Genomic DNA, 72,089 nt, shown 5'->3' on the forward strand with positions numbered 1-72,089 from the left:
GTCAATTTGGACGCCAGGTAGATGGAGGGATGCCAATTGTCAAATTCTGCAATTAAAAGGACTCAAAAATCTAATTAAAAATTTGAAAGATTCGGATTGCAATTTCGTGTATAACTTAAGAATCAACGGAGAAAAAGTCATTTACAATTAATGGGTATACATTAACAAAACCTTTTAGTTTAGTTTAGAATATAAATATAAATATAAATAAAAGCTTACATATGTTGTCCTCATTGTAAGAGCACTCTCAGCGGTACGTTATCCACCCGCCGTTGCCCATCGCCGTTGAACGGCGCCGATATTAGCGTGGCGCCGTTGGCCACCGTTGACTGACCCGTGATCCAGTTTTTCATCCCATGACAATACGAAGAACGTGTAAACTAGCCGTTGCAATCTTCCAACGGATATATTTCAGCATATTTGAATTTTTGATTTTTTTTTCCATTTTCAATCCTATTTATACCACACTCCACATCTAAACATATACACATTAAATCATTCAACACACTCAAATATTACAACACACTCCATATTTACAACCTACTACTAAAAATGAATAACTTGTATCTTAACGATTACGATTTTGAAGATGTTATGGAAGTAGCAAGTGCGTACAATCCGGAGGCACAACTTGAAATGCTTGATTTTTTAGACGCCAACGAAGAAGAAAATTATGAACCTATCCCGAGAGCTCCAAGAAGATATTTTTCGAGAGATCGGGCAGGAAGGGCTGCACTATTGTGGAATGATTACTTTTCTGACACACCAACATTCCCCGAAGATAAATTCCGAAGACGTTTTCGAATGAGCAGTCGACTGTTTAACCATATCTCCGCAGGTATACTCAGTTATTCGCATGAACCAGTTCCTTCATACTTTAAATACTTTCATCAAAGACGGGATGCAACCGGTTTACTTGGGTTTACTGTTTATCAAAAAATTACATCGGCTATACGAAAATTAGCATACGGTGTTACTCCAAATATTTTTGACGAGTATTTGCATATAGGTGAAAGCACATAGTATATGTGTTTAGAAAATTATTGCAAAAGTGTTATACATTTATTTTTGAATGAATATTTAAGAAAACCGAATGCCTCCGATGTTGAACGTTTAACTAGAAAATATGAGGAAATCCATGGTTTTCCGGGCATGCTCGGTAGTGTAGATTGTATGCATTGGGCTTGGAAAAATTGTCCAATTAGTTGGAAAGGGCAATACACACGAGGCGATCATGGTCACCCAACAATAATGTTGGAAGCGGTTGCCTCGTATGATTTATGGATTTGGCACCCTTACTTTGGACCTGATGGATCAAATAATGATATCAATGTGTTAAACCAATCCGATTTATTTAAAGAGTTGCTTGAAGATATATCTCCACCATGTAACTATACGGTGAATGGGTTGAGTTTTACACGGGGCTATTATTTAGCGGACGGCATATATCCGGATTGGTCGACACTTGTGAAATCGTTCAAAAGTACGGTTGAACCAAAATTATCCAAATTCAAACGGTACCAAGAGTCAGCAAGAAAGGATATCGAACGAGCATTCGGTGTACTTCAGGGTCGTTGGGCAATCATTAAACATCCTGCACGACAGTTCTATATCGAGAAAATCCAAAGCATTATGTATACTTGCGTGATTTTACACAATATGATAACTGAAGATAATGGTCGAGCATTTTGTCGGTTAGAGGAGGATTATCAGCCTGCTCGTCGTGCATTATCAATATGAGAAAGGTTTGATACACAACTCCGAATGGACAAAGAACTACGCGATTCTACTATTCATCGGTTTCTCCGAGATCAGCTTATCGAACACATATGGAATTTACCACCGAATGCGCGTATCAGATACAACCCAGCATCAGGACCTTCCGCAATTCCCGAGCATATCAATGACAATGAAGAACCAGGACCTTCAGGAACTAATAACCAAGATGAAGATGAGGACGAAGACGAAACGACGACGAGTGCGAGGACGAAGATGAAGACGAGTACGAGGACGAAGACGACGAGTAGTTATATTTCGAATTTTAATTTGTATTTTAATTTGTACTCGTATTTGTTTTTAATAATAATGTAATGTTTAATTAATAAAATAAAATTTAAAAAATTAATTTATTCAATGACATTACGTCATTGATGTTAGTGTTTAGTCTTTGGTATGTCATGGGATGAAGGAGGAAAGAAGATGCTGATGTGGCGCTGATGTGTCAGTCACTTTATCCATGATATTGCGTCATGGATGAGAGTGGTCTAACATGTTGAGTACATGGTAGTAATCATTCTCCATTCTTCTTTGTTAAACAAAAACTTTACAATATTCTCAGCTCATTAAGTAGATCATCCTTAGACTCCCATCTTTTTCTACAAGCAAAAAACAAATCAAACATAATATTAAAATCCACTCAATAAATTACCAAAAATAAAACAAAACAAAAACACACAAAAATCATCTTTAGATCTTGCATACAACAGAAGCTTCCCTTTCTCCTTAATTCCCACAATCACACCAATAATAAACACATACAACACGCAAAACATGAATTTTGTCAAAAAACAAAACAAAACAACACCATGAAACATCATTATCTTCTATTCACTTTTTTATTCATTCCCTCCTCATTGTTCACATCCATCACAACTACCACCACCACCATTCACCGGAGAAACCTCCACCAGCCATTATTTCCGGTAGGTCCAACACCGCCACCACCACCACCTACCCCACCATCCCCCACCACAACCGACAATCCATTCTTTCACCAAACCCCAAATGGCCAAACCCAAAACACATCATCACCACCACCACCGCCACCGGCGGGTGGCAGCACCGCCGCCAACACCACCGCTGCCACCCACCCGACTGCTCCACAACCTGCAAAACCAGCCAAAAAAATAGCAGTAGTGATTTCAGTTGGGATAGTAACACTTGGTATGCTGTCAGCATTAGCTTTCTTTATATACAAACATAAATCAAAACAACAAAGTGATTCAAGAAAGCTAATAAACACAAACAGTTTTCAAGATCAAGAATCAAGAAACTTGCCACCGTCATCGTTTCTTTATATCGGAACCGTTGAACCTTCAAGAACAGTAGCAACAAGTGAATCTACAACAACAATTAATGATGGGTCACCTTACAATAAATTAAATTCAATTAAAAGATCTGATAGGTACAGACCCAGTCCAGAATTACAACCACTTCCACCGTTAACTAAACCCCAACCACCGCCACCGCCGCCGGTGATGTCATCTTCCGATGAAGAGGAAGAATATGAAGAAAGTAACGATTTTTATACACCTCATGGATCAACTGCAAGTACTGATGATGGGTTTTCAATTCGGAGTTTAAATAAACGAACCCATCGAAAAAATTATAGTTCTAATCCTCATTCAAAACGAACTTCACCAAGATCAAGACTTTCGATTTCATCGTCGCCGGATACACCGTCTAAGAATCAATTTCCGGCGGATTCACCGGCGAATGAGTCGCAACCAGCGATAACAAACGGACCCAGAAGAGCGAAATTTTCTGCACCGCCACCTGGAGCTGATATGACACGTTTGCATTCTGATGATTCTCGACAGAAACCTAGGATTCCGGTCCCACCGCCTCCGCCGTTGACGGCGCCGGACAAAATTGGAGCCTTTTCGGGTAAGAGGGTATCAATGGGTGCTTCTAAACAACCGTTGATGAAAACGGAATCAATGAGTCCTCGTGCTAAAGTGATTCCCAAGATTGTGAAAACGACGTCGTTTGAAGATGTGAAGAATGATGAATTTGAAGAAAATGATGGTTCAAAACCATTGAAGTTAAAGCCATTGCATTGGGATAAAGTTCGAGCTACCTCGGATCGAGCCACTGTTTGGGACCAGCTTAAATCAAGCTCTTTTCAGTAAGTATATAACTTGCTTACCTAAATACTAAACAATTTATAACATAGTACTTGCTTACATTAATGTTGTTTTAGATGGTTTTTTCGGTTCGGACTAACGAGGGCGAGTAATCCGATCCCATACTTACGCAACCCAATAGGATTACTCTGTCTGCTTACATTAATATTGTGTAGTTAATTAGTTTTAGTACATATAACATGTTGCATCAAATATAAACAAGTAAATATGTGTTATGTGAAATCGGGATTAGTTAACATGCATTGGTAAAAAGCAAAGTAATTTGTATACAATTAAGTAGTTGAGTAGTTGTAGTATGTTTTCGTGAATCCGTTCAGAGTTATTATTGCTAAATTGTGTATAAATTTCTATGTTTTTTTTTTGGTAGTTTAAATGAGGATATAATGGAGTCACTTTTTGGATGCAATTCTGGTAGTTCAGCAAAGAAAGAAGATGGTCGAAATTTGGTTGTACCACCATCGATTAAGGAAAACAGAGTGTTGGACCCAAAGAAGTCGCAAAATATAGCCATACTTTTAAAAGCATTAAATGTAACACAAGAGGTAGTATCAGAAGCACTTCTAGAAGGTAATTGACAGTTTATTTGATTTTATGTGACACAATGTTGGAAGTTTGTAACAAAAAAGTCAAATAGTTTGACTAATTTGGTTTGTTGAACAGGAAGTCCAAACAGTTTGGGCGCCGAAGTCTTAGAAACACTCGTAAAAATGGCCCCGACAAAAGAAGAAGAGATAAAACTTAAAGATTACACAGGTGATATATCGAAATTAGGTTCTGCAGAAAGATTCGTAAAGGAAATTCTTAATATCCCGTCTGCGTTTAAAAGAGTTGAAGCCATGCTTTACCGAGCAAACTTTGATAATGAAGTAAACTACTTGAGGTCTTGTTTTCAGACATTAGAGGTACCATTGAATGCATATATAAAATTGTTCATAAAAACCCACTCCCAAAATAAACGTCCCAGTTTTACTTTTGAAATCTTTTCAACTTTGACTATAGATATTATTACTCGTGTTATATAATATTTGATGAAAGTTATATCATCGGAAACACGTTAAAAAACCTAGTACAATAATATAACTTCATCAAATATTATATAGAAAGTTTTAAATAATTAAAGTCAAAGTTGTGAAAAAATGACTTTTAAAAGTCAAATGGGACAGTTTTTTTGAGAGAAAGGGTGTAGAATCTTTATGGGTTTCTTGTCTTTTGTAGCTTATGATAAATTTATTTATTTATTTATCTATCAATTTATTTGCAGACTGCAAGTGAAGAACTAAAGAACAGTCGGTTATTCCTTAAACTCCTCGAAGCTGTTTTACGAGCGGGAAACCGCATGAATGTCGGCACGAATCGTGGTGAAGCTACAGCTTTCAAACTAGACACCCTTTTAAAACTAGTAGATATAAAGGGTACAGATGGAAAAACAACATTACTTCATTTTGTAGTACAAGAAATTATTCGATCAGAAGGTATCGATTCAAAATCGAATAGTGAATCTTACCCCGCATTCAACGAAGGAAACTTCAAGAAACAAGGACTACAAATTGTGACCGTTTTAGGCCGAGAATTAAATCATATCAAGAAAGCAGCTGGTATGGATTCAGATGTTTTGTGTGGTTACGTATCGAAACTTGAAACGGGGTTGCAGAAAATTCGTTTAATAGTTAATGAAACGCAAGAAAATAAAGGGAACTTTTTTGGGTCAATGAGAGATTTTATTAAAGAAGCCGAATTGGAACTTGTGAAGATCAAGATTGATGAAAAGAAGGCGTTGGCGGGTGTTAAAGAAGTGACCGAGTATTTTCATGGTGATAATGTTAAAGAGGGAGTGTACCCTTTAAGAATTTTTACAATTGTGAGGGACTTTTTGGGTATTTTGGATCATGTTTGTAAGGAAGTTGGGCAAATGCAAGATAGAGTAATGGTGGGGTCAGCTAGATCTTTTAGAGTTCCGATTAGTGCGCCGTTACCAGTTATGACACGATATAATGTGCGTCGTAATAGTACTAGTTCGGATGAAGAAAGCTCGTATTCATCTCCGAGATAAGATTTTGAAGGGAGGAAAGTTCATCGTTTATTGTACAAATATAGGCTCGTTTACCTTCTTATTTTTCACTTAAACGAATCGAATATCAGAAAACAGCTACAAAATCTACTTGGATGAGGTATAGGTCATAGTTATTCGTAATGTTCTTGCGGGAATTTTATCAAACACCTGGCGTGCGTGCATGAACAGAGGTATAAATATTTCATTTCACACACGAACACATATAAATGATATCTTCATTTTATTTTCAAGCAACTATATCTTCATGTATGACTAAAAAATAATATCGAATCTTAGATAGTCTTATTTGTTTACACGCGACGGTATAAGGATACGGAAATTTATTTAAGAGTATTATGTTTTAGTTTATATTTTGGCAGATCATTGTTTCATTAAAAGGCAAATTCTTTAATGTTTTTGTGTTTCTTGTTTTTCTCATGGGATTGTTGTACCAAAAATTTGGATATTGTCCCTTTTGTCTTCCATAGTACACAACCCCTTCTAATAATTTGCAATTTCAGCATTTATAGAGTACTTGAATGTTTTTACTGAAGCAATTTATTTATATTTGCACCAAACAATGTACTTTAAGTAACCGAACATGCGGTCTAGCCTGACAATAACGAAACAAAGATTGTATCAAACCAATGTAACTACTTTAAGTAACCGAACATGCGGTCTAGCCTGACAATAACGAAACAAAGATTGTATCAAACCAATGTAACAGGCGGCCATTGTGGCTTGAGTTGGCTTAATTTGGAGTGTGGTTATTACCGGTCGGAAGGTCATTTTAGGGAAATTGGCCCTACTTAAATACATTTCATTTTCTAATGTCTTTTTTATGTAGGCATGCTAAATAAATGTTGTACCTCTTATAATAACTACATGAATGAATGAAAGTTGGTGTTGAGGTAAACTAACAATTACGGAGTACAAAATAAGTGATAAAGTTTGAGTTCTGGTATAAAAAATAAAAAAAAAATTAAAAAAAGAAAAAAAAGACAGGCATGTAATGGGGGCTCAACTTAATCATAACACTCATACGGTTTTTTTCTTTTTACATGTTAAATATTCAGCTTTTTTATATATACTCAAATATAAATATAATTATACTCGAGGCTCAATACTCGGTTAACCTGTTAGGACCACGCAAACTTTATTCAGTGTCATTCGATTTCTATGCTCTGGGAATCTTTTTATCTTTATTATTTAATTATTTATTCAGGAGATACGTTCATCTGCACAGATATCTCAAGTAACAAACTAACAATTTTATGGGACTCGTATGAAATTTAATGGTAGATATTGTGGATTCTAGTCATAAGAACCGTATTCGGATTACAGTCATTCCTAGAATATTTTTCTATCAGTAACTTCAAGCCAAATTCTTCCATAAGGTTCTGTTACGGTCTACTTTGGTGATCGATATTAGCTAATTAGCGAACGTTATATCTACACTAGCCTCGTCCGGTCTTGTACAATGAACCAAATTTCACATGTCAATCAACTACGAGATACAAACTTCACATTGAAGAAAAGGAATACCGTAAAGTTGCAAATTCTACTTTAATAATAAAAAAGAAAAAAAGTAGAAAGTATTCGGTAATCAATAACAATATAGATATGAATAATAGATGAACAAGAAACTCCAAATGTGCTTTCAGATAAAAGAGACATATTCTCACTTTAAAAATTATTCTAATTCTGCCGTACCTTTTTATCTTTGTGTTGTTATCAAGTCCTAAAGGATCTGCAGTTAGTTACTAGGGTAATCCATAATATGTGGATAACTGTATGGTATTAGATGCTTTTGTGTGTGTGTCAGCTCAATAGAATCCATTCTAATTAGTGATAAGATGAAACTTGAACTTCTTAACCACACTTCCATTTTAAAAAATAAACAAAAAAATGGAATTACAAGTGAAAGAAGCCTCACACTTTTGAATTCCAATAACACACTTCTAAGTTTAAATAATGTAGACGTGTAAAAAGAGGAAGTTTTGTATATTCAGGTTACACCGAGAGGATGAGTATTTTTTACTCAGATGTACGCGGTGTAGCTAGGTAATTAACTCACGATCGTTTTTTGACTTTTTCCCTAGCCCACCCAAGATGTGTTTCTAGCGAGGTATTGAATCCGAGACCTCTTCTAACATTATCAAGACGCCATGTAAAAGTAGTTAAAGAAGAACCACATAATTAGCTCAAACTTTTTGTACACAAAGAGATTCATCATCAAGTTACTTGATTACCTTGATAGTGTTGGTTTTAATCTTGACTGATCTAACCGATTTGGTGGATATATGTTTATCATGTTTGAGCACAATCAAATTATACACACTTTTATATTTAAACACAATAAGAAACTGCACTTTATTGATAACTGATTGTGATAAATAATTATTACATATGACCCACATATTTATAGGACACTAACAGGTACATGTGTGGCAGTTACGACCCATGAACCATTGCCACAAACTGTTGCTTGCTTTCAGTAAATAACCGCCAGTCCGCCACACTAACTACCATATTATAACTAACTAATTAACTGACCCTAATTACAGAATCTGTTAAGACACAAATACACTCCAAACAACATTTATCTTGACCCAATACTTGGTGACCCACTAACACTTTCTGACCCAATTAGACACATACCTTGAACACAATATTATCTTACTGATTTTGTCATTATTTCCAACAGATAGAGAGAATAAGCTTCTAAACCTAATTATGTTTCGCTTTTCAAAAAAAAAAAAAAAAAAAAAAAAGAAAGAAAGAAAAACTTTTCCAAAAAAAAAAACTAGTTATGTTTCGGGAAATTAAGAGATACAACTCAAGTGGCTATCTGCTTTTAAAACAGGGATCGGCTTCAAGATAACAGCAATCGACATGCTAAAAACCCAGTTAAAACGCCATAGTACCACTGCTTCTCTAGAGTTGATCTCATTGAAGAGCTTCAACATATCAGATACTTAGAAATAATACAAGAATGAGAACAAAGTCATTATATAAGAAAGTTACCTAACAAAAAGACAAATGAGTTGAAGATCGGCGTGTTAACGATGAAATCAGAATTATCTTCATCAAGTTTGTAAAATGGTTTTCCGTTGGACTGAAGCAGCCATATCACGACGAATTGGTCATTATATAAGAAAGTTACCTAACAAAATACAACTAAGTACAATTGTAATCCTATTCTAACTCTTATCAACTCTTATCGCCAATACCCCTCAAGCGAATGGGAGGGAGTCCGACCCGAAGCTTGGCCCGTAACGATTCGAAGAGTGGACGAGGTAAACTCTTCGTGAATATATCTGCAAGCTGAAGAACAGTAGGAACAAACTTCGTGTAAAGCATTCCGGATGAAACAAGTTCGTGGATGAAGTGATAGTCGATATCAATATGCTTGGAGTGTTTATGTGAGCCAAGATTTTGACTTAAAAGCAGAGCACTTTGTTGTCACAAAGGATAGTCGGACGAGAAGGTGTAAGAAAAAACAACTTGCACAAAAGATGCGTGATCCAAACAATTTCAGCCGCAGTGTTTGCAAGAGCTCTGTATTCCGACTCACAACTAGAAGGAGCAACCGTAGGTTGTTTCTTTGCACTCCATGATACGAGGTTTCCACTGAGAAAAATAGAATAACCATACGTAGAGCAATGTGTTTCAATACAACAAGCCCAGTCAGCAAGCATCAGAATACCCAAGTAACATCGGAGTAGGCGAATGATGGAATGAGAAACCATAGTTAACCATGCCTTTTACATAACGCAGAATGCGTTTAACAGCATGGTAATGAACATCTGGGAGCTTGAAGAAACTGACTTACTTGATTAACATCATACAAGATATCGGGTCGTGTGATGGTGAGGTATTTAAGAGCACCAACGAAAGACCGATAACGTGTTGGATCCTCAAATTTGCGTCCCTCTGATATGAACACCTCGGCGTTGAAGGCGAAACAGAAGCAGCAGCAGGTATGGCATCTTCACAGATGGTGCAAGGGTGTTTCGACACATTTGGGATTTGATCAGAATAGCTGTTGCGAAGGTTGTGCTACAAGTGGGGCAGGTGCGGATTCTTCATACTTAGAGAATACAAGGGAAGCAAGATCAACAAATGAGCTTCATCCAATTATGCGTGTCTTGTGATATACACGCGGACAGTAAGGGGGTAAAGACACTTATAACCCTTATGTTGCGTACTATAGCCAATGAAGATGTATTCCATACTACGAGGAGCCAATTTGTGTAGAGCATAGTATAAGTGTAGACGCGACATCCATAAGTAGGAAAATTTGCATAGTTCGGCAATGTGGAAAACAACAGCTCATAGGGTGTCACTACAAGAAGTTGGACCTTTAGCGTGGACAAATGTCCACGCAGTTAATCTACATGTCCAGGCGATTGAAGACATCTCATAGAGTGGAAGACACGAAATGGAAACCGATTGATAATATAAACCGCCGAACTAAATGTGTCTGTCCAAAGTGAAGCAGGGGCGTGGCCATTAAATAACATTTCCAATCCAGTTCGGTGATGTGGCGATGCTTGCGCTCAGCACGCCCATAATTCTCAGACTGTTTTTAACCCTAAAACAACAGCCATGGACTCTTCTGAGAGAGAAGATTAGATGATTATAAGTGCTTTCTAATCACTTTCGGTCCAGGTGAGATACGTTGAATTTGGAGCAGTCGTTTCACCGTTGACAATTAGAGGTTCTTGTTTTCACTATTGTACCATCAACATAGCCAACGAGTTTCTGGAAAGTGAGCAATGGTAGGAGTTGATACCTCCATAAAAGGTAATTTGTGGATGAAAGCTTAATTGTAATCATGTGAAGGACTGTATTTAATGGCAAAGTGCCATGTGAACAAAGAAATGAAGGTGTATATACTTGAACAATTCAATCATCATTATCATTATCTTCATATAAACAAAAAGTGTAAATCGATAACAATTAACAGATTCTCATATGTAAAATTATTAGATCAAACAGACTACACTTGTTCGGTTATAAAATTTAGATGGTTAAACACATAGCAGCAAACTCATTGCGTTTGGAGAGGTTGGATGTGACAATAAACGTCGCTTAGGGTTCATAACAACCTGACACAAACTCCTCACTCTTAGGAAGAATATTTCGACTTCACTGCATAAAAGTTTTGATTCAAATATTTTAAACAAATTAAGGTACTGAAAATTAAAATATGTCGACTTTGATAAGATTTGTAACGATATACGAGTAGTTAATAGACCTTCTATGTTTGTTTTATAAATATTCAGATACATAAAAGTTTGTTGGACACTAATATATTTTTTTTAAGCAAATTGAGTATAAAAAACAAAGATACAATGATTAAAAGTTCTTGTATGCTTCTTACACCGTATATGCCTCCAATGTATACATAATCACGAATGAGCAGCGGGGACTAGCTGCGCGTTGTTGCGGCTAACAGAGAGGCAAAGATAGAGCTTAAAACGATCTTAAGTAACGGAACGTAATAATGTTATGTATTCAATTGTTAAATAAACAACAATACCCACTTATAATAATAATATAATATATACATGTATAGGAAAACATATCGTTTACATAGAATAATAGAGAAATATTGATTCCAAGTTCTATTGCTCCGCATAAGTGTATAGCGTTGTCACTATTGGTCGTGGCCTTTTGTTACATCCTTGATTTAGATTAATTCCGGAATCAACTTGATGTATAGAAAAGATAGGTCCTTTAACATTGTTAATAATTAATAATAATATTTTCTTGCTTTTCAAAAAAAAAAAAAAAAACAGAGATATTTAAATGAAACCTATTATTAAGTCTATTATTAAGTTGAGATTGAAGGGACAAGTCTCATCCCTTAAATTGACTTTGATCAATGGCTCAGATTAAAACTTACAACATATCATTATTTGGGGCGGAGGGGTATTTTCGTTCATTCACTAACAAAATATACCTTACACCTACACGCTGGAAGTTCATTCGATCGATCTCATTCTTCACACACAAACGCACATTACGGACTAGGGTTTCAACACCGATTGTTATTTTCCTTCGATCAACATCAATCAAACCTGCCATTATCAACAACGATCAACAATAATCGATCATCATCTATCAACAAATGGTTAAATCAGACGATTCTCTGATCAAAAAACCATCATCGGTTAAAAAACAAGTTCCGGCTAATAAACAAGCTCCGGCAATATAACAAGCTCCGGCCAAATCTATTGGTAATTTTAACTAGTTTTATTGATGTTCGTTTATAATGAATCAAGTGTGTTTGTATTCCTTTGTTATTTTAAAAATTTTAGGGTTTCATGATATAGTCATTCGTGTGTGTTGCTTCTTTAATCACATGTTATTTGTTATGATTGTTTAATATGTGCATTTTATCTATGTATGAGTTGCATATTTGTTGTTAAATCAGAGTGTAAGTATAAAATTTGTGAGTATCTTTTAGGTTTTTCCAATCACATGTGATTATACAAGAAATCACTTGGAATTCACATTTAGATGTTAACAAATGATATCACTTGTGATTTGTTTAGTTTAATATTACTGATTTACTTTTGTAAACCACTTTTTTCATGTAAAAGAAAAGATCAATCTGTCATCAATGAAGTAGATAATCCTAAATAGAAACGTAAAGGTAGAGTTGTGGCTAATGAGAAACTTGTTTTTTAGTTACCTGCTATTAGGCTTAGGACCACTCCTGCGCAATTTGCAAAGGTCATGTGTTTTTTGACCCCTAAACAGAAAGCATGCGTCACAAGACTCGTTTTCGTTCTTTGATTGGTTTCAACATAGACCAATTGCCCGATAATCTTGCTTACTACGCTGTTGATAATTTTGATGGTAATAATTTTATTATGTTATTAATTTGAATTCGGTTTTCGGTTAACCGAATTTAAAATTTTCAAAATCAAAAACCAAAAAAAAAAAATCGAATTAAGAATTCGGTTTCGGTTTCGATCGATCCGAAAACCGTTTAAAAAATTTGGTTTGATTTTTTTTTTTTTAATTCGATTCGATATTCGATTTATTCGATTTAAAACTAAATGTCATACACTCCTGAGTGACTGTTTTAAAAAATAAAATAAAATGCTAAATATAGGAAAAACGTGGTTAAAAGCTCGCTCCATGTATTCGACCCAAGCCGAGCCAAATTAACCCGACCCTAACCCATCTGGCGACTGGTATTACCCCCAGCCCCAGGCCTCATTTCCGTTGTCTCTTTCAAAAGCGCACACACACACAAAAAGAGGACGTTAACGACCATGAACACCGGACCAGGACTCTTCTCCGATATCGGCAAAAAAGCCAAAGGTTCCTTTTCATTTCTCATTCAATTTAATTCTCTTTCTATATCTCATCATTCGTTTGTCATCCAGTAATCAATTGATCCTGATAACTATGTATGTAAATGAATTTGTAAAGTTATTGTTTATGAGCAATTTCTCACGTGTTTTTGATTTACTTGTAGATCTGCTAACGAGAGATTACATTTCGGATCATAAGTTTTCTGTTTCAACGAACAGTGCTACCGGAATTGTATGTACCAATTTCAATTTCACCTTGTTTATTTTTATTTAATTATTATTTATTTATTATAGATTGTAGAATTATAGATCATTGAAGATACTGTTATGATTATGAAATGTGCTTATGGATTTGATTTGTGATTCTGTACATATATTTTATAATTTAATATAAAATTAAGTTTCATTTGGCTTCTTCAAGAGTGATAAAAACCGAAAATGATCACCGATCTACTTATGGCTTACATTGCTTGAGCTTACATATTAGGTTAACAACACTCGTAGTTTAAGTTATATCATATGAATGATAGGGTTTAGTTTAAAAAATAAGTATAGCAGTGGAGAGTATGCACCGAATGGAGATGTTGTTCCATTAGTATATGCACTGCTTATATCATGTGAATGTTAGTTGACTAATACTGTAGTTTTTTTTTCTTCTTTTATTTAACTAGTTAAGAAAAGACTAGCGCGTTTCAATGAATGTTTGATAGATGTTCTCAGATAGACGATCCTATGAAATGCAGTTTTGTAGACTTACAAAGGAAAAAAATTATGAGTACATGATTACATTACCTGTAGACTAGTTTGGACAAAGGTGTGACTGAGGCCTTAATATTTATGTTGTTATTTAACTATTTCAAACACCAACATGACATGATTCAACTCAATATCATTAATTCATTATGCCCATTCAAAATTATTGACAGTGCACCATGTTTCGCTGTTGCCTGAGTAGTTGGTTGTTCTGCTGTGCATATTGCTGACCAGCTGTCGCATCATATAGAAAGTGAATGACATATTGTTATTTGTAAATTCATCAATATATTTACATGCCAAGTGTTCATTTAAGTCTCTATGCCTGTTGCTCTGTAGACTGTATTCTGCTTAATTGCTTATGTTGCTGCCAAATGGTGTCATGGTTTCACACAGTCAGTGTCACAATGCCATACTTAAACATACTCTTCACGTATCTTAGAGTTTATCTGATTGGCTGTGAGTTATTCTTTTGGGGATTTTGCACATATACCAAACCATCAATTCATGACACATTCCGTATATTAAATATCAATTTTTTATTTTTTTTGAAAGGCAAGTATATTATTATATAAATAAAATATCTAGCAAGAAGCTAGCAAACACAACACGAGACTACAAAGACACGACCTACAGATCAGGACCGACTAAATCACCAACTCGAAACAACTAAAAAAACACGAAAAGCACCAAGAGGAGAAACCAAACGAAAAAACAACACACGAGGGAAGCCTATCACGAAAACATACAAATGCTTATGAGATGTCACTCGAGCTAAGCACGACCCCAACCAACGAATATTACGTGTCCGAGTCAGAGCATGAACAATAATCCTGATCGACATCATCTTTATCAAAAGCCTCCATCATATCAACTAGATAGGCTCTTTCAAACCATCTATATTCGTCTCGACGCCTTCTTCGTTTCAAAAGCTTTTTCTACAGGACATAATTAGTAAAATGGTGTTTTATTAGTGGGGGCAATTTTTTCTTCTTAACCCGAAAACGAGCTACCGCGTTATAAGCTACTTTTCCATCGATTGATTTAGCACGACCAATTTTATTTAGGCTAGCCCCAAGAGTTTCAGTTACACCTGATCCGAACATTATACCAACATTTGACGAAGGACCATCAAACCCAGATGAAGGGCCAGACGAGGAAGAGGCTAAAGATTCCATAGTAGGTTCAATGGAAACATAATTTGTAGACTCACAAGAAGGCTTTAAATAGATGATGGATCTAGACTTAACAAATTCTACCGCTTTTGAATTGTCATGTGAATCGTTCATAATAGGCCCACAACAAACATTCACTTTCTCACTTTCCAACCCAATTTCTTTTAATGTCCCACCTTTTTCATTTGAACAATTAAAATTGTCACGCGTAGATTGAAATTTTGACTTTAAATCTGCTTTGTCTGCTGCACTACCCGAAAAAACACCATCATTGCATAAGTTTGAAATCTGGGATAACGAAACGATTTCTTCCTCAATTATCACCGACGATTCAGTGATCACAGGTTCGCCGGCGCAATTGTCATCGATTGTATTATCAAATTGAACACCAGATTTGGTGTCATCGGGATGGATATCGGAGATTCCAACACTGGAGAAGACATATATCCCGGAATTACATTCATGATTTACACCTTCAACCGAAGTATGCACTGCGTCGTTCAAAGATTTAGACGCTTGTGTTCTTTCACAATCAAGTCCCTCGACTCCTTCCACAAGGTTTCGCACCATTTTACTTTCATCATACTTGTTTTTGTTGGAGTATGATACCAAAATCATAGTGAGCGGAAGCATTTTAAAATTTACAAAATCATACTCTCCCAAGGACCCATGTACAAACTTTTAGCAAATAAAATATAAATCGAACAAGAGAAGGATAAGATTACAACATTTGTAGTCTTTGAAGATTGTTGTGGAGAACCCGAAGAAGAGTTCCTCTAAACGGTAGACACCCAAAGTTCCAACCTTGCTTTGATTTTTACCTTCTATTTTAACAAAACCTTTTCTTTCTTTGTTTTAAGAGATCACCGAAACCTTATCAAGTGTTTTGTTATTTTTTTTTTTGTGTGTTGTATCTAAGTGGGGTTTCAAACCTTTTAAGTCTTCCTTTTATTTTTAAGACTACTGAAAAGCATATTTTTGATGAGGTTCTCGGCTATCTTAAAAGAGAAAAAGGATTGGGAGATAGATATGAGATTAAAAAAAAATGCACACAGTCAAAGTTGCATGTCTTGTTAATTTAAAAGGATAATACTTTACTACTTCCCATTGCATGCGCATGTTGGAGATGTAAAAAGCAAACCACTTCACATGTAACATGATGGTTATGTAAAAATGCAAAACCACTTAACATGTGACATGGATTTTTACTGTCATTTACAAAACAGTTAATTATGTATTAGTTAACAAGATAACTAATTAATTAAACAAATCTCATACCTATTTAATTTATTAAACCATCAACAAATGTTCAATAAATTAATTCCCGGTTTAAAGGTATATCAAACAATTTACGATTGGCCTTTGTGTGTGACCGAATAGGATAAATGGACTTTATATTATTTAATGTCATGGGCATACTTTCGGAATATATGTACCACGGTCAAACCACGATTGAACCGTAGCCAACCCGAGAATATATTTCTAACAGACTCCCACTTGCACTGACATTAATAATATTGGCTAGTCTTAAAAGACAAACCATGTGTAACAACTAGTCTGCTACGTTACACTCCTATATTTTGATTTATATCAATCATCCTTTTGTTCTAGATATCTATATGAACGTGTGACATGGTTAAGTGTCAATCATCATCGTTCAAGATTATGTTTCCCGATAGAGATTTGTGGTGATCAAATAGACTGCAATTGCATTAATTCAGTCGTAGCATGGCCATGCATTTAATTCAGCACAAATCAACGAGGGGCCCAGAGATATCGCTTCAACTTGCTTAGAGAAGAAGGAACAAATTGCTTCAACTGTATAGACATCCACCACATCCTATATTTTACCTGATATGCACCCTTATGACTGGCATTTGCGCACAGCGTTAAATACAGGTCAAAGTAGAATATAGTTTGTGTCAGGATTCCTCATACATATCCACTCTAGGATAAATGATGTTGCCATCTTAGAGCTTACTTGTGACTTAAAACCATGAAGTAGCGTCTAAGTGTGGTCATTCCAAAACCTTGAATCAACTATCAAGTTTCTCATGAATGTAGTTTCATATAAGCCTATATTACTACACTTCATAGCAGCCTTAATTCAATTCTCTCTTCCGTAGAGAATGACCGACTGTGGAAGTTTATGAAATAATATTCATTGGAAGTTAAAACATGCAAAATGAAACATGGCAATATACAATGAAATGATCGCATCGTGCGCATAATATAATCTCAATATATTAATCATCAGATCAATTGCAACATACATTATTGCCCAATGTTTAAAGTTTCAAACTTAACATAATAAATACAATCAAACTTTATCATCAATGACACGAATGCCAATAGACATGCTATGAGCATCATGCTTAGTCTGTGGCAAAGGCTTGGTGAAAGGATCAGCCAAGTTCTTAGTCGTGTCTACTCTACTTAATAATATATCATTATCTGCTACAAGTTGACGGATGTAATGGTACTTTCTGAGTATGTGCCGTGTGCGCTTTTGTGACCTCGGTTCTTGAGCCAAGACAACCGCACTCACATTGTCGCAGAAAATCTCAACAGGATCATGGATTGTAGGAACCACACCTAGATCCCCGATGAATTTCTTTATCCACATGGCCTCTTTAGCAGCTTCATTTACCGCTATATACTCGGCTTCTGTCGTAGAATCAGCAATAGTACTTTGCTTGGAGCTTCTCCAAGTGACGGCTCCACCGTTCAACATAAACACAAATCCTGATTGTGAAGAGCAATCATCTCTATCTGATTGGAAACTAGCGTCCGAGTATCCTTTGACGCTCAGCTCGTCACTCCCACCATAGACCAAGAACATCTCTTTAGTCCTCCTAAGATACTTTAGAATGTTCTTGACTGCTATCCAATGAGCTTCACCAGGGTTGGCCTGATAACGACTAGTCATGCTTAATGTATACGATACGTCAGGCCTAGTGCATATCATGGCATACATGATCGATCCTATAGCTGAAGCATATGGAGTCCGACTCATGGTAGCTGATTCCAAGTCAGAATTAGGACATTGAGACTTGCTCAATATCATTCCAGGGTTCATAGGAACACACCCTTTCTTGGAGTTGTGCATACCGAATTTCTTCAGTATCTTATCTACATATGCACTTTGGCTTAGCCCAATCAATCTCCTTGATCTATCTCGATAGATTCTAATTCCCAAAATGTATGATGCATCTTCCAAATCTTTCATGGAGAAACATTTCCCTAGCCAAGCTTTGACATCTTTCAATGTCGGGATATCGTTTCCCATGAGTAATATGTCATCGACATATAGTACAAGGAAGACTACAACACTCCCACTAGACCTAACATGGACACATGGCTCATCTTCACTTCTGATAAAACCAAATTCTTTGATTTTCTCATTAAAGCAAAGATTCCAGCTACGAGAAGCTTGTTTAAGTCCATAAATGGACTTTTGAAGCTTGCACACACTTTTAGGATACTTAGGATGTACAAAACCCTCAGGCTGTGTCATAAACACATCATCTGTTAGCTTACCATGAAGAAAAGCTGTTTTTACATCCATTTGCCATATTTCGTAGTCATAAAATGCAGCTATGGCAAGAAGTATTCTAATGGATTTCAACATAGCCACTGGTGAAAAGGTTTCATCGTAGTCTACACCATGTTGTTGCGTGTAACCCTTAGCCACCAGTCTGGCTTTGAATGTGTGTACATTTCCATCCATGTCGGTCTTCTTCTTGAAGACCCACTTACACCCAATGGTTTTAATTCCTGGTGTATGATCAATCAAGGTCCAGACTTGATTATCATGCATGGATTGAATCTCGTTGTCCATAGCCTCCTTCCATTTGGCAGACTCGGGGCCTGTCATCGCTTCCTGATAGGTAATAGTTTCATCAGAATCTATATTTTCGTCATCACCCTTAAATATGTGTAAACTATATTTCTTTGGTGTTTGACGCACTCTATCAGATCTACGTATGGGTTGTGGCTGTAGGTCAGTTTCTTTCTCAACAGCAGGCTCGTCAACCTCTTGAAGAGAATCAGTCCCAATATCGGTTTCCATGTCGGTTGATTCTTGAATTTCTTCAAGGTCAATTTTGTTCCCACTGGTTCCTTTTGATATGAGATCCTTTTCAAGGAAGACTCCCCTTCGAGACACAAAGACTTTGTTCTCAGTAGGGTTGTAAAACAAATATCCAAAAGAATCAGTTGGGTATCCAACAAATAAACACTTTTCGGATCTGGGTTCAAGTTTATCTTGAGCTTCACGACGAACGTAAGCCTCACAACCCCAGATTCTTAGATATGAGAGAGACACAGCTTTGCCATGCCATATCTCATAAGGTGTTTTAGAAACTTTCTTGGTTGGGATGAGGTTAAGGATCCTTGCGGCAGTTTGTAGGGCATAACCCCAAAAACTGATTGGAAGCTTTGTGCGGCTCATCATGGATCGAACCATATCAAGTAATGTTCGATTCCTCCTTTCAGCCACACCATTATGCTGTGGTGTTCTAGGAGGAGCTAATTGTGAGATTATCCCACACCCCCGTAGATGATCACGAAATTCGTCATTAAGATATTCACCACCTCTATCAGATCGGAGAATCTTAATTCTTTTGTTCAGTTGATTTTCTACTTCGTTTTGGTATGCCTTGAACACTCCCAAAGTTTCAGACTTTTGTTTAATTAAATAAACATAACCATATCTACTGAAGTCATCAGTAAATGTAACGAAGTATCGTTCCTGGTGTCTAGTAGGCGATCTGAACTGACCGCACACATCAGTGTGTACCAATCCTAACAGATCCTTAGCCCGTTCACAGTTTCCTGTGAAAGGTGCCTTTGTCATTTTTCCTGATAAGCAAGATTCGCATTCATCATATGATATTATATCAAATGATTCTAGAATTCCATCTGACTGGAGTTTGGCTATGCGTTTCTTGTTTATGTGGCCTAAACGACAATGCCATAGATACGTTTTATCCAAACCATCTTTGGATGAATCAACATTATAGATTGAACTATCATTTAGCTTTGCTGTGGTTTCTAAGATGCCTTTACAAGGACTAGCCTTGAAATAAAACATCCCATTTTTGTGAACAAGTATTGATCCATTATCAAAACTAAAATTAAAACCATCATTAAATAAAGCATCAAAAGATATAATGTTTCTTGCCATTTCGGCACTGTAGCAAACATTAGATAAAACAATACATAAACCAGAATCAAAAGAAAGCTTGTATTCTCCAATCATGTCAACAGAGGCAACATTCTTATTCCCCATGATTAGATTAAGCTCCCCGGTCTTCAGCTTCCTACTTCTTGTGAGTCCCTGCACATTAGTACAAATGTGAGTACCACATCCTGTGTCCAATACCCAGGAATTAGAAATAGTAGTATTGTTTAGTTCAATCATGAACAAACCTGAAGATACGGCGACTCCCTTAGCCCGTAGTTCATTAAGTTCCTTCAAGTACTTAGTACAATTGCGCCTCCAATGTCCTTTTTCCCCACAATGAAAGCATATTGCTTCTTCAGGAGACTTGGTTTGCGGGATCTTTGAAGTAGAAGAGTTAGCAATGCCCTTAGGTTTGGGTTTGAAGTTGGATGTGCCAACCTTACCCTTGCCCTTGTTCTTGCCCTTTGTTTTGTTTTTCTTCTTCTTGATCCCACTTTCACGAATGGCTAGGACGGTAGTTGCGGGTTTAGCTTTGGCCATGTTAGCCTCAGCGGTTTTCAACATGCCATGGAGCTCCATGATTGTTTTCTCCATATTGTTCATATTATAGTTCATAATGAATCCTTCATATGCACTAGTCAGCGAGTTCAGGATAAAATCCGTTGCAAGCTCCTGACTTATGGAAAAACCAAGGCGCTCCAGCCAGTCTATGTACCCTTTCATTTGTAGTACATGGACACTAACGCTACTTCCCGTTGCCATTTTGCAAGATACGAGAGCTTTTACGGTGTCAAACCTTTCTTGCTTTGCTTGTTGTTGGAACATGTCCTTGAGTTGGTTAAGCATGTCATACGACCCTAAGCTCTCCATGCCCTTTTGGAGCTCCGGAGACATGGTCGCCAACATCAAGCATGCTACCTCATTAGACTCGGAACGCCGTTTTTCAAACTCGTCCCTAGCCGCTTGAGTAGCTCTCGATCCGGGTTCTGCCGGTAAGGGTTCCTCAATTGCCCTGATCTTTCCTTCCATCCTAAGAGCAATTCTTAGGTTGCGAAGCCAGTCCATGTAGTTCAAGCCCGTAAGCTTGTCCTTTTCGAGGAGCCCTTTAAGGCAGAAATTAGTGATTGATGACGGAGTAGGATTTGTGTTAGTTGCAGACATCTGTCATATTTTTAAAGTAAGTTGTATTAGTTAGTTTGATATGTTTAATCCTTGTTAAGATAATTACCCAAGTGTGTTCAATATTCAAACAATTATAATTAACAAGGCTAAGATCCATATTTCACTTATGGTAACGACGGGTTCGCCGCGGATCGCCAACCATAAGCTATTTAGGTAGGTAACTATATTACCAATTTCATCCATTATGAAATTCTTAGGTTCTGCGGGATTTTAGTGATAATCAATTATTTCACTTGGCATGTTTAATCCCTTCGATGCTAATCCTTCCTCGTGGCGGGTTTGCCGCGAACCACGACTTCGGATTGTAAACCGTCCATGATATATACACGTGAAATCCGGCCCAAGACTCTCGGGTATCGCGAAATTCACCTCACCCTTCCCAACACCCAATTAAAGTCCGGCCCAAGACTCTCGGGTATCGCGAACTCTAACAAGTAGAAGGTTCGGATGTGTGTACTACTCATGGATAGCATAAAGTTTACATTTAAAACGGTTTTTGTTTTCTTTTAGCAAAAGTAGTTTATACCATTTTAAAACATTTGCTAATTATGTATTGCGTGTTGCGTTTGTTAAACTAATTTTAACCAAACCATTTTATATGATTATTGTCCTTTTGTTTTTAAAACATTTTCTAGCTAGCATGGCATAGACAAATAATAAAACAATAATAATCATGACACGCAAATATCGGTAGTATGCCTCGAGTCCTATGCGTTTTTCCGGTGAGCCAACACACGGAAAAACATGGTCAACTAGGGACATAACCTTGTGTGAGAATTGGCTCCCACTAAAACCGCCATCTCCATTATATGCTCGGATGGGCCGCCTTGTGAACATCGTCTTCTTGATTCCATTCTTGGTTGCATTATCTTACAAAATAAAAAAAACTATTCTATTTCCTATACTATTACAAATACAATATAAATAGAAAGACGACATGCAAGTCGTTTAATAAATTATTACATTCATCCCGAATAAATAATAAACACGACATGCAAGCCGTTTAATAAATTATTACATTCATCCCGAATAAATAATAAATTAAATCATACAACCAAACATCCACACAAGGGTCTTATTGAGGCAAATACTACCGATTTCATACAACAATCATATACAAAGCAAATGGAGTGCCAAATATCCATTTTTATGAAACATGTTTCGATAAGGATTGATTTAAACAACACTTAATGGCACACAAAATAATCAATCCTTGTTTACATAACTTATGTATGCATGTAAACCCACTTCATATTTTGTAAGTATGGTTTTCATGCCAAAACCATCCAAACAAACATATTAAGTGAATCAAAACATGTTGGAGATTTATTCACTTTAACCAAGCATAAAGTCTAAAATTAACAATTTTAATTTTCTCATTTCATGTAAAACATGAAAAGAATTCATGTACTTTATTTTCCTAAACATTGAATCTTTAATAATCAACATGCAAGTTACATTTTTTAATTTTCGGAATTAATTTTGGCAGATTCATACATCAACTTTAAATGGTCATATCTTACTCATTTCTAATCCGTTTTCGATGAATTTTTTTTTCAAATTTAAGTTCTTTCGGTTATCTTTCAAATGCAATTGGCCTCATACGAAAATATGGAGTTTAAAGTCTCGAAACAGCCCAAGAAAGACAGACTGTTCAAGATGAAAAAAAACTTTTAAAATGAGATTAACCATTTAACATTTTGCCAAAACCCAAGATTCAAATATTATTTAGGAAACATAAAAACACAAATCATGATAATAGTTTTGCATGTTCGTTATGCATAATCATCTCCAAGTATCATGCATACACATTTATCAAAACGATTATCATAAGAAAGGTTTGCTAAAATTTGTACAAGATGGCTCGGATACCACTTGTTGGAGTATGATACCAAAATCATAGTGAGCGGAAGCATTTTAAAATTTACAAAATCATACTCTCCCAAGGACCCACGTACAAACTTTTAGCAAATAAAATATAAATCGAACAAGAGAAGGATAAGATTACAACCTTTGTAGTCTTTGAAGATTGTTGTGGAGAACCCGAAGAAGAGTTCCTCTAAACGGTAGACACCCAAAGTTCCAACCTTGCTTTGATTTTTACCTTCTATTTTAACAAAACCTTTTCTTTCTTTGTTTTAAGAGATCACCGAAACCTTATCAAGTGTTTTGTTATTTTTTTTTTTTGTGTGTTGTATCTAAGTGGGGTTTCAAACCTTAAGTCTTCCTTTTATTTTTAAGACTACTGAAAAGCATATTTTTGATGAGGTTCTCGACTATCTTAAAAGAGAAAAAGGATTGGGAGATAGATATGAGATTAAAAAAAAATGCACACAGTCAAAGTTGCATGTCTTGTTAATTTAAAAGGATAATACTTTACTACTTCCCATTGCATGCGCATGTTGGAGATGTAAAAAGCAAACCACTTCACATGTAACATGATGGTTATGTAAAAATGCAAAACCACTTAACATGTGACATGGATTTTTACTGTCATTTACAAAACAGTTAATTATGTATTAGTTAACAAGATAACTAATTAATTAAACAAATCTCATACCTATTTAATTTATTAAACCATCAACAAATGTTCAATAAATTAATTCCCGGTTTAAAGGTATATCAAACAATTTACGATTGGCCTTTGTGTGTGACCGAATAGGATAAATGGACTTTATATTATTTAATGTCATGGGCATACTTTCGGAATATATGTACCACGGTCAAACCACGATTGAACCGTAGCCAACCCGAGAATATATTTCTAACAGTTTTCAAGTGAGCCATCTTCGAAAGCAGTCTTGACCGGATTAGATTTCGAGACAACTTCATCGGTCTCCGATGATTTATTAGAATCTAAACCAGAAGCTGAACATTTTTTATCTCCCTCGAAAACCTTACAACTCTCCTCACCAACAACCTCGACCTTACTTTTCACTACTTCAAAATGCTTTTTATTCACTTCAATCAATGCCCAAGATAACCGCTCATTGTTAAAACTAAACACGAGATTGTGATTTTGTACCGATTTAGGGATACTAAACTCGATACGTTTACCACCAACCTTTATTTCAATATGATTATTTTCCTGGAACATAAGCTCATTATCATATTTGTTAATACCTTTAATTGTATCTGCAAAAGATCTACCTTCCCATTTTGATGCCTTAGGTTGAACATGGTTCGAATTAACAGGAGGGAAGTCCTTTCTTTCATCAATATTCTCAAAGCCAGTACCAACATCACTCCGAGAAAGCTTAGAAGCCACTTGTTTCCTCTCAAATGCCTTAAATGCACGAATCGACCTTCCATTAATCTGAATGGCATTTAAGACTTTTGTGAAGCAATCAACATCACTAATGTCCTCAAATCTTACAAACCCAAAGCGTTGTCCACTTGACAATCTCTTTCGAGGTAAATACACGTCCTTCAGAGCACCATAGTTCTCAAAAACTCTCCAACATTCGTCTCGAGACCATGTTTCCGGGAAGTTAAAAAACATAAACGACGATAAACGATTATCACTCGACTTTTTGCACGAATATCCATTTGACATGGACATGGAAAACGACTTTTCAACTTTCCTCTCGACCATTGGATTCTCACATCGTTTCACGATTAATGGGAATTGAGAGTTGATCGGAAAAGGGAAGAAAGGTAGCCGAAAAAGAGTTAGGGTTACACGAAATCTTAATTGGGATAAGACAAGAACGCAATTTGTCTCTAGGCAAGAAGAGATCAAATTAAATATCAATCATATGTAAAATTAAGTAGATTAGAGTCATTAGACTACCTGCCAGCTGTTAAGTGGCTTCATGATCACAAATTTGATTTTGGCTCTATTATTGATCCTATTTTATTCAGGAAATCTTTGTCTGAAAAAAAAAATTCCTTCTTCTATGTTGCCCCAATTTTTCTATCTGAAAGCAGTTTGCAAACTTCTTATCTGCCTTCAATTTTTTGTTTCTTAATAGTTGTTTTAAGTATACTAATACGACAAATTTCCATTGATTATTGTTGACAAACAAACTAAAATCAAGATGTGACTTTAAGAAATCACTTTGAGTCAGACGCTTAATTAATACCCCACTTTGACTTTTGAATGAGTTCCCAAATCTAGGTTCATTCTAATGAATCGATTTTTTCATTTACACTTTAAATTTCAAGACACCTCTTCAAAGGTCATTCGCGTACCTTGGATTTTGCTTTTGGATTATTTTAACCTTCTGAGTTGAGATGTCCAGAAATCCAGAATGTGTACTTTTAGATGTTTCTAGTGACCTTCATGAGTTCATCGAGTGTCATATCCCAAAATCACAAAATTACATAGTGTTGCACATCTTAAACATGGAAATAACTGATTGGTTTCACATTCTACAAGTTTCCAAGTGGTTAAAGAGAATTATAGCTTTTGTTGAGGATTCCGTTTTTATGGTTTTTGGTTGATTTTTGTTCTCATCGTCACATCATAATCATCGTTCTATTTTGTGTGATATAGCTATGATATTTTGAATGTGTATGCCATCAATCGGCTGTTTCATATTCATATTTACTTAATTTGTATACATAATTTGGCTACTGACATCACATTGACAAATCATTATAAGATGGTCATATTGATCAAGGTTGGAGAACTCAGAATTACTTGCTCAATACTCTGCCAGTACTCGGTTTATGAATAACTCCGAGCCGTCAGCCAAAGATGGTCAAACTCAATCAAAACCCAGTCAAACTAGATCTAAACTCTGTCAAACTCGGCCAAAACACGGGATTACTCGGAAATTGGCCAAAATTCACTCAAAACTCGTCAAAAACTCGGGATTACTTGGAAATTTGGTTAAAACAAAGCCAAATTCAAACTTAGTCAACATCTGAGTATTCCCCAAGTTGTCGAGTACTCCTTAAAAAGTTCTGACCGAGAGCTACCCGAGCAGCGAGATTTGAAACCTTAATAAGTCCACCAACATCGCCTTATTTTATCATGCTAATTACTTGATTGAATCTTACATTAGCTCTTTGAAGTTTTCCCCCATTTGTTTCCCATTTCTCATTGCTTGAAGAAACATGCATTCATGCTAGCTTTATCTTTGACCTTATGTACAATGTTATACATCTTGCTACACTGTGATTAATTTAACCAATATCTTTTTGGTAGTGTATCATAGGATGACGCTTTCATCACTTCTATTATATCTTTTAAAAGGAATGATACCTGAAATCAGAAATCCTCCTTGTATCTAATATTCTTTGCCTAATCTTATTTAGATGATAGCCGAAAACGAAATGGTGGGTGGTTTTTTTATAGTTTGGTGCTTGCGTATAATTAGTTACATTAAAGTATACAGAAACATAAAAAAGTTCTCATCCTCCTCCATTTTGGTCTTCAAAATAAAATAATATAGAACCTTGCTCTCAGCTCAAATTGCGTTGCTTCAATCGTCTATTGTTTTATTGCAGGCACTTACATCATCTGCAACAAAGAAGGGGGGTCTGTCATCGGGAGATATTGGGGCAGTCTACAAATACAAGAACACATTAGTCGATATCAAACTCGACACAGAGTCAAACGTATACTCTTCACTCCATTTCTTTTCGAGCCACTAACAAATGTAACATTTCTCTTATAAAATCCTTCTTGTTTAGCAGATTGCAACCACATTAACAATCATTGATATCGTGCCTTCAACCAAGACTATTGCCTCATTTAAACTGCCTAATTCGAAATCTGGCAAGGTACATGCTCAATAATACTTTCTTATTATTATTTTTTATTTAATCATTCTTGGTCATGGTTTGGTGATCACTGATGTTTTTTTATGCAGGTTGAGGTTCAATACTTTCATAATCATGCTTCGCTGACATCAGCGGTTGCTTTAACTGAAACACCCACAATCGATGTTTCAGCTACCATAGGCACTCCAACTTTTGTTATTGGTGCAGAGGCAGGTTATGAGTCTTCATCTGGTACACTAACCAAGTACACTGCCGGCGTCAGCATCAATAAACCCGATTCTAGTGCTTCCATTGTCTTGTAAGCAATTTATGAGTATGCTGTCTGGAGGTGGCAAACTGGTCGGGTCACGGGTTGAGTTGACCTAAACTATATATGTTCTAAGCCTTTTTATAATTAGTAGCCATATGGTGTGTTATAAACTTATAATATGATTACAAAAGCATATATGCTGTATGATTTAAATACCCGTTTACTTTATTTAATAGACTGACTTAGGAGGTTTAAAGCATTTAACTACACTATCAGCAAATTTGACCCTTTTGACATGTTTATTTTTTATTAATGTTTCATCCCATTTGTTAGAGGTTATTCACTTATTTCCATAACCAGAGTCGATTCTTTTGTTAGTGAATGGGTCTAAATTGTCACCTCTAATTGCACTTTAGCCTTTTATGAGTAAAGTATTGTCCACCATATGTATTATAAGGTAATTATGTGAAATTGACTTTTATTTTATAGGGGTGACAAAGGAGACACTATAAGGGCATCATATATACATCATTTGGACGCGTCAAAAAAGAGTGGGGCTGTAGGTGAGATAACCAGAAGGTTTTCAACAAATGAGAACACTTTCACAGTTGGAGGGTCTTATGCTGTGGATAGTCTGACCTTGGTCAAAGCTAAGCTGAATAACCACGGTAAGCTCGGTGCGTTGCTGCAGCATGAGATCATTCCCAAATCACTCGTGACCATGTCTAGTGAGCTGGACACTAGAGCATTGGACCGAAACCCCAAATTTGGTTTGGCTCTTGCTCTTAAACCTTGATCTTGAGTGAGATGGTATGCCTTGTTGATTTTTTGAAAAACAATTTTTACGACTAGATAGCCCGTTGAAGGGAGCATTCGATCAATAAGTAGTCCCTCGTTTTACATTTACGAGGTTTTCCAGGTGAACTACTTGAACACTTGTGTCGTTTTATTGTTAATTCTTTGTGGTATTATTTTTGGATTTATTGTTAATTCTTTGGGGTGCTAGCATGGCTTTTTTTGTATTTTTTTTTTAGATGGTAATATTTTTCTGTCACAGTGTGTTTTTCAAATCGGACACAAAGATGGCATTGTGATTGACGTTCTAATATAATAATATTCTTATAAGCTTGAGCCTACGGTTACATCATTGGCTAGTCATTTATTTGAACCAAGAGACGCCAACAAAAGGTGTTTCCGTCATTTTGGCGAAGCTGTGGTCAAGTTAAAACCACTTGCTATCTCAGTGAAAACCCCACGTTAACATTCGCCAAATTGCTCATAAGATAGGGTCAGTTGTGTTAAGTGATCCGTCTGCCATGAGGTTGACGAGCCCTTGGCGCAAGTAAGTGGGTCCCCTATTTTTTTTTTATTATGTACTATTTCCTTAATTATTTGTACCTATTACTCCTATATATTACTAGTACTCTGTATATCTTAATGAGTATATTTGTAGGTAGTATTTAGTGAAAGATGTGAAGTCTTTGATTAAAAGAATCAGTGTTGATGTTACGCTTGATATGTATTAGAGAAGTTCAAATAAGTAATGTTAAGATAAGAAGTGGTCTAATAAACCAATAATTTAAAGTAGGTTGCTCTTGAACAATTATAATGTTTTATATTTTAGAAAGTTAATATTATAATAAATAGTGCATGAGTCTCCGTCATTTAAAAAAAAAGTATGTCATTGTTGGTAGCGTTCAATCTTGTTCAGTCTTTTTGAGAAAATCCTCACATGACGTTGATGTGGATTTCAGTGTTTTTAAAAAAACATGTCATGCTTGAGTGAGAGTGAGAGTGATGTAAGAGGTCTTAAATTCAACATTCATTGCTAACACATATTGTGAGGTTAGGAAAAGAGTCTAATTGTCACGGAAAACCAATGGCGAGTCTACACTATCATGAGTGGGGTCCCATGACTCCATTAGTTTGGAAATTTTTTTAACGAAGTACTCTTCAGATTGTACATGGCACCACTATATTTTACTACGGGACCTAATATAGTTGTAGGATTTATGGGTTTTTTGAGGTAAACAACCGTTAAAGTACCCTTAAATTATAATTAATCGTGAAAAAAATTTAAGACCCCATTGAGTTTTGATTCTGAATTCGCCAATGCGGATAACTAAATTAGACGTGTACATCTGAGTAAAAGTATCTACCTTCTTCGTATAACCTGAGCGGAAAAAACTCATTCACTCCATTTACTCGTTTATAATGATAACTTTTTAGTATTATTGTTTTTACATCTATTGAAATTTTAACGTCTATAAAAGGGCTCATTTTTATATTTCGAACATGCATATACTTGTTATAAATTAATAAAACGAGTCTCTTTGTTAGCGTAACAACTACTAGGACGCATTAAATTAAGAATCAAATTCAACTTAAAATTCTTATTCCAAATAATCACAAGTTGAAAGGCACTATGCTAGCGCACTTCGTATCCTCAGTAAGATTATTTTAACTGCATGAGAGACGTGATGCAATCAATTTTCATCGGTTAGATTTGAGAAATCAATTACGGAAGTAGAAAGACGGAGGGAGTATTACGTAAACCCGGTTGACTTAATATGTGTAGCCCGAAGATCTTTTTTTTTTTCGCTAAAGTAGCCAGAGGATCTTCAACGATGTTATTGGGGTCAAAGTCGTTTAAACATAAATCATAGCCAGAGGATCTTCAACGATGTTATTGGGGTCAAAGTCTGTTTTAACATAAATCATAGACAGATGATCCTTGAATAGAATGATGCTATTGAGGTCAAAGTCATTTTTTTTTTTTTTTTTTTTTTTTACGAGGAACCCCACTATGGACCAGAGCACATTGGCCCCCCCACCGCAGGTAGACCCCGGGTAAACGGCAAGCCAGCCCTCCACCGCTACCAGGTAAGACATTCTCCAGTTTGGTCATTAAATGCGGTCACCCCTTAGGATTGAACCCGAGACCTCCCCTTCACTGAAAGTGCTGGTGGCCACCCAAGCTAGGCCTGGATGGTTAGGTCAAAGTCATTTTAAGATGAACATACGGAGTAGTTTTTACCGGGGTCAAAATGTGTTTAAATGAATTTTTTGCCGGAAGGACTAATATATACAGAGTAACATATTGCACACTCCAATATTGAGCGCTGTAAATGACGTTATTGAGGTGTCCTTAAGTTTTAACATGAACATACGGAGTAGTTTTTACCGGAGTCCAAATGTGTTCACATGAATTTTTTGGTGGAAAGTGAAATGACTCGTGGAACTATGGGTTTGTTTAAACGAAACAGTATAATGATATATTGTAGAAATATTAAGTGAATGTAAATGCTAAAGTCATTTAGTTTAATGACCTGTGGAACCACAAATTTCGACTAAGAAACTTGTCATTGTTAACTTGGTTAGAATAAATGAACTACATTCATTCTCCCATTCCTCTAATTTTCATTGCAACTACTATTTTCCTTATCATAAATGGTACTTATTTAACATTAAAAGATGGATTGAAAATCCTGGTTCAACCTCGCAAAAATAATGATTATTTTTTAATTCTTCTATCATACTATATACCTTCATTTTAAATAGTCACAATATGATATGACGTATGTTATCGATTTTCATATTCTTGTTGTTTAAAAAAATTCAATATTAAAACATTCAAGGTGTGATAAATTTCATCATCAAACAACGCATAAAAGAGAATAATTCTTTGAAAAAACCATTAACAATGACATGAAGGTTTGTACATGCTTTTTGAAAACAAAAAGTTATTGGATAATATGGTGAAGATCGAGAAAAATAGTTGTAAAAGTTTGTACATATTGAGAAAAAGAGTTGTGATAATATATGGTGGAGATGCTCCGAGATATATATTTATAAAACAATAATACCATATTAAATAATAAATGATATTTTATTAATTATTTTTTTCGTTCCAAATCGGCATTCATATATTATCGTCATTTATTTGTTTTTATTTTGTATATTTTTTAATTAGAATTAATATTAATATAAAATAAAAACATCATCATTATGAAAATTAAAGTGTAATTAGTGAAAGGATAACATAATCATTTTAGAGCTTTATATTTATTTTTATTTTGTATCTTTTTAATTAGAATTAATATTAATATAAAATAATGACATCAACATTATGAAAATTAATGGGTAATTAGTGAAATGATGACATCATCATTTTAGAGTTTTATATATATCTGAAACAGAAAATTACAGAGTAATAATTTATTTAAGTTATTAACTAGTTAGCTACGATAAGTACAATTTTTTTTAATTATAAAATACGTAGGATTAATGTCATCATTTAAGTGGCTTAGTTTTTTTTTTCTTTTTATTTTTAATTTTTTCTTAATAAAAGAATTAGCCTAATATTGACATGATCATTATAGGATTTTAATAGAAACTATAGATACAAAGTAATACATATTTTATTATTGTTATAAACTAACTAAGTGAATGACCCGTGAAATCACGTGTTTGTTAAAAAAAAGTGTTGATTTATATGTTATAGCTAATAAATATTATTGAACCATATGTGGATGTTATGTAAAATCAAAATGCCAATCAATATATCAATATGTGTTTTCATTATAGAATCAAAATTGAGCATTACTTTATCATATTTATAAAGAAGTACTATAATTTTGATATTAATTCTTATATATTCAAATTATCAGATGTAATTTAGTTTTAAATTTGAATATAAAGTTTACAAACATAAATATTTTCTTTAATTATTTAGTCAACATCTATATCATTTAAAACGTAACTGAAAAGAAATTTAGGGCAAATTTATAGGATATAGTTGAATGCTTTTTTAATCAAGATCATTGGTAACTTGATTTACGGATATGTATTGTTTTAAATTGTTTTTTATTTTTGTTAAAATTGATTTTTTTTCTTTATGTTGAATTAAAAATAAGTTAAACTTAGCTTCATTAACAATATTAATTGAGTTTATATAAAAGATATAAAATTTATTCTTGATAAAAAAATTATAACAAACATAAAATGCATAAAAATCGATTATCGTGATAAAGCTATTAAATTTAATTATAAAGTATGATTTGTTTCTAATAGGAATTTAATCAGTAACTTATATGTAATGGATATGTTTGTTTGTATCGATTGAACAAATTTAAATAAACGGAATTCATGAATTTGTATAACTTATATAACGGAATTCACGATTTTATAAATTTAAATAAAACCATGCATGATGCATATTAAAAAACGTTGATTATTTTTATTGAAAAACATCACAAAAATAGAATATAATGAAAAAACTGGATTTTAGAAGATGATTGGATGATAGAAAATATATGTGGACAATTGATAAAAAAAGAGAATGCTTAAGAATATTTAAAAAGATAATGAAGAGTTATGTGAATGAAAAAATCATAAAATGAAGGAAATAATCGTTTTAATTATGAGAAGCAAATCACACTTTTTAATTTTAATAGATTATTTTTTAATTTTAAATTCTAATTAATTAATATTAATGACATCATCTAGGTTTTTTCTTTTTATATTAAAATTTTTTAAACTTGAGAAACCTTATTTATGACATCACCATTTTAGAGATTTAATAGAACTTATAGATATAATGTCTGATAATAGATATTTTATTTATTTTATAAACTAATATAATGTGTGATGTGTAGAAACCCGTCCTAATCCATCTGAACGAAGTCCATATCGATTATAAACGATTCACAATAGTTGATTTCATTGCGAGGTACTTGACCTCTATATGATACATTTTACAAACATTGCATTCGTTTTTAAAAAGACAAACTTTTAATACATTGAAAGTTGACGGCATGCATACCATTTCATAATATATCTAAACTATAAATGACTTGATAATAATCTTGATAAACTCGACGACTCGAATGCAACGTCTTTTTAAATATGTCATGAATGACTCCAAGTAATGTCTCTAAAATGAGCAAATGTACAGCGGAAGATTCCTTTCATACCTGAGAATAAACATGCTTTCAAGTGTCAACCAAAAGGTTGGTGAGTTCATTAGTTTAACATAAATAATCATTTCCATCATTTTAATAGACCACAAGATTTTCATTTTCAGTTCTCATAAATAAACGTCCCATGCATAGAGACAAAAATACCATTCATATGGATTAAACACCGTGTAATCGACATTAACAAGATGCATATAAGAATATCCCCTATCATTCTGGAAAATCCTTCGGACATGATATAAAACAACATCGAAGTACTAAAGCATCCGGTACTTTGGATGGGGTTCGTTAGGCCCAATAGATCTATCTTTAGGATTCGCGTCAATTAGTAGATCGGTTTACTAATTCTTAGGTTACCAAGCAAAAAGGGGCATATTCGGCTTCGATCATTCAAACATATAATGTAGTTTCGATCATTTGTGTCTATTTCATAAAACATTTATAAAAGCAGCGCATGTATTCTCAGTCCCAAAAATATATATTGCAAAAGAATTAAAAAGAGAGTAATGAAACTCACCATACTGTATTTTGTAGTAAAAATACATATAACGACATTGAACATGTGTAGGGTTGACCTCGGATTCACGAACCTATATCATTTATATATATATTAACACATATAATGGTAATCAAATAATTACATCTATTAATTATATAATATTTATATAGTGTTGTAGTTTATATAATATTTGTACTAAACTTTGTCTATGTATCATATCTTAAATTATATACTAAAAAAAATATTAATATGTTTAATATATAATTATAGGTAATATGAATATATTTTATGTACAAAGTATAATAATAATGAAAATGATAATTTTAGTAAAAATGATAGTTTTAATAATTATGATAATTTTAATAATAATGATACTTTAAATAAATATGATAATAAGATGATACTACTAATAAGAATGATAATAATAATAATAATATTCATCATAATCATAATCATATTATCATCATCTTTTAATTAAAATTTTTATATATATGCAATTATGATTATTTACATACATTAGTTATATTTATAGTTCATGTTTACAATTATAACTACAATACCTATAACGTTTCCTGAATCTCATTAAGTTATATAAACTCATACCTAATAGTTCGTACATATGAACAATCATGCATGTATAACCTTATATATCGTATCCATACACTTATTAGAGTTTAATTCAAAAAGCTTCCTTCTACGTTTTATTTATAATTGTTTTCCTGTTATTAATAGATCAAGTATTTATTTATATAAGTTCATGTAATAATAATAATAATAATAATAATAATAATAATAATAATAATAATAATAATAATAATAATAATAATAATAATAATAATAATAATAATAATAATAATAATAATAATAATAATAATAGTAGATATCTTACTACCTTAAGAGCTTTTCCAAAAATAAGCCTCAGACAAGGCTTGAACCTGCGACCGGCCCCTCACACGAAAACTCCCCTAACCATCCCTCTGTTCTTGGTTTTCTATTTTGATTCTCGTTTTAATTCTTTCTAACCTTTCTCCGTGAGTTTAGTAAGCCAAAACAGCCCAATAAGAAATCCAAAACTGGTCACAGTCCAAGTAGATATTCGGCCCAACAGGCCCTAATTGTTTAGCTTATAGTTTGACCCAATAACTGACATCCCTTTAATCAAACCCGATAAGCACAGTCCAAATTATTAAGTGACCCATTTATCTAAATAAATGATTCGGTAAACAAAAAATATATATATATAATCGTCAACTGGTAGCATCCGTTTCATCTCAGTCATATCGAAAAATCTGTCACCATCATCATCAATATATATCATCGATATCCCCTTTAAATCATCATCATCAATTCGTTCTTCGTAACCTTCATTAATAATCACCATCTTTTTCATTCTATTATTCTTGTTTTCATCTTATCAGTCCACATGTATCATCGATGGTTCTCTTTGTTACGACTGACCAGGAACAGAATAGAAACAGAAATCGAATAGCATATGGGTGTGGTGATGGTTTGCAACAGAAATAGGAGCACAATAGTTTGTTGGCTTCGGTTGTTTGGGTTGCATCTGGGGACCGAGTAAGGAGTAGATAGGATAAAAAAAAATATAATACTTCATGTATTATTCAAAAGGGATCGGTTTTTAATTCCATAAAATCCCAAGTGGCCCCTTCTAAAGCTAATTAGCCGTCCCACTTTCCTTACTTTAATCATAACAAACAATCGCTGTAAACATCTAGAACTCAAGGAACCTATCCTTATCTTGACTCACCCTTCAACTTTTCTTTATTTAATCCCATATTCAATCATCATAAAAAAAATTATAATTATACGTGAAGTATGTGACCCATCTTGGGTCGGCCACTAGGTGATAATTGGTTCCACTTGTATAAATTTGCTTTTGGGTGTCGGCCTCAAACAAAACGCGATTAACAGCTTACTAACTCTACTTATATAAGGTTGAATATAATTTGAATGTATGTGGTGCTGAAACAAACGAGATATGCTTCCTTCTATATCCTTTCCTTAAAATCTGAAACCACGTAATGATAATATAACCTAGTATCTATTCACAGATGGGTCGATGGTTGAGGTGGTGGTTTTGGATAATTGTAGGAGACGGCTAAAAAGGAATAAATGAAACGGGTCAGATGGTTTTGTTTGTTTCGATGATAGATATTTGAGGTAAAGAAGATGGTGATTCTCAGTTATTCAGAAAATCGGAAGAACGCATATAGTGGTGGTTGGAAGGTTTTTTTTTCGATTAAAGATCAAGGTGACGTTCGGGTTGGTTTGAAGAAGTGGTTGTGGCGTTTTCAATAAGAGAATCAAGAAAGAAAGAAAAAAAAATGATGATGAAGCTCACTGTGGTGGTGGCCGATGGAAATAATGGAAGGTGGTGGCTATGATTTCATGTTGATCGAAGTGAAAGATCGATTGTAGAAGTATTAGTGGGTACGAAAAGAAACACACAAGAAAATAAATTAAATCAAAAGTGATTCAATGTGATTCAACGAAGAGAAAGAAGAAAGAAAAAAAAAATAGAGGTGTTTGACAGGTTCCAGTTTTATTCTTCTGTTTTGATTTAACAGATTGTGTTAATTATTATTGGTAATTGATAATGGTAATGAAAAAGGAATTGGGATACTTGCAATCTATCCTGAGTTGGTCGATTGTAGATAAAAGAGAAAATGGGTCGTCAGCAAATATTCATATCAGAAGAAGGTAACAAAATTTAAAAGCAGAAAATGACTGATAACAAAATCGTACCTGTGATATCAATGTGTAACAGATTTTTGGATTATTCATCTGTTTTGGTTTGTGATTTGTACTAAATAGATTTAAAGGATCAATCAACCACAGTAGAGAAGATATAAGAAACTGATTACGTTCTATTCTGTATTTGTAATTGTATATATATATGTATTTATACATCTATATTTATGTATACATAGGTATAGCTATCTGTTCTTATATATATATATATTCGTAATCTGTATGTATATAGGTATATTTATATAACCGTATATATATACTTCAGTAGTTATATATTATAATTAGTTCTTTTATATAATTGTATTAATATTACACTTAATATTATAAAAGATAATAAAAGTAACAATGTAATAATAAAGTTGGTAATAAAAATAGAAATAATAATTATAATACATGATAATAATAATAATAATAATCATATTATTAATGTTAATAATAATAAAATATATTATTTTCTAATGATAACAATAATAATATTAATAATAATAATTTATAACAAAAATATTGATTTTTTTATGATAATAATAATAATAATTTCTAATCATAGTTATAATATTAATCATGTTACATGTTTCATTTTTATATAATATTATATAATACAAATATTAATATTAATGAAAGTAATAATAATAATATTGATATAACAATTTATACATATCAAATCTCATATATATATATATATATATATATATATATATATATATATATATATATATATATATATATATATATATATATATATATATATATTAAATTAATACTATTATTAATACTGATATCAAAATTAATAATGAAAGTAATATAATAACTATATTTTAACTCATAATTAAATTTAATAATATTACATTTTATTAGTTATGTAATACTCATAATAACACATTTTAATTTTGTATATTAGATATACTACAACATACGTATAATATTAATTATGTACAGAATTCATACATATATTTATATATTTAATTTAATAATATCTTACTATTTTGTACTTTACTTTACATGTTTAAATCACATGATTAAATGATATCATATTAATACAAATTAATATATACACACACATATATATATATATATTTACATATTTACTTATACACACTTGTTCGTGAATCGTCGGGCATAGTCAAGGGTTAAATGGATATCTGAAATAGTTTAAAATTTTCGAGACTCAACATTACAGACTTTGCTTATCATGTCGGAAACATATAAAGATCAAGTTTAAATTTGGTCGAAAATTTCCGGGTCGTCACAGTACCTACCCGTTAAAGAAATTTCGTCCCGAAATTTGAGTGTGGTCGTCATGGTTAACAATAAAAAAATGTTTTCATGACGAATATGAGTTGATAAATAGAGTTTTATCATTATTGATTAATATAGATAAAACGATTCGATTATGTGAAGCGTACGAGTGAAGCTGTCACAAAAGATTGAGATAGAGATTTAACTTTCGACGTAGATACGTTGGATTTCCGGAATTCAAGGAATTTAAAAGAAAATCTTGGAAATCTATAAGATCTGATTCTTCGGGATTCATGAAAATTAAGATCTCTTTAATTAAACGCGGTAATCTGCCTCGATTGCTACGTCAGATTTTTCACTATAAATTCGCCTTCTTTGTCTCCTTTTTGACACCACTCTCATCCTACTTCAATTTAGACGAATAATGGTCCATAATTTGTAGGTATAGAGTTTTGAATGACTATAATATTCTAAGCAGAGATGAACGTATTAGCACGATTTGATTTGTCGCATTACTAGAATATCCGGGAAAGATAGAATTATCAAGTAATTATGTTCTTGATATGTTTAGAGGTTAAATAGAATGAAAGAGTTATATATCATGGTACATGATGAGGGTATCATCTGTGAATCATCATGCTCCATTAGAAATTTAGCATGACTTACTGTAATATAATCACGTTGGCCAAGCGTCATTATATTATACTAACCCATGCTTCAATTCCCAACACTTCTCCATAATTCATTCATAATTTATACTTAGATTTTACAGAAGTGTCTAATATAATGGAATACAGAAAACACGAAGAGGTAGATAATTTCGGACAAGAATATTTATGAGAATATCCTCAGAAATATCAAAGATATTTATGATGATATTTTAGAATTTCTATGTTTGAACGTTGATGAAAAAAAATTTTCCACAAGATTTTAACATGAGTAAGGAGCAAGATATTCGTTGAAGGTTTCATCGGATCCCGAATTTCCTGGATTCTTTGAATATAGGGTATGGTCCTTGTATTTGACCTTGGTCTCCTTCTTGGTTTGCTCAATCCTTTTTTTTAGTACCAAATTTTCAATCGAGTGTTCCTAACACTCCCTTCTTTATCATCAAACTTTTGACCGTTGAGGTCGTTTACTTTTTTTTTTTTTTTTACTTCATTCAACTTTTCAAAATTCAGAGTATTAATTCGCAGACTGGGTGCTTTTCAGAATTTCAGAATGGAAGATCATAGTTCTAAGAGATAAATGTTGTATGGATACATATAACTGTTGATGTGGAAACGTTGCGAGACTCACAATACATATTTGCTGATTCCCGGTAATTGGTATGGCAATTCTTGTTACAAGATGCGGATGAGTACATGATGAGACTTCAATAAATAAATAAAGTGATTTGTCGGCAGGATTTAAACCAAGGAGCAACGAGGTTGCTGGTACGTCTGCTGGTAATATGATGGAATATAAAAAGTTCCCCGGTAACAATAAAAGAGCACACATATATATCAAGGTTATAATAAGGTTGTTTCGAACGAAAAATCGAAGTTGATTTGTTGGAGCTGTGACAAAATTTACTACTTTGAAAAGGGTTTGTAAAGTTATTTTGGGTAATAATAATGCTAAAGGATCTAGCACAGATACATGTTAAACGTTTACTCAGGTTCTGAGAGTTTTCCAGATGCATAACTATATGCATAAATCTTTCCTTCCGTAGATGAAGTGTGGTTGGTTCATCCTCTTGATTGAGGTGTTTTCAAGAATCATTAAAGGTTTGAACGCAGATTGTATTCGTCAAGATACAATGAGGTTTAAAATTAAATCAAGTGGCAAACTTGAAGAAATGTTTAGTTTCATATGTTATAATCAATATTTTAATTTATTTTAATTGTCCAATGTCATTAGTCCACAGTCGATAGTCCACAGTTACAGTCCAATAATTCATATATAGTTAATATATAATATTCGAATTAATTAATACGTATCGTGACCCGTGTACATGTCTCAGACTCGATCACAACTCAAAGTATATATATTATTGTAGAATCAACCTCAACCCTGTATAGAGAACTCGATCATTAGTGCATATAGAGTGTATATGGTTATTCCAAATAATATATATATATATGCGTCGATATGATATGTCAAAACCTTGTATACGTGTCCCGATATTTAAAGTGCGTAAAATAAATACAGAAATTAAATGACGATAAATAAAATGCGTAAAGTAAATAACATAAATTAAATGACGATAAATAAAATTGCGAGAATTTAAATTGCGATAAATTAATTGCGATAAATAAAATGTAATCAGTTAGCTAGGAACAGTTAGCTAGGATTTTGTTAGCGTGGTTTCTTAACAAAATTTCTCATAGTTAATTTGTTTGTTTCTAACAAATTTTATTTTGTCAACTGTTTTCTTCATTATGCCACTTGTTGGATTCTGATAGGTCAAAATCTAAATATGAAATTTGAATAAAAATGGTTATTCTGTGATGAACGGATTCGTATATCTTGTGGATGTAAGTAGGATAGTAAATGACTGTTGGATCCGATTCGAAGAATGTACAATGTAACTTATTAATGTGAAATCTAAATATTCCTCGGGTATTACCTACCCGTTAAAATATTTTCACCATTAACAGTTTGTACGAAAGAATTTTTAATTACGATCTTTATGAAATTATATTTACATATATATTTTCTTCAGATATAATCATAGATTCAATGAGTTAATATAATATTAATCTCATTTGATTTACCGTTATAACAAGAATACATAATCTCTAAAACATTAGAGATTACATAATCGCCATGAAGAACGAAGATAATTGATGTAAAATGATACGTAGAATGATGATTATGCTCGGGGTACATAATGAGATGTTGAGGCGTGTGATATTGAAACTTGGGTTGTTGGTGGTACTGGTATTGATGTTGGTGGTACTGTTGGTGCCGGTGATGCTGCTGAAGCTGGTACGTTTTGCACCATACTTTTCAAGGCTACAGCTCGGGCGTGAAGCTCGTTAACTTATTACTCTGGGATGATTTTCGATAGGAAGGAGCGAATGAATAAGGTTTATAATTGTGGAGAGAATATAATCATGATGAGATACTCTGGAAATGAGAGAGAAAATGGTGTTTCGAACTGGTTCGCCGGTAAGTGCTTCAGGTTCTTCACCAAGAGGTGAATTCAATTGGTGGAAGGGATCACCTTCTTCTTTTCTCCAATGATTAAGTAGACTATGAACCCAGCCCCAATTCATCCAGAATAGATGATGGCTAATCGATTGATCCATTCCGGTTACACTGCTTTCGGAGCTTGAGTGGGACTCCATGCGGAATCCGAGGGACCGAAACTAGTTGAGGGATTCATCTCGTACGATCAGATGAATGATTTTCGATAAGAATTAGATTATAGGATGTAGATTAGTACCCTGCAATACATAATTTACATATGCATATATAATACTAAAATCCCATAAGTTACGGAGGAATCTACGGAAGCTGTCAAGCAAAGGTAACAATAACAGATACGCTAAGATATGAATTTATCTATACACTGTCTATGCAATAGAGGCAGTAAGACGTGTCTAGACTTTAAGGATGATAAACAATTAATTTTATACACTAAATGATAAGCAAAACTTTTGACATGCAGACACGGTCGAAGTTCAGACTCACTAATGCATCTAAACATCTATCAGTTAGACACACTAATGCAAGACCTGGTTCGCTAAGACCTCTGCTCTGATACCAACTGTAGAAACCCGTCCTAATCCATCTGGACGAAGTCCATATCTATTATAAACGACTCACAATAGTTGATTTCATTGCGAGGTACTTGACCTCTATATGATACATTTTACAAACATTGCATTCATTTTTAAAAGACAAACTTTTAATACATTGAAAGTTGACGGCATGCATACCATTTCATAATATATCTAAACTATAAATGACTTGATAATAATCTTGATGAACTCGACGACTCGAATGCAACGTCTTTTGAAATATGTCATGAATGACTCCAAGTAATGTCTCTAAAATGAGCAAATGCACAGCGAAAGATTTCTTTCATACCTGAGAATAAACATGCTTTCAAGTGTCAACCAAAAGGTTGGTGAGTTCATTAGTTTAACATAAATAATCATTTCCATCATTTTAATAGACCACAAGATTTTCATTTTCAGTTCTCATAAATAAATGTCCCATGCATAGAGACAAAAATATCATTCATATGGATTGAACACCTGGTAACCGACATTAACAAGATGCATATAAGAATATCCCCTATCATTTCGGGAAATCCTTCGGACATGATATAAAACAACATCGAAGTACTAAAGCATCCGGTACTTTGGATGGGGTTCGTTAGGCCCAATAGATCTATCTTTAGGATTCTCGTCAATTAGTAGATCGGTTTACTAATTCTTAGGTTACCAAGCAAAAAGGGGCATATTCGGCTTCGATCATTCAACCATATAATGTAGTTTTAATTACTTGTGTCTATTTCGTAAAACATTTATAAAAGCAGCGCATGTATTCTCAGTCCCAAAAATATATATTGCAAAAGCATTTAAAAAGGGAGTAATGAAACTCACCATACTGTATTTTGTAGTAAAAATACATATAACGACATTGAACATGTGTAGGGTTGACCTCGGATTCACGAACCTATATCATTTATATATATATTGACACATATAAAGGTAACCAAATAATTACATCTATTAATTATATAATATTTATATAGTGTTGTAGTTTATATAATATTTGTACTAAATTTTGTCTATGTATCATATCTTAAATTATATACTAAAAAAATATTAATATGTTTAATATATAATTATAGGTAATATGAATATATTTTATGTACAAAGTATAATAATAATGAAAATGATAATTTTAGTAAAAATGATAGTTTTAATAATTATGATAATTTTAATAATAATGATACTTTAAATAAATATGATAATAAGATGATACTACTAATAAGAATGATAATAATAATAATAATAATAATAATATTCATCATAATCATAATCATATTATCATCATCTTTTAATTAAAATTTTTATATATACGCAATTATGATTATTTACATACATTAGTTATATTTATAGTTCATGTTTACAATTATAACTACAATACCTATAATGTTTCCTGAATCTCATTAATTTTATAAACTCATACATATTAGTTCGTACATATGAACAATCATGCATGTATAACCTTATATATCGTATCCATACACTTATTAGAGTTTAATTCAAAAAGTTTCCTTCTACGTTTTATTTATAATTGTTTTCCTGTTATTAATAGATCAAGTATTTATTTATATAAGTTCATGTAATAATAATAATAATAATAATAATAATAATAATAATAATAATAATAATAATAATAATAATAATAATAATAATAATAATAATAATAATAATAATAATAATAATAGATATCTTACTACCTTAAGAGCTTTTCCAAAAATAAGCCTCAGACAAGGCTTGAACCTGCGACCTGCCCCTCACACGAAAACTCCCCTAACCATCCCTCTGTTCTTGGTTTTCTATTTTGATTCCCGTTTTAATTCTTTCTAACCTTTCTCCGTGAGTTTAGTAAGCCAAAACAGCCCAATAAGAAATCCAAAACTGGTCACAGTCCAAGTTGATATTCGGCCAAACAGGCCCTAATTGTTTAGCTTATAGTTTGACCCAATAACTGACATCCCTTTAATCAAACTCGATAAGCACAGTCCAAATTATTAAGTGACCCATTTATCTAAATAAATGATTCGGTAAATAAAATATATATATATATATATATATATATATATATATATATATATATATATATATATATATAATCGTCAACTGGTAGCATCCGTTTCATATCAGTCATATCGAAAAATCTGTCACCATCATCATCAATTTACATCATCGATATCCCCTTTAAATCATCAATCATCAATTCGTTCTTCGTAACCTTCATTAATAATCACCATCTTTTTCATTCTATTATTCTTGTATTCATCTTATCAGTCCACATGTATCATCGATGGTTCTCTTTGTTACGACTGACCAGGAACAGAATAGAAACAGAAATCGAATAGCATATGGGTGTGGTGATGGTTTGCAACAGAAATAGGAGCACAATAGTTTGTTGGCTTCGATTGTTTGGGTTGCATCTGGGGACCGATTAAGGAGTAGATAGGATAAAAAAATATAATACATTCTGTATTATTCATAAGGGATCGGTTTTTAATTCCATAAAATCCCAAGTGGCCCCTTCTAAAGCTAATTAGCCGTCCCACTTTCCTTACTTTAATCATAACAAACAATCACTGTAAACATCTAGAACTCAAGGAACCTATCCTTATCTTGACTCACCCTTCCACTTTTCTTTATTTAATCCCATATTCAATCATCATCAAAAAAAAATTATAATTATACGTGAAGTATGTGACCCATCTTGGGTCGGCCACTAGGTGATAATTGGTTCCACTTGTATAAATTTGCTTTTGGGTGTCGGCCTCAAACAAAACGCGATTAACAGCTTACTAACTCTACTTATATAAGGTTGAATATAATTTGAATGTATGTGGTGCTGAAACAAATGAGATATGCTTCCTTCTATATCCTTTCCTTAAAATCTGAAACCACGTAATGATAATATAACCTAGTATCTATTCACAGATGGTTTGATGGTTGAGGTGGTGGTTTTGGATAATTGTAGGAGACTGCCAAAAAGGAATAAATGAAACGGGTCAGATGGTTTTGTTTGTTTCGATGATAGAGATTTGAGGTAAAGAAGATGGTGATTCTCAGTTATTCAGAAAACTGGAAGAACGCATATAGTGGTGGTTGGAAGGTTTTTTTTTCAATTAAAGATGAAGGTGACGTTCGGGTTGGTTTGAAGAAGTGGTTGTGGCGTTTTCAATAAGAGAATCAAGAAAGAAAGAAAAAAAAAAATGATGATGAAGCTCACTGTGGTGGTGGCCGATGGAAATAATGGAAGGTGGTGGCTATGATTTCATGTTGATCGAAGTGAAAGATCGATTGCAGCAGTAGTAGTGGGTACGAAAAGAAACATACAAGAAAATAAATTAAATCGAAAGTGATTCAATGTGATTCAACGAAGAGAAAGAAGAAAGAAAAAAAAATAGAGGTGTTTGACAGGTTTCAGTTTTATTCTTCTGTTTTGATTTAACAGATTGTGTTAATTATTATTGGTAATTGATAATGGTAACGAAAAAGGAATTGGGATACTTGCAATCTATCCTGAGTTGGTCGATTGTATATAAAAGAGAAAATGGGTCGTCAGCAAATATTCGTATCAGAAGAAGGTAACAAAATTTAAAAGCAGAAAATGACTGATAACAAAATCGTACCTGTGATATCAATGTGTAACAGATTTTTGTATTATTCATCTGTTTTGGTTTGTGATATGTACTAGATAGATTTAAAGGATCAATCAACCACAGTAGAGAAGATATAATAAACTGATTACGTTCTATTATGTATTTGTAATTGTATATATATATATATATATATATGTATTTATACATCTATATTTATGTATACATAGGTATTGCTATCTGTTCTTATATATATATATATATATATATATATATATATATATATATATATATATATATATATATATATATATATATATATATATATATATATATATATATATATATATTCGTAATCTGTATGTATATAGGTATATTTATATAACCGTATATATATACTTCAGTAGTTATATATTATAATTTGTTCTTTTATATAATTGTATTAATATTACACTTAATATTATAAATGATAATAAAAGTAACAATGTAATAACAAAGTTGGTAATAAAAATAGAAATAATAATTATAATACATGATAATAATAATAATAATAATCATATTATTAATGTTAATAATAATAAAATATATTATTTTCTAATGATAACAATAATAATATTAATGATAATAATTTATAACAATAATATTGATTTTTTATGATAATAATAATAATAATTTCTAATCATAGTACTAATATTAATCATGTTACATGTTTCAATTTTATATAATAATATTAATAATACAAATATTAATATTAATGAAAGTAATAATAATAATAATATTGATATAACAATTTATACATATCAAATCTCATATATATATATATATATATATATATATATATTAAATTAATACTATTATTAATACTGATATCAAAATTAATAATGAAAGTAATATAATAACTATATTTTAACTCATAATTAAATTTAATAATATTACATTTTATTAGTTATGTAATACTTATAATAACACATTTGAATATTGTATATTAGATATACTACAACATACATATAATATTAATTATGTACAGAATTCATACATATATTTATATATTTAATTTAATAATATCTTACTATTTTTTACTTTACTTTACATGTTTAAATCACATGATTAAATGATATCATATTAATACAAATTAATATACACACACACACACACACACACACACACACACACACACACATATATATATATATATATATATATATATATATATATATATATATATATATATATATATATATATATATATATATATATATATATATATATATATATATATATATATTTACATATTTACTTATACACGCTTGTTCGTGAATCGTCGGGCATAGTCAAGGGTTAAATGGATATCTGAAATAGTTTAAAATTTTCGAGACTCAACATTACAGACTTTGCTTATCGTGTCGGAAACATATAAAGATCAAGTTTAAATTTTGTCGGAAATTTTCGGGTCGTCACAGTACCTACCCGTTAAAGAAATTTTGTCCCAAAATTTGAGTGTGGTCGTCATGGTTAAAGACTGCATTCATTTTTAAAACAACCATAACCTTTTTTTTTATCTATAAAGGTTTAAAAAGCATTACGTATATTATCAAATAATGATAATCTAAAATATACCATTTACACACGACCATTACATAATGGTTTACAATAAAAATATATTACATCAAAAATAAGTTTCTTGAATGCAGTTTTTAAATAATATCATACAAGCATGGACTCCAAATCTTGTTCTTATTTTAGTATGCAACTGCGGAAGCTCTTAATAATCACCTGAGAATAAACATGCTTAAAACATCAAAAAAAATATTGGTGAGTTATAGGTTTAACCTATATATTATCAAATCATAATAATAGACCACAAGATTTCATATTTCAATATACATCCCATACATAGAGATAAAAATCATTCATATGGTGAACACCTGGTAACTGACATTAACAAGATGCATATAAGAATATCCCCTATCATTCCGGAAAATCCTTCAGACATGATAAAAACGAATTCGAAGTACTAAAGCATCCGGTACTTTGGATGGGGTTCGTTAGGCACAATAGATCTATCTTTAGGATTCACGTCAATTAGTAGATCGGTTTACTAATTCGTAGGTTACCAAGCAAAAGGGGCATATTCGGCTTCGATCATTCACCCATATAATGTAGTTTCATTTACTTGTGTCTATTTCATAAAACATTTATAAAACTGCATGTATTCTCATCCTAAAATATTAGATTTTAAAAGCGGGACTATAACTCACTTTCACAGATTTTTACTTCATCGGGAAGTAAGACTTGGCCACTGGTCGATTCACGAACCTATAAAAAATATGTACATATATATCAAAGTATGTTCAAAATATATTTACAACACTTTTAATACATTTTGATGTTTTAAGTTTATTAGGTCAGCTGTCCTCATTAGTAACCTACAACTAGTTGTCCATAGTTAAATGTACAGAAATAAATTGATATATATTATCTTGAATCAATCCACGACCCAGTGTATACACGTCTCAGGCTAGATCACAACTCAAATTATATATATTTTTGGAATCAACCTCAACCATGTATAGCTAACTCCAACATTACTGCATATAGAGTGTCTATGGTTGTTCCAAATAATATATATAGATGGGTCGATATGATATGTCAAAACATTTGCATACGTGTCTATGGTATCTCAAGATTACATAATATATTAGAATACATGTATAATACAATATAAGTTAGCTAGGATATGATTTGTATAGAATTGTTACAATATTTCCCGTAGCTATAACAATCAAAAAATATTAAATCTTGCTATACCCATAACTTCTTCGTTTTAAATTCGTTTTGAGTGAATCAAATTGCTATGGTTTCATATTGAAGTCTATTTTATGAATATAAATAGAAAAAGTATAGGTTTGTAGTCAGAAATATAAGTTATAAGTCATTTTTGTAAGAGGTAGTCATTTCAGTCGAAAGAATGACGTCTTGATAACCATTTTGAAAAACATACTTCCACTTTGAGTTTAACCATGATTTTTGGATATAGTTTCATGTTCATAAGAAAAATAATTTTCCCAGAAGAACAACTTTTAAATCAAAGTTTATCATAATTTTTAATTATCAAACCCAAAGCAGCCCGCGGTGTTATTACGACGGCGTATATCCGGTTTTACGGTGTTTTTGGTGTTTTCAGGTTTTAAATCATTAAGTTAGCAAATTATATAGATATATAACATGTTTTTAGTTGATTTTAAAAGTCAAGTTAGAAGGATTAACTTTTGTTTGCGAACAAGTTTAGAATTAACTAAACTATGTTCTAGTGATTTCAAGTTTAAACCTTCGAATAAGGTAGTTTTATATATATGAATTGAATGATGTTATGAACATCATTACTACCTCAAGTTTTTTGGATAAACCTATTGGAAATGAGAAAAATAGATCTAGCTTCAAAGGATCCTTGGATGGCTTGAAAGTTCTTGAAGCAGAATCATGACACGAAAATAAGTTCAAGTAAGATTTCCACTCGAAATAATATTGTTATAGTTATAGAAATTGAATCAAAGTTTGAATATGAGTATTACCTTGTATTATAAAGATATCTTACTATAAATAATAAAGATTTCTTGAGGTTGGATGATCACTTTACAAGATTGAAAGTAAGCTAGCAAACTTGGAAGTATTCTTGATTTTATGAAACTAGAACTTATAGAATTTATGAAGAACACTTAGTACTTGAAGATGGAACTTGAGAGAGATTAATTAGATGAAGAAAATTGAAGAATGAAAGTGTTTGTAGGTGTTTTTGGTCGTTGGTATATGGATTAGATATAAAGGATGTGTAATTTTGTTTATATGTAAATAAGTCATGAATTATTACTAATATTTTTGAAATTTTATGAGATATTTCATGCTAGTTGCCAAATGATGGTTCCCACATGTGTTAGGTGACTCACATGGGCTGCTAAGAGCTGATCATTGGAGTGTATATACCAATAGTGTGACGACCCGGAAATTTCCGACCAAATTTAAACTTAATCTTTATATAATTCTGACTAGATAAGCAATGAATTTTAATAAATCTTGAACCTCCGGAAAGAGTTTTACACAAGCTTTTGGTCACCCTTTTATTTCGACGATTCACGAACGTCATAACTTGATTTAATTATTTAATTGTTTAATTATTGTGTATATATATGGATTTATATATATTTAACTTGAAAATATGATAATTAAATATCTCATTAAGTATTTTCATACTACTAATTTAAAGAATTTTCAAACAATATATATGTTACTATTTAAACGACGTAATTCACCTATGTTAAAATGTATTTACATATAATGTATTACGAGTGTAAATACATCCTTACAAGTATTGAATACACTTTATAATATACCAAAACATATAAAGGATAGCTATACTCATATTTCCGTTCAATTTCCTCCAGAATTCTACTCGCATTCATACTGTATTTTTACTCGTATCATACACAGCTTCTAGAAGTATTTACTATTGGTATATACTAATAGAAATCTTCAATTATTTATGTAATATGTCATCCATGACCTACTCAATTTAATATGTCATCCATGACTTCCTACATTTTAACTTATCTTAGATATTTTCACTAAAAACCAAATTTTCAAGCCTATAAATAAGAACCATTTCTAACTCATTTTTACACATTCATTTTCCAAATTCTACTTCCAATTTTCACTCACACTTGCAAGAACTCTCTCAAGTTTTGTTCTACTACTTCTTTCTAGCAACTTTACATTCTAAACTTGAGGTAAAAAATCTACTTTAACTCTTGTTCAATTCATATGTAGATAACTATCTATATAAGAGTTTATAAACTAGAACATAGTTTAGTTGATTCTAAACTTGTTTGAAAAACTAATCTAATCTTTCTAACTTATCTCTAATGACACTTATTTATATATATTATGATGTTATATTAAGTTAATATAAGAACTTATAACTTGTACATATGAAGAACACCTTGAAACTTAACGTATATCCTTTAATCTCCATTCGGTAAAAAGCGGGCTGTTTTGGGTTGGGAATTAAAAACCTATCTTAGACTTTGAGTTTGAGGCTAAGACTTTGGAAATAAGTTAATATATGTAAATAAGACTTCCAGTATTTTTTTCATGATTTTAGACAAAGTGGAAGTATTTTATCAAAAATCATATATTGGGTGGATGCCAGGATTTTTCCAAATCTGTCCACCGACACAAAAAGAGGGTAAAGCTCTAAAAATTACTACTTAGGATGAACGTTTAGAATTGGTTTTGTAAAATTTACTTCTTAAGGAATCCATAGCAATTTGATTCACTTTAAACGGAGTTGTAATGAATATTTGGCGAGCAAAATAAAATCTGCTAAAATTACCGTTGTATGGACGAAATTTATATTATAAAGACTATATTAACCATATCCTTGCTAACTTTTCCTATATCCTATATATATTTGGACATGTTATCATTTGTATAACAAAATATTATAATCTTGGTTAATTCCGAGATTGTATATATATAATAATCTTGGTACGTTCCATGATAATACGTGCACAATACGTTTTGATAAATCCTAAGACAATACGTACACAATACGTCTTAGTTAATTCTAAGACAATACGTATACAATACGTCTTTGGATTGATGCAAGACAATAGGTACACAATACGCCGTGGGGTAATTCTATAATTATATATATACCGATTAATGGACTGTTGGACTTTTCGAACTATTTTGAACTACTAACATAAAATGTTAAAAATTATTATATAAGTATTATATGAACTTATTTTTTTTTCATATGTCATATTATTATCTGAATCATTATTATTGTTATAGGTTCGTGAATCCAAGGACGACGGTCATATTTTTAATAAGCTGAAAACTTATTATCAATATACTTTTACTACCGTGAGTATATAGTCCCATTTTTAAACTCTGAAAATATTTTGGGATGAGAATACATGCATTTTATGTTTTACGCCATGGACACAAGTACTTGAAATATATTCTACATTGAGTTGTACCACCTTGCATATCTTCCCTAATAGCTTGGTAACTAATATTTACATGTTGTAAGAACATGTAAGCGCGAATCCTATTGATAGATCTATCGGGTTTGACAACCCCAACCAGGCTAGTCGCTCTAGTATCGTAAATGGTTGCATAGTACTTCGTTTTTACTACACTTGGTATAGTGTAGGGAGATTTCATAATAAAGGGAATATGCCACATTAATGGTTAAGTATGGTTACCGAAGCGCTCAACAACTTATAGAATACTTTTATACACTTGCGAGTGTACATATATTTATAACTATGAAATCTTGTGGTCTATATTTATATCGATGCTAAACCTATATATCTCACCAACCTTTGTGTTGACTGTTTAAGCATGTTTATTCTCAGGTCCTTAAGAAAGTCTTCCGATGTTGCATTATCTGAGCAAGCTGTGCATGGAGTCTCATGCTTTTGTTTAAATGAAGTGTTGCATTCAATAAAACCTTTATCATGTATTATATTCGATTGTTATGTCACGTGTGTAGTATTTGGAAACCGATGTATCATGGGGATTATTTCTTAAATAATCTCCCACTTGTTTAAAACATGAATTATGTATAATAATGGTGTGCTTTTTATGAAATGAATGCAATATTTTTCTAAAACGTATCATATAGAGGTCAAATACCTCACTATGGGACCAACGAATAACGTACTGCGTTTATAGTAATATGGACAGGTCGTTTCAGTTGGTATCAGAGCGGTGGTCTTAGCGAACCAGGTCGGCATTAGTGTGTCTAACTGATAGTCGTTAGGATGCATTAGTGAGTCTGGACTTCGACCGTGTCTGCATGTCAAAAGTTTTGCTTATCATTTCTAGTCGGAAATCATCCGTTTATCATCCTTAGGAAATTACCTGCTTATCATTCTTAGTCTAGACACATCTTATTGCATTGATTGCATGAATAATAGACAAAATTCATATCTTAGCGTATCTGCTAATTCATATCTTAGCGTATCTGTTACTGTAAACTTTGTCTCCTCCGTAATCTACGAAATCTTTTGCTCTATATATATAGATATTCTATGTAAGTAGAATACCACCAGATAGCCGGAAAAATCATTTCATATCGAAAAATCCTTTATTCAATCGTACGAAATGGAATTCGTCATTAGTTCAAGTCACTCGGATTCCGAAATGGAATCCCACTCCAGCTCCGAAAGCAGTGTGACCGAAATGGATCAACCAATCAGCCGTCATCTATTCTGGATGAATTGGGGATGGGTTCGTAGTCTCCTCAATCATTGGAGACAAGAAGAAGGCGATCCTTTCCATCCACCACATTGTCCTCTTGGCGAAGAACCTGAAGCACTTACCGGTGTACTTGTCCGAAACACCATTTTCTCCCTCATTTCCAGAGTATCTCGTCACGATTATATATTACATCAAATTCTAGATTTTATTTATCCACTCGTCCGAACCGACAATCACCCCGGTGTAATAGAAGAAGTCAACGAGCTTCGCGCTCGGGTAGTGGCTTTGGAAAATATGGTGCAAAGGTTACAAACACCAGCAGCAGCACCAGCAACATAACCAGTACCACCATCATCAATGCCAACAGTACCATTACCACCCACAACCACAACCGCGTCAAAAACCTCAACTTTACAATCTGTTCCACGAACACCAACATCATGCATTAACAAATAACAAAGTATTGATTTATAATTTCAATATCATTGAAGAAATACTTATGTAATTTCTAAAGTTTTAGGGATTACTCAATTCTAGATTCAACCGTAAATCAAATGAGTTTAATTTAATATTAACTCAATAAATCTATGATACATCTGAAGCAAATATACACAAATATATTTTCATAAAGACTGTAATAAAATTCCTATGTATAAAATATTAATTGTGAATTTTTTTAACGGGTAGGTAATACCCGAGAGATATATAAATTCACAATTAATATGTTACATTCTTCGAATTTGATTCAGCAATCATCAACTATACTCACTATTTTCTCAACAATATACATTCTTTTATAAAAATTAAAACAACCATAGTCATTCAAATTCAATTACATATTCTGATTTTAAAATCGCAGAACTCAATCCGAAATATAACCAATATCATCACTCTTAGATCCTTACATTCTTCAAAACTATACTTTGACTTCAAAACTGTGTTAGAACACCATGTGTATATTAACGATTACAATCCGTGTTCAAACCCTCAGAAATTCCTGAAGACACTTCAAATAATGAACAATCAAGATGATGATCCAACCACATATTACCCACAGTTATGTACCTGAAAAACTCTTGAAACCAGAGTCATTGTTTAACACATAATTGTATCAAACCCTTTGGCATTTATTAGCTAAAATGACTTTTCAATTCCTTTTCAATGTAGACAGTTTTGTCACAGCTCCAGCAAGTCAACTGCGACGTTTCAGTCGGACTAGTCTTATTATAACCTCGATAGATACATTGCCCTTTTGCCATCGTTACTGGGGAACCTTTCATATTCCACCACATTAGCAGTAAAGTTACCAACAACTTCATTACACAATGGTTTAAGTCTCTTCGAAAACCATTATATTTGTTCATTAAAACCTGACCGTATACTCCTCTACACCTTGTAACAAGAATTGCCATATCAATTATTAAGAATCTAAAACAAGTATTTTGAAATCTCACAGCATGTCTATATCAATAGTTATATATACATATAATGTCTATCTCCTGGACTTACATATTTCGAATGTGAATTTTCTGAAAAACACCCTGAACTGCGAACTAGTTCTCGAAATGCTGATGAAGCAGCAAAAACTATAAACGACCTTAACAGTAAAAAGTTTGATGATAAAGAGTAGTGTGTTGGTAAAGTTCAGAAAAAGAGAAGATTTGGTACTAAAAAAACGGATTGAGCCAACCATGAAGGAGGCTGTGGATAAATCACAAGGATGAAATCTACCTTCAAAGAATCCAAATAATTCAGTGTCTACTGAAATCCTTAGCAAATACCTTGCTCCTTACTCTAAAACTCTTGCAGACAATATTCTTCATCATCCTCTTATCTTAAATATTCTAAGATATCATCGTATCTTCCATTATAAATATTCTCCATATTTCTGAAAATATTTTCATAACCATTCTTATCTGAAATCATTTATCTCCTCGCGTTATCTGTATCACATCATAAAGGAAACTGTTTTAGTTTCTAAACATCTGAAACCTCTGAGTATAAAGTATGAATGTTTTTGAAGTAATGTTGGGAACTGAAGCATGAGTTAGTATAATATAATGACACTTGATCAACGTGATTATATTACAGTAAGTCATGCTGAGTTTCTAATGGGACATGATGATTCACAGACCATACTGTCATCATGTGCCATGTAAACGATTCTTGTATTCTATTTAACCTCTAAAATATCAAGAAAATATTTCTTGATGATTCGGTCTTTTCCAGGATATTCTGGTAATTTGACAAATCAAGATCGTGCCATTATAATTTCCTTCTTAGAACATTAACTATGTTCATTCCGAAATTCATATCTGCGAATTCTGGACCATTACATATGGTGCTTAATCGCAAGAAGAGGAAACGAAAGAATGAAGCTCCGAAATAGAAATAGGAGTATAAATCGCAGCAAATAGAAGGGAGCATTAACTGTTGATGACAATGATTATAGAAGACAGAAGCAGGGACTTCAAAATATAAAGAGGGATATAAAGCCCAACGACGTGCTTAATCGCAAGAAGAGGAAACGAAAGAATGAAGCTCCGAAATAGAAATAGGAGTATAAATCGCAGCAAATAGAAGGGAGCATTAACTGTTGATGACAATGATTATAGAAGACAGAAGCAGGGACTTCAAAATATAAAGAGGGATATAAAGCCCAACGACAACTCAAAAATTATAAACCATATATATCGATGCATATAGCAATATAAAGACACGAGAGAACTAAAAACACTATAAAACCAAGAGTATAGTAGAAGTAAATAGATTCTTCCGGTGGTAGATGAAAAAGAAGAATGATAGATATGAAAGTTAGGAGTATATCAAGAATCAGAACTGGATGAAGCATATTGACGAATGCTTTAAAATATGAATTGTGAAAGAAAGAATAGAAGGTGTGAGTAGTGGAAATAAGGAAACGAAGAGAGTGGATTTATAGTGAAATATTAAACAGAGAAATCGAGACAGATTATTGCATTAAATTGAAGTGGATCATAATTTCCTTAATCGCCGAAGAATCAAATCTTATATAGATTACAAAGATTTTCTTTAATCCGGATATCAACCGTGATGACGTCAAAAGATAAGACGAATCCCTATTTTCTCATTTCACTCTTTTACGATAGCTTCACTCATACGTTTCGAGTAATCGAATTATTTTATCCATATTTCTCAATCATAATAAAACCCTATGAATCAACTTATATTCGTCATAATAACATTATTATTGTTTGCCATGACGACCTCGATCAAATTTCGGGACGAAATTTCTTTAACGGGTAGGTACTGTGACGACCCGGAAATTTCCGACCAAATTTAAACTTAATCTTTATATAATTCCGACTTGATAAGAAATGAATTTTAATAAATCTTGAACCTCCAAAAAGAGTTTTACACAAGCTTTTGGTCACCCTTTTATTCCGACGATTCACGAACGTCATAACTTGATTTAATTATTTAATTGTTTAATTATTGTGTATATATATGGATTTATATATATTTAACTTGAAAATATGATAATTAAATATCTCATTAAGTATACTAACAAAGTATTATATATATATATATATATATATATATATATATATATATATATATATATATATATATATATATATATATATATATATATATATATATATATAATATATTTTCATACTACTAATTTAAAGAATTTTCAAACAATATATATGTTACTATTTAAACGACGTAATTAACTTATGTTAAAATGTATTTACATATAATGTATTACGAGTGTAAATTCATCCTTACAAGTATTGAATACACTTTATAATATACCAAAACATATAAAGGATAACTATACTCATATTTCCGTTCAATTTCCTCATGAATTCTACTCGCATTCATACGGTATTTTTACCCGTATCATACACAGCTTCTAGAAGTATTTACTATTGGTATATACTAATAGAAATATTCAATTATTTATGTAATATGTCATCCATGACCTAATCAATTTAATATTTCATCCATGACTTCATACATTTTAACTTATCTTAGATATTTTCACTAAAAACCAAATTTTCAAGCCTATAAATAAGTACCATTTCTAACTCATTTTTACACATTCATTTTCCAAATTCTACTTCCAATTTTCACACACACTTGCAAGAACTCTCTTAATTTTTGTTCTACTACTTCTTTCTAGCAACTTTACATTATAAACTTGAGATAAAAAATCTACTTTAACTCTTGTTCAATTCATATGTTTATAACTATCTACTATCTATATAAGAGTTTATAAACTAGAACATAGTTTAGTTGATTCTAAACTTGTTTGAAAAACTAATATAATCTTTCTAACTTATCTCTAATGACACTTATTTATATATATTATGATGTTATATTAAGTTAATATAAGAACTTATAACTTGTACATATGAAGAACACCTTGAAACTTAACGTATATCCTTTAATCTCCATTCGGTAAAAAGCGGGCTGTTTTGGGTTGGGAATTAAAAACCTATCTTAGACTTTGAGTTCGAGGCTAAGACTTTGGAAATATGTTAATATATGTAAATAAGACTTCCAGTATTTTTTTCATGATTTTAGACAAAGTGGAAGTATTTTATCAAAAATCATATATTGGGTGGATGCTGGGATTTTTCCAAATCTGTCCACCGACACAAAAAGAGGGTAAAGCTCTAAAAATTACTACTTGGGATGAACTTTTAGAATTGGTTTTGTAAAATTTACTTCCTAAGGAATTCATAGCAATTTGATTCACTTTAAACGGAGTTGTAATGAATATTTGGCGAGCAAAATAAAATCTGCTAAAATTAACGTTGTATGGACGAAATTTATATTATAAAAACTATATTAACCATATCCTTGCTAACTTTTCCTATATCCTATATATATTTGGACATGTTATCAGTAGTATAACAAAATATTATAATCTTGGTTAATTCCGAGATTGTATATATATAATAATCTTGGTACGTTCCATGACAATACGTGCACAATACGTTTTGATAAATCCTAAGACAATACGTACACATTACGTCTTAGTTAATTCTAAGACAATATGTATACAATACGTCTCTGGATTGATGCAAGACAATAGGTACACAATACGCCGTGGGGTAATTCTAAGATTATATATATACCGATTAATGGACTGTTGGACTTTTCGAACTATTTTGAACTACTAACATAAAATGTTAAAAATTATTATATAAGTATTATATGAACTTATTTTTTTCATATGTCGTATTATTATCTGAATCATTATTATTGTTATAGGTTCGTGAATCCAAGGACGACGGCCATATTTTTAATAAGCTGAAAACTTATTATTAATATATTTTTACTACCGTGAGTATATAGTCCCATTTTTAAACTCTGAAAATATTTTGGGATGAAAATACATGCATTTTATGTTTTACGCCATGGACACAAGTACTTGAAATATATTATACGTAGAGTTGTACCACCTTGCATATCTTTCCTAATAGCTTGGTAACTAATATTTACATGTTGTAAGAACATGTAAGCACGAATCCTATTGATAGATCTATCGGGTTTGACAACCCTAACCGGGCTAGTCGCTCTAGTATCGTAAACGGTTGCATAGTACTTCGTTTTTACTACACTTGGTACAGTGTAGGGAGATTTCATAATAAAGGGAATATGCCACATTAATGGTTAAGTATGGTTACCGAAGAGCTCAACAACTTATAGAATACTTTTATACACTTGCGAGTGTACATATATTTATAACTATGAAATCTTGTGGTCTATATTTATATCGATGCTAAACCTATATATCTCACCAACCTTTGTATTGACTTTTTAAGCATTTTATTCTCAGGTCCTTAAGAAATTCTTCCGATGTTGCATTATCTGAGCAAGCTGTGCATGGAGTCTCATGCTTTTGTTTAAATGAAGTGTTGCATTCAATAAAACCTTTGTCATGTATTATATTCGAGTGTTATGTCACGTGTGTAGTATTTGGAAACCGATGTATCATGGGTATTATTTCTTAAATAATCTCCCACTTGTTTAAAACATGCATTATATATAATAATGGTGTGCTTTTTATGAAATGAATGCAATATTTTTCTAAAACGTATCATATAGAGGTCAAATACCTCGCTATGGGACCAATGAATAACGTACTGCGTTTATAGTAATATGGACGGGTCGTTTCAAATAGTACATACATCTAAAAGTTGTGTATTGTACGAGTACGAATACGGGTGCATACGAGTAGAATTGTTGATGAAACTGAACGAGGATGTAATTGTAAGCATTTTTATTAAGTAGAAGTATTTTGATAAGTGTCTTGAAGTCTTTCAAAAGTGTATGAATATATATTAAAACACTACATGTATATACATTTTAACTGAGTTGTTAAGTCATCGTTAGTCGTTACATGTAAATGTTGTTTTGAAACCTTTAAGTTAACGATCATGTTAAATGTTGTTAACCCAATGTTTATTATATCTAATGAGATGTTAAATTATTACATTATCATGATATTATGATATATTAATATATCTTATTATGATATATATACAGTTAAATGCTGTTACAACGATAATCGTTACATATATGTCTCGTTTCGAAATCATTAAGTTAGTAGTCTTGTTTTTACATATGTAGTTCATTGTTAATACACTTAATGACCTGTTTACTTATCATTTATCATGATTAAACATAGTGTATCAATATCTTAATATGATTCATATGTATTTAGTAAGACGTTGTTATAACGATAATCGTTATATATATCGTTTCGAGTTTCTTAATTCAATAAACTCAATTTTATGTATATAACTCATTGTTAAAATACCTAATGAGATACTTATTTATCATAATATCATGTTAACTATATATATATAATCATATATATGTCATCATATAGTTTTTACAAGTTTTAACGTTCGTGAATCACCGGTCAACTTGGGTGGTCAATTGTCTATATGAAAGCTATTTCAATTAATCAAGTCTTAACAAGTTTGATTGCTTAACATATTGGAAACACTTAATCATGTAAATAACAATTTCATTTAATATATATAAACATGGAAAAGTTCATGTCACTACAGTACCTACCCGTTAAATAAATTTCGTCCCGAAATTTTAAGCAGTTGGAGGTGTTGACGTATCTTCTGGAAATAAGTGCGGGTATTTCTTCTTCATCTGATCTTCTCATTCCCAGGTCAACTCGGGTCCTCTATGAGTATTCCATCGAACTTTAACAGTTGGTATCTTGTTTTGCTTAAGTCTTTTAACCTCACGATCCATTATTTCGACGGGTTCTTCGACGAATTGAAGTTTTTCATTGATTTGGATTTCGTCTAACGAAATAGTGAGATCTTCTTTAGTAAAACATTTCTTCAAATTTGAGACGTGGAAAGTGTTATGTACAGCCGCGAGTTGTTGTGGTAATTCAAGTCGGTAAGCTACTGGTCTGACACGATCAATAATCTTGAATGGTCCTATATACCTTGGATTTAATTTCCCTCGTTTACCAAATTGAACAACGCCTTTCCAAGGTGCAACTTTAAGCATGACCAACTCTCCAATTTCAAATTATATATCTTTTCTTTTAATGTCGGCGTAGCTCTTTTGTCGACTTTGGGCGGTTTTCAACCGTTGTTGAATTTGGATGATCTTCTCGGTAGTTTCTTGTATTATCTCTGAACCCATAATCTGTCTATCCCCCACTTCACTCCAACAAATCGGAGACCTGCACTTTCTACCACAAAGTGCTTCAAACAGTGTCATCTCAATGCTTGAATGGTAGCTGTTGTTGTAGGAAAATTCTGCTAACGGTAGATGTCGATCCCAACTGTTTCCGAAATCAATAACACATGCTCGTAGCATGTCTTCAACCGTTTATATTGTCCTTTCACTCTGCCCATCAGTTTGTGGATGATAGGCAGTACTCATGTCTAGACGAGTTCCTAATGCTTGCTGTAATGTCTGCCAGAATCTTGAAATAAATCTGCCATCCCTATCAGAGATAATAGAGATTGGTATTCCATGTCTGGAGACTACTTCCTTCAAATACAGTCGTGCTAACTTCTCTATCTTGTCATCTTCTCATCTTCTCTTATTGGCAGGAAGTGTGCTGATTTGGTGAGATGATCAACTATTACCCAAATAGTATCAAAACCACTTGCAGTCCTTGGCAATTTAGTGATGAAATCCATGGTAATGTTTTCCCATTTCCATTCCGGGATTTTGGGTTGTTGAAGTAGACCTGATGGTTTCTGATGCTCAGCTTTGACCTTAGAACACGTCAAACATTCTTCTATGTATTTAGCAACATCGGCTTTCATACCCGGCCACCAAAAATGTTTCTTGAGATCCTTGTACATCTTCCCCGTTCCAGGATGTATTGAGTATATGGTTTTATGAGCTTCTCTAAGTACCATTTCTCTCATATCTCCAAATTTTGGTACCCAAATCCTTTCAGCCCTATACCGGGTTCCGTCTTCCCGAATATTAAGATGCTTCTCCGACCCTTTGTGTATTTTATCCTTTAAATTTTCCTCTTTTAAAACTCCTTGTTGCGCCTCCTTTATTTGAGTAGTAAGGTTAGTGTGAATCATTATATTCATAGCTTTACTCGAATGGGTTCTCTGTCCTTTCTGCTCAAGGCGTCGGCTACCACATTTGCCTTCCCCGGGTGATAACGAATCTCAAAGTCGTAATCATTCAACAATTCAATCCATATGCGCTGCCTCATGTTCAATTATTTCTGATTAAATATGTGTTGAAGACTTTTGTGGTCGGTATATATAATACTTTTAACCCCATATAAGTAGTGCCTCCAAGTCATTAATGCAAAAACAACCGCGCCTAATTCCAAATCATGCGTCGTATAATTCTGCTCATGAATCTTCAATTGTCTAGACGCATAAGCAATTACTTTCGTTCGTTGAATTAATACACAACTGAGACCTTGCTTTGAGGCGTCACAATATATCACAAAATCATCATTCCCTTCAGGTAATGACAATATATGTGCCGTAGTTAACTTTTTCTTCAACAATTGAAACACTTTTTCTTGTTCATCCTTCCATTCAAATTTCCTCCCTTTATGCGTTAATGAAGTCAAGGTTTTTTGCTATTTTGGAAAAATCTTGGATGAATCTCCTGTAATAACCAGCTAGCCCTAAAAATTGGCGTATGTGTTTCGGAGTTTTCGGGGATTCCCACTTTTCAACGGTTTCAATCTTTGTTGGATCCACCTGAATACCTTCTTTGTTCACTATATGACCGAGGAATAGAACTTCTTCCAACCAAAATGCATACTTTAAAAACTTAGCGTACAGTTTTTCTTTTCTCAGCAACTCTAGCACTTTTCTCAAATGTTCTTCGTGCTCTTGATCATTCTTCGAGTAAATAAGTATGTCATCGATGAAAATAATGAAAAACTTGTCAAGATATGGCCCACACACTCGGTTCATGAGGTCCATGAACACAGCTGGTACGTTAGTCAATCCAAACGGCATAACCATAAACTCGTAATGACTGTAACACGTCCTAAAAGCAGTCTTCAGAATGTCATCCTCTTTCACCCACATTTGGTGATATCCAGAACGTAAATCGATCTTCGAATAAACTGACGAGCCTTGTAGTTGATCAAATAAGTCGTCAATTCTTGGTAATGGGTAACGGTTCTTGATGGTAAGTTTGTTCAACTCTCGATAGTCGATACACAACCTGAATGTACCATATTTCTTCTTGACAAACAGAACAGGAGCTCCCCATGGTGATGTACTTGGTCGAATGAAACTACGCTCTAAAAGTTCCTGTAACTGACTTTGTAATTCTTTCATTTTGCTGGGTGCGATTCTGTATAGAGCACGAGCTATTGGTGCAGCTCCTGGTACAAGGTCTATTTGAAATTCAACGGATCGATGTGGGGGTAATCCCGGTAATTTTTTGGAAAATACATCGGAAAATTCTTTTGATACGGGAACATCACTGATATTCTTTTCTTCAGGTTTAACTTCCCCGATGTGTGCTAGAATGACATAACAACCTTTTCTTATTAGTTTTTGCGCCTTCAAACTACTAATAAGATTTAATTTCGCGTTGTTCTTTTCTCCGTACACCATTAAAGGTTTTCCCTTTTCACGCATAATGCGAATCGCATTTTTGTAACAAACGACCTCTGCTCTTACCTTCTTCAACCAGTCCATGCTAATTATTACATCAAATCTCCCTAACTCGACTGGTATTAAATCAATCTTAAACGTTTCATCACCCAGTTTAATTTCTCTATCCCGACATATATTATCTGCTGAAATTAATTTACCATTTGCTAATTCGAGTAAAAATTTATTATCCAAAGGCGTCAATGGGCAACTTAATTTAGCACAAAATTCTCTACTCATATAGCTTCTATCTGCACCCAAATCAAATAAAACATAAGCAGATTTATCGTCAATAAGAAACGTACCCGTAACAAGCTCCGGGTCTTCCTGTGCTTCTGCCGCATTAATATTGAAAACTCTTCCACGGCCCTGTCCATTAGTATTCCCCTGATTTGGGCAATTTCTAATAATGTGGCCTGATTTTCCACATTTATAACAAACCGCATTGGTATTACTTGCTCTGACACTATTCGTTCCGGCATTACTTGTTCTGACACTATTTGTTACTTTAGTTCTGTTAAACTTTGGTCCGTATACTTCACACTTTGTCGCGTTATGACCATTTCTTTTACACCTGTTGCAAAATGTCGTGCAAAACCCCTGATGATTTTCTTCACACCTATGACATGGCTATTTTTGGTTTTTGTTGCCGTTGTTGTTATTGAGGTTGTTGTTGGGATTGTTATTGTTGTTGAAACGGTTGTTGTAGTTGTTGTTGTTGTTGGGATGTTTGTTGTAGTTATTGTTAGGATTGCGGTTATTGTTGCGATTGTTGTTAAGGTTGTTGGGATAGTTGTTGCGATTGTGGTTGTAATTGTTATTGTTGTTGTACTGGTGACTCTTGTCACCGTTTTCCTCCCACTTCCTCTTGAGTTGTTTCGTGTTGGCTTCTTCGGCCGCCTGCTCTTTAATTCTTCCCTCAATCTGATTTATGAGTTTATGAGCCATTCGACTTGCCTTTTGTATGGAAGCGGGCTCATGTGAACTCACATCTTCTTGAATCCTTACTGGTCACCCTTTTACAAATGCGTCGATCTTCTCTTCTTCATCTTCGAATGCTCCCGACACAATAGGCACAACTCTGTGAATCGTCGTTCATACGTGGTAATGTCGAACCCTTGTGTTCTTAACTCTCTAAGCTCTACCTTGAGCTTATTGACTTTGTTTCTAGGACGGTACTGCTCGTTCATCAATTGTTTGAATGCCGACCACGGTAGTGCGTAAGCAGCATTTTGTCCTACCTGTTCAAGATAGGTGTTCCACCACGTTAACGCAGTACCTGTGAAGGTATGCGTAGCGTACTTAACTTTATCCTCTTCAGTACACTTACTTATGGCAAACACCGATTCGACATTCTCGGTCCACCGTTTCAATCCAATTGGTCCTCCGGTTCCATCAAATTCCAAAGGTTTGCAGGCAGTGAATTCTTTGTAGGAGCATCCTACACGATTTCTTGCGCCGTTAGCTGCATTTCTAGATTTAGAGTTATTGTTGGTATGTAGCGTAGCCTGTACCGCGGCTATGTTTGCAGCAAGAAAGGTACGAAATTCCTCTTCGCTCATATTCATGGTGTGTCGAGTAGTCGGTGCCATTTCCTTCAAAATAGCCAACTGAATCGAGTTAATCATACAGAATATTAAGAGTAATCAATAGTATTTCGTAGCATAATATGAACTCATTTATAAAAGCTTTTTCTTCATATTAGCGTTTTATAAGTTTAAATTCGGGTACTACCTACCCGTTAAGTTCATACTTAATATCTAATATACAATTCAACTACTACAATTCCATATGAAAAAACTGATTATAATAATATATCACATATAAATATTCTTCAAATTTACAACATCGCTATATTACATATAACATGAAATATAGTACACTTTGATACATGACAGTTTTGAAGATAAATCTAGTTAATACGCAAGTTGTTCAGTAAAGGAAATAAAGACACGTAATTCATAAGTCCAGAAACAAGTCATGTATTCTGGTTTTACTAAGACGACTTTCCATCCTTGGTCTTGTGGAAAATAATCGTTATGACCATTGGCTAGGCAGCATGTTGTAATGTCGTCAAAAGGACGAGGGTTTTGTAATGTCCAACAGCCCCGTAATAATCTAAAAACCTTGTTTCTCACGCCAACTACTGAACCCGTCACTTGTGGGATGGTTTTATTTAAAAGCTGCAATCCGATGTTCTTTTTCTCACTTTGGTAAGAAGCGAACATCACTAACCTGTAAGCATAACATGCTTCTTTATGTTGCATGTTAGAAGCTCTTTCTAATTCACGAAATCCTATGTTGGGATATGTTGAGTCAAAATAGGTTCTTAACCCATAGCGAAAAATTGCATTTGGGTTCCCCGCATTTAACGCTTTAAAGAAAACACGGCATAACTTATGGTCTCCACAATGTGATATACCCACCTATCAAAGGAAAGCCTTTTATAAACTAAGGCATTTCTGGAAAGTCTTTCAAATGTTTGACAAGTTAATTTCGCCATAACTAAATGTGCTGATGAATTCTGACCGACTCTAGACAAGATTTCCTCAATCATATCCTCTGGTAGGTATTCTAAAATATTCGGTTGTCTACCCTTAACGTCCATATTGTTTTTATACTGTAAAATAGACAAGGATTAGATTCGTAAAAGATAATTAACAAACAATACAAGCAATTTTTACATAGAATATAAAAGGACAAGCACACTACAATATATATAATAAACAACATGATTACAACCCTCTAATCTGAATCACTGGTTTCTTCTTCTTCGGACTTGATCGTTTTCCTAATTTTCTAGGGATATATGGTGTTCCTCTAATACGAGCCGTCGTTTTCCACAATGGTTTAGAAAAATCTTGTGGTTTAGAGGTTCCCGAGTTATTGTTACAATTTAGGAAATATGGACGTTGCCGATACATATAAAGTTCATCGGGGTTGGAATCAGGTTTCTCTATTTTTATACCTTTTCCCTTATTATTTTCTTTTGCTTTATTAAATTGGGTCGAGGTAATTTCTATAATATCATCGGAATCCTCATCGAGATCCGATTCATCAGAAAATTGGTAATCTTCCCAATATTTTGCTTACTCGGTGGAAACACCATTGACCATTATTGACTTTGGTCCGTTGATTGAGGATTTTCTTTTATTTAATCGATTTACAGTAGGTATCAATATTTCTTCCTCTGAAACCTCTTCTTCTTCCGGTTCCTCCTCTTCCGGTTCCTCTTCTTCCGGTTCCTCCTCTTCCGGTTCCTCCTCTTCCGGTTCCTCTTCGGGAATTTGTGAATCTTCCCAAAGTATATTAGACTCTTCATTATTATTAGGTGAGTCGATGAGATTTGTACTAGTGGTAGACATCTATCACACAATATCAAACACATTAAGAGGTTAATATATCACATAATATTTACATGTTAATAATATATAGTTTCCAACAAAAGTGTTAAGAAATCGTTTTTAAAGAAAACACGGTCGAAGTCCAGACTTACTAATGTATCCTAACAAACTCGATAAGACACACTAATGCAAATTTCTGGTTCTCTAAGACCAACGCTCGGATACCAACTGAAATGTCCCGTTCATATTGATTATAAACGTTCCATATTAATTGATTTCGTTGCGAGGTTTTGACCTCTATATGAGACGTTTTTTAAAGACTGCATTCATTTTTAAAACAACCATAACCTTTATTTTATCTATAAAGGTTTAAAAAGCATTACGTAGATTATCAAATAATGATAATCTAAAATATACCGTTTACACACGACCATTACATAATGGTTTACAATAAGAATATATTACATCAAAAATAAGCTTTTGAATGCAGTTTTTACATAATATCATACAAGCATGGACTCCAAATCTTGTCCTTATTTTAGTATGCAACAACGGAAGCTCTTAATAATCACCTGAGAATAAACATGCTTAAAACGTCAACAAAAATATTGGTGAGTTATAGGTTTAACCTATATATTATCAAATCATAATAATAGACCACAAGATTTCATATTTCAATATACATCCCATACATAGAGATAAAAATCATTCATATGGTGAACACCTGGTAACCGACATTAACAAGATGCATATAAGAATATCCCCTATCATTTCGGGAAATCCTTCGGACATGATAAAAACGAATTCGAAGTACTAAAGCATCCGGTACTTTGGATGGGGTTCGTTAGGCCCAATAGATCTATCTTTAGGATTCACGTCAATTAGTAGATCGGTTTACTAATTCTTAGGTTACCAAGCAAAAAGGGCATATTCGGCTTCGATCATTCACCCATATAATGTAGTTTCATTTACTTGTGTCTATTTCAAAAAACATTTATAAAACTGCATGTATTCTCATCCCAAAATATTAGATTTTAAAAGTGGGACTATAACTCACTTTCACAGATTTTTACTTCGTCAGGAAGTAAGACTTGGTCACTGGTCGATTCACGAACCTATAACAAATATGTACATATATATCAAAGTATGTTCAAAATATATTTACAACACTTTTAATATATTTTGATGTTTTAAGTTTATTAAGTCAGCTGTCCTCGTTAGTAACCTACAACTAGTTGTCCATAGTTAAATGTACAGAAATAAATCGATATATATTATCTTGAATCAATCCACGACACAGTGTATACACGTCTCAGGCTAGATCACAACTCAAAGAATATATATTTTTGGAATCAACCTCAACCCTGTATAGCTAACTCCAACATTACTGCATATAGAGTGTCTATGGTTGTTCCAAATAATATACATAGATGGGTCGATATGATATGTCAAAACATTTGCATACGTGTCTATGGTATCCCAAGATTACATAATATATTAGAATACATGTAAAATACAATATAAGTTAGCTAGGATATGATTTGTATAGAATTGTTACAATATTTCCCCTAGCTATAACAATCAAAAATATCCAATCTTGCTTTACCCATAACTTCTTCGTTTTAAATTCGTTTTGAGTGAATCAAATTGCTATGGTTTCACATTGAAGTTTATTTTATGAATCTAAACAGAAAAAGTATAGGTTTATAGTCAGAAATATAAGTTATAAGTTGTTTTTGTAAGAGGTAGTCATTTCAGTCGAAAGAATGACGTCTTGATGACCATTTTGAAAAACATACTTTCACTTTGAGTTTAACCATGATTTTTGGATATAGTTTCATGTTCATAAGAAAAATCATTTTCCCATAATAACAACTTTTATATCAAAGTTTATCATAGTTTTTAATTATCAAACCCAAAACAGCCCGCGGTGTTACTACGACGACGTATATCCGGTTTTACGGTGTTTTTGGTGTTTTCAGGTTTTAAATCATTAAGTTAGCATATCATATAGATATATAACATGTGTTTATTTGATTTTAAAAGTCAAGTTAGAAGGATTAACTTTTGTTTGCTAACAAGTTTCGAATTGACTAAACTATGTTCTAGTGATTTCAAGTTTAAACCTTCGAATAAGGTAGTTTTATATATATGAATCGAATGATGTTATGAACATCATTACTACCTCAGGTTTTGTGGATCAACCTACTGGAAATGAGAAAAATAGATCTAGCTTCAAAGGATCCTTGAATGGCTTGAAAGTTCTTGAAGCAGAATCATGACACGAAAATAAGTTCAAGTAAGATTTCCACTCGAAATAATATTTTTATAGTTATAGAAATTGAATCAAAGTTTGAATATGAGTATTACCTTGTATTAGAAATATATCTTACTGTAAATAAGAAAGATTTATTGAGATTGGATGATCACTTTACAATATTTGAAGTAAGCTAGCAAACTTGGAAGTATTCTTGATTTTATGAAACTAAAACTTATAAAATTTATAAAGAACACTTAGAACTTGAAGATAGAACTTGAGAGAGATCAATTATATGAATAAAATTGAAGAATTAAAGTGTTTGTAGGTGTTTTTGGTCATTGGTATATGGATTAGATATAAAGGATGTGTAATTTTGTTTACATGTAAATAAGTCATGAATGATTACTAATATTTTTGTAATTTTATGAGATATTTCATGCTAGTTGCCAAATGATGGTTCCTACATGTGTTAGGTGACTCACATGGGCTGCTAAGAGATGATCATTGGAGTGTATATACCAATATTACATACATCTAAAAGTTGTGTATTGTACGAGTACGAATACGGGTGCATACGAGTAGAATTGTTGATGAAACTGAACGAGGATGTAATTGTAAGCATTTTTGTTAAGTATAAGTATTTTGATAAGTGTCTTGAAGTATTTCAAAAGTGTATGAATACATATTAAAATACTACATGCATATACATTTTAACTGAGTCGTTAAGTCATCGTTAGTCGTTACATGTAAAGGTTGTTTTGAAACCTTTAAGTTAACGATCATGTTAAATGTTGTTAACCCAATGTTTATTATATCTAATGAGATGTTAAATTATTACATTATCATGATATTATGATATATTAATATATCTTAGTATGATATATATATACAGTTAAATGTTGTTACAACGATAATCGTTACATATATGTCTCGTTTCAAAATCATTAAGTTAGTAGTCTTGTTTTTACATATGTAGTTCATTGTTAATACACTTAATGACCTGTTTACTTATCATTTATCATGATTAAACATAGTGTATCAATATCTTAATATGATTCATATGTATTTAGTAAGACGTTGTTATAACGATAATCGTTATATATATCGTTTCGAGTTTCTTAATTCAATAAACTCAATTTTATGCATATAACTCATTGTTAAAATACCTAATGAGATACTTACTTATCATAATATCATGTTAACTATATATATAATCATATATATGTCATTATATAGTTTTTACATGTTTTAACGTTCGTGAATCACCGGTCAACTTGGGTGGTCAATTGTCTATATGAAACCTATTTCAATTAATCAAGTCTTAACAAGTTTGATTGCTTAACATGTTGGAAACACTTAATCATGTAAATAAAAATTTCATTTAATTTATATAAACATGGAAAAGTTCGGGTCAGTACAGTTTCTACTATCTGTCTATCTCAAAAACACCAATGCAACCCACCTCTACTATTCTTCTTGCTTCTCTTCCTTCTCGACCAAAACAGGCTACGGTTGTAGCTACACACCACCATAGCTAATCACCGCCACATCTCTATAATCACCACCATCTTAACCGTTGTGAAACCACTCATCAACCACCATATCATCATCACTATCGCTAGTTGTTGTTGTTTGTTCAACTCCACCACAAGAACCAGCCATTAAACCCACCACCATCGGCACCCATTTCATCGCCATCAATACAAACTATTGTTATTAAATGAAATTCTGCCTGATCAATCATCATAGCCTCCATGCTCGATTGCTTCTACTATTTCTGGTTTGCTACTGCAGTCAATGGAAATCACTAAACAACCATCAAACAAACCTGTAAGCTGCTACTGTTCGCTGCTAAAACCTGTCTGTTTCCTTCTATTCGATCTGAAAACCATATCCTATTAAACGTGGTATTCCTGCTACTGCTATATATATATATATATATATATATATATATATATATATATATATATATATATATATATATATATATATATATATATATATATATATTTCTTATCTACTGCTCGTTGATAGAATAGCCATAAAACTAGTGTACCTGCTGCAACCTTTTGCTGTTCCCTTTCTATTTATTCGATGCAATGAAGTAAGAAATGAGTGTGTTTGTTTATTTGAGTCATGAACTTATAAAAAAATGAAGAAAGAAGTGGTACCACATATTTAATTGGGTTTTGTCAATTTGCTTATAGTATATTAACATATGGCATTTATTTAAATAGCTAGTGGAACAAATTAGCACTCTATGGCCGACCAATTGGGTCACATAAAAAGGATGGTGCATTATATTATAATGATAATTACATAAAGCATGTGATGATGATGTATGAAGTAATGATAGATGATGAAGTGGCTACTTGATGTTGAATGATGATAGTATAAACAACTGAAGTATCTTCACTGTGAAAAACGATGGGCGTTCGCATTAGCTATAGCCTCGATAGTGACACTTTTCCTTGTTTCAACATTATTGAATTTCTGTACCGTGTCTCCATCTTACAAAAACCAATTCGTTTATATTCAATTTTCGTGTTAGTCCGAATAAAACCACCACCAAACTAACTCATCTCCTTGTTAATCTTGCTCGATAAACCCCACCATTTCATGTTGCTCGTACCACAGAACTTGAAATTCGATACTTACCCAGCCTTGGATGAGCATACCTCACTGAGCAGACCTCTAATATTAGTAGTCGTAATTTAGATCGTGTTCATAAACTGAAAAGTACAATGACAAGGTCAATAACTGCTTGTGTTCAGAAGGTTAGGGATGAACTTGAACGACATTTGGACGATGATGATGATTCTATTAAGGTGATGGACGATGAAAGTGATGATAATGTTTATGATGAGAATTTTTTTAAAAGAAGATAATAGGCACTCGCAGGTTAAAGAAGTTAAACGTGCTAGGTAATAACAAAAATTGACTAGTGCTTCAGTGGTTTGTTAGGGATTTGTTAGCCATGGGGTCTGGTGTTCGATCCTAGCTTGCTGCAAAAATAATTTTATTTATTATACAACAGTATCAAACCATTGGACTTAATTTTCCGGGGCCAAATGACTTCCTGTTGGGCCTGTCTTTGATGATGGGCTATTCGGTTATTGAACTAAAAGTAGACTAAGATGTTGGACCGCAAGCCACTAGGCTATTAATTGGGATGTGTTAATGGACTGACACCATTTGAGCCTTATAATCGTTCTATTCGATTTGCTGCTGTTTGGCCACCTTCACCACTTTCACCCGATCGTTTTCTCGTCTACATTATTCGAAGGTATAAACAAAACCATATAAATATGTATGTATATTTGTTTTTATATATAAATATATATGTACATGTATATGTACAAAAATTTAATGCTTAATATTAATAAATGATTTTAACAATGATAAATATATCGCTATCATTATCATTATCATTATTATTATTATTATTATTATTATTATTATTATTATTATTATTATTATTATTATTATTATTATTATTATTATTATTATTATTATTATTATTATTAACACTATTATTATTATTATTATTATTATTATTATTATTATTATGATTACAAATATAAAGATTATAGATACAAATATTATTATGAAAAAGATTAAGTTATAACTTAAATGTATTATTA

The 72,089-nt window shown here is 32.7% G+C and overlaps 3 protein-coding genes across 4 annotated transcripts; all 3 read left to right on the forward strand.

Moving 5' to 3' along the window:
• Window positions 1–552: 552 nt before the first annotated feature.
• On the forward strand, window positions 553–1,740 carry LOC139849028 (protein ALP1-like). The gene is made up of 2 exons (XM_071838705.1): window positions 553–995; window positions 1,086–1,740. The coding sequence occupies exons 1-2, from the start codon at window positions 553–555 to the stop codon at window positions 1,738–1,740; spliced, it is 1,098 nt and encodes a 365-aa protein (XP_071694806.1).
• Window positions 1,741–2,529: 789 nt separating this feature from the next.
• Window positions 2,530–6,371, forward strand: LOC139846695 (formin-like protein 6). Its single transcript, XM_071836183.1, has 4 exons — window positions 2,530–3,907; window positions 4,294–4,493; window positions 4,587–4,828; window positions 5,188–6,371. The coding sequence occupies exons 1-4, from the start codon at window positions 2,586–2,588 to the stop codon at window positions 5,974–5,976; spliced, it is 2,553 nt and encodes an 850-aa protein (XP_071692284.1). The 5' UTR covers window positions 2,530–2,585; the 3' UTR covers window positions 5,977–6,371.
• Window positions 6,372–13,172: 6,801 nt separating this feature from the next.
• Window positions 13,173–28,572, forward strand: LOC139847767 (mitochondrial outer membrane protein porin 2-like). 2 transcript variants are annotated; one of them, XM_071837488.1, is made up of 6 exons: window positions 13,173–13,320; window positions 13,478–13,545; window positions 27,069–27,179; window positions 27,255–27,344; window positions 27,434–27,642; window positions 28,084–28,572. In XM_071837488.1, exons 1-6 carry the CDS (start codon window positions 13,272–13,274, stop codon window positions 28,388–28,390), a joined length of 834 nt encoding a protein of 277 aa, XP_071693589.1. In that variant the 5' UTR covers window positions 13,173–13,271; the 3' UTR covers window positions 28,391–28,572. The 2 variants fall into 2 exon arrangements, with proteins under 2 accessions (XP_071693589.1, XP_071693590.1); XM_071837489.1 differs by having other exon boundaries at window positions 27,258–27,344.
• Window positions 28,573–72,089: the final 43,517 nt, after the last annotated feature.

This window comes from Rutidosis leptorrhynchoides, chromosome 5 (genome assembly GCF_046630445.1).
Source record: "Rutidosis leptorrhynchoides isolate AG116_Rl617_1_P2 chromosome 5, CSIRO_AGI_Rlap_v1, whole genome shotgun sequence".
Taxonomy (NCBI): Eukaryota; Viridiplantae; Streptophyta; class Magnoliopsida; order Asterales; family Asteraceae; genus Rutidosis; species Rutidosis leptorrhynchoides.

What these genes read in the sequence shown, in the direction of transcription:
- LOC139849028 (XM_071838705.1), top strand. Translation starts at nt 553, where the DNA reads ATGAATAACTTGTATCTTAACGATTACGATTTTGAAGATGTTATGGAA. An exon ending in ACTCCAAATATTTTTGACGA is followed by an intron (nt 996 to 1,085) that starts GTATTTGCATAT and finishes TGAATATTTAAG; the next exon opens with AAAACCGAATGCCTCCGATG.
- LOC139846695 (XM_071836183.1), top strand. Translation starts at nt 2,586, where the DNA reads ATGAAACATCATTATCTTCTATTCACTTTTTTATTCATTCCCTCCTCA. An exon ending in CTTAAATCAAGCTCTTTTCA is followed by an intron (nt 3,908 to 4,293) that starts GTAAGTATATAA and finishes TTTTTTTGGTAG; the next exon opens with TTTAAATGAGGATATAATGG. An exon ending in CTTGTTTTCAGACATTAGAG is followed by an intron (nt 4,829 to 5,187) that starts GTACCATTGAAT and finishes ATTTATTTGCAG; the next exon opens with ACTGCAAGTGAAGAACTAAA.
- LOC139847767 (XM_071837488.1), top strand. Translation starts at nt 13,272, where the DNA reads ATGAACACCGGACCAGGACTCTTCTCCGATATCGGCAAAAAAGCCAAA. An exon ending in TATCGGCAAAAAAGCCAAAG is followed by an intron (nt 13,321 to 13,477) that starts GTTCCTTTTCAT and finishes ATTTACTTGTAG; the next exon opens with ATCTGCTAACGAGAGATTAC. An exon ending in TCTAGTGCTTCCATTGTCTT is followed by an intron (nt 27,643 to 28,083) that starts GTAAGCAATTTA and finishes TTTATTTTATAG; the next exon opens with GGGTGACAAAGGAGACACTA.